A 66,220-nucleotide genomic window follows, 5' to 3' on the forward strand; every position below is an offset into this window, starting at 1 on the left:
ATTTATTAAATATACTCTAAATTAAAAATATATTATATAACACTAATATCTAATGAAACCATCAATCAAAAATCTTTTAATACAAATTATTACAAATATGTTCAAAATGTCTCATGTTTTTCTGGTACTACTAGAGTATTCCTAACCATTTTGGGTAAGGAACTAATCATTTTCGGAGTTGTGACTGTTTCTCTCAACAATTGTCGCTCTCATGAATCGAACCTTCATCCTTTGGGTGGCGTGTGAGTGTTGGGTGCGAGTGTTTTGATGTAAAACAAATACATTGTTATCTTACTTTTGTTAAACTTGAAGTGTGGTGAAAATTCATGTATAAAATAACAAGTTTTTATCTCTCTTCCATAGAGGATGATAATTTTTGTTAATAGAATTACAATAACCTCTGTTAATGGATTTGCCTTCATAATTCCTCCTCAATTTTGATATGACGTATATAATATTTGGATCAGTATAACATCTCCTATAAATTGTCTTTCTTATTGTAAAACTAGTGGGAAATAATTAATCACAGGCAAAGGTTCTAGAAGCAAAATATATGCTCTAATAATAATATTATATTAGTGATTTCAGCGTGTTAGGGAGCAAATCACTTACTCATAATCTTTATAGATCTTAATTGTTTTGATTAGTTCACATTTACATTTAATCAATCATGCATAGATGACATAGTTCTTAAGTACTCTACTTTTTTCCACAAAATTCTCAAATAGGTAAGATAAGTTAAACATTTCTATCACCTTTAATTTTTTAGAATGAATTTATTGTAACATCAAGCGTGAAATGAACTCCATTTAAAAAAGTATCTTTTAGATGGTGCCAATGTTTTGCTTTGTATAATTTGCTGACAAATATCCAAGAAATTATATTGTATTGCATCCTTTTTAAATATCATATAAAGAATTTGAACTAGAGTTAAAATGGTTAGGGTTCCATATTTAAACCATTTATATAACAATGAGGTAGACAATATAAGACTTACTTTCTAACAAAAACTATATTATATTCTCACCCGGATGCAAGTACTAAACTTTCCAAGCATTTTGTGGATCTTCATATTTCTAAGAAATCTGCAAAGGAGTTTCATTACTTGATTCAAATCCAGCCATTACTGAATTTGTTGAAGAAGTAGAAATCGATTAAGAAAAATTGGAGGGAAGAAGAAGATCGGAGAATATAAAAAAGGATCGAAATCATGAATTTGAGAAATGGCGGTTATGGAAAATTGGAGTGCACAGTAGATTCTCTCAGTTTGAGAGCTCTAATACATTAAAAAGGATTCTTGTAAATTGTGAATTCCATTTCTGAATGAATGAAGAGCCAAAACTGTCTTATATACAGAAAAATCAATCTAGCTATGCTAACTAACTTAGAAGTAAATTGCAGGAAACTAATTTCTCCAACTAACTAACTTAGTCCTATACAAGTATAATGAACTGTACAAATATAGAACTATATGTTAATTGTATGTATTCAACATATAAGCTATACAACAAAATTGACTAAACTGAGTAGCTAACTAAACATTCAACATGTCAGTCTACAATATGATTGTAACCAGGAAGTAAAATAAAAAATGCACTACATGTACAATGCAAGTTTAGAAAATAAAAATCAATATCTCATACGCCATTCTTTTTAGACTGACTATTATTGGACAAATAAAATACATAACTTGAAGAAATAGAACATTTGCTACAAGATCTAGTTTTGTTGAATAAGAATGAGGTTTTCGCTCAATAAGACTATTTCAGTGAACGAGAGTTCTTTCATTTTTTGATTAAACAAGATAGGATGTTCTTCATTTCTTATTAGGACACAGGAGATAATCCCACCACAAAAAGAAAGTGCAGGCATTTTTGTCTTTCAAATTAAAACGAAAATTCATAGCAATTGCACCAATTATTTGTACTTGCTTGCATACTTGACTAAAAACCATAAAGAATTGCATAAGAACAAACAAACGTATGTTATTAATATCTTCAATAATTGCCGCCAGCTTACCAAGTCCATCAGTATATATTTAAAAAATGTAGGATGGTAAAGACTTTCATTACAATCCAAAATATGACAATTCATTACATTCGATTTTGGCACATGGACCATGTTACTATGTTAGCCTGTTGCATAACGTGTCATGTTATCACAGCATATTTCCTCTGGGTCCAGCTGCTCATAGGTCCCATAAATCCCTGCACCATCTTTCTGTTCCCAGCATTGTGGCTACTCCAGCTGTGTAACAAGACAACAAGATATGCACCATACGAAATTTCCTTTGAATATTATAAGATATATTTTTTTTTTGAAGAATTGGATGATGATGAACATGTTAGTTGTTTTCCACTTGTATAGGTTGTAATGGTTAATTTATTTGATTATTTATTTCTCTCTGTCCATTAATACAAAACTGATATAAATATGAATCAATAATAGAATAATTATTAAAATAATGGAAAAATGATTAAATAAATTGGATTGAATCTAATGAGTATAGTGTAAAACCTCACGGGTCTTAATTTGAGTGTTAGTGAATAAATACTAACATAATAGTCTTAAAATCATTGGAAAGAAAAAATCCTTACAACAGTCCATAACATAATATTTTTACTACCGCTACCCCAAATATTTTCTCTATTAAATATGTATGATTGGTTTATGCATGCACGTTACATAGTGGTAGATGCCAACACATTAGTAATTAATTTAAGACAATGGAGTTGGAGGAATCTTAACCATTATTGATAACAATAATCGTTACATACCCTTCACCCCATTTTATATATTTACTCTCCCCTCTTCTTTTTCATCATCTACTACTACTCTACTTCTAAGCTTCTCTCTCTAACACACTCATACTCAAGTAGTTTCTCTATATTCTCTCTCTAGAAGCTAGAAGAAAAATGAGGTCTGCAACATTTCAAGTGTTTATGATTTTGGGGCTCTTAGCCACCTCATGCATAGCACAAGGACCTGTTGCTGCACCAACCCAGCCACCAACAACAACCGCAACACCACCAGCTACTCCGCCACCAGCTACTCCACCACCAAAGTCAGCACCAGCACCAGCACCAACAACAGCCACCCCACCAACACCAACACCACCAACTGAAGCTCCTGCTCCTGCTCTTGCTCCTACCACTGTTTCCCCACCATCCCCCACTCCTGCTTCTACCCCATCTGAGGCACCTACCTCTACCCCACCACCTGCATCAAGCCCCGGCACCGCCCCTTCACCGGGACCTTCCGGTTCTGCACCTGAACCACCACCGTCTGATACACCTTCATCTGCATTCTCCATCAGCAAAGCTGTTATTGTTGGCACTGCTTTTGCTGGAACCTTCTTCGCCATGTTGGCTTAGAAGTCAACATAGAGAGACTCATTCTTATGATTCGTCCACGTGGAAGCTCTTTGGCTCTTAATCTTCTTATTATTCATGGACGGACCGGATCTGTTTGATTTATTATCTGATCTTGTTGAGTAGCGTTTTCTTTTATCTTTTGTAATAATTTATTTACTTCGTTTTATTTGTTCTCTATGTTTATGTTTTGATGATTATTTGGTAATTCAATTGTTTTGGTGTTCAGACGTGTATGTATATGACGTTGATGGATGATTTCTGTGTAAATCTAATGATTTAAAGAATAATAAATAGTGTCATTCTTTTTTACTTTCTTGTAACTTAGAGCCATCTTCTTGATTTTGCACTTAATTTTAGTTAGATAAATATATTTATTAAAGAGGATCATAACTCATAGACAAACAAGCACATTCCCTCTTTTATAAGAGATATGTGTTCTCTCATTCTCCTTTTTCTCTTTCCGTAGTTCGAGCGGGCAGAAGTAGAGGTAGATATAATTTTTTAAGGGTTTACTTTTTAGTTGAATCTTGGAGGATAAATGAGGGAAGATGAAAACTTGAAAGATATGAAATAAATTTGTGAGATAAAGCCTTCTTTTTTCCTTTCATTCCCTTTTAAAAATAAACTCACAAATAAATTCTAAATGAGTTGGGATACTTTCCCATATTTGAACGTTCATATAAAATTTAATGTATATGCTGATTTGATGATTTTATAAAAAAATTTATTTAAAATCTATGGTTAAAATTTTGGTAAACTACTTGTCATCGTCTCCTTTAGGTATTAGATAATAGATCCTCTGATACCATTTCATTTTTAGTGGAGTCCAACCTAACCATAAGAAATTTATTTAATTTTCTAAAATGGCCGGCTTCTTTATTAAGAAGAGAACGTGGGTTCCTCATCTTCTCTGATTAATGCTACTGAAGATTAGTTTACTATTTTAACCCAATCAATGCCATATAAAGTTGCTTTATTGATAAACTATATTATCTAATGAAAGTGTCAAGCACGTACTCATCAGTAGCCAAAAAGATGCCCCGAAAAAGAAATTGTTTTATTAGAAGGTTTGATTGATGTGGTAAGTGTATCGTGATTTACCATGGTTAATAATTAATTTATCCCTCAATCTTATGCCCATCCAAAAAATTGATCCAATTATTCTTACATCCACAAATTCAATATGTGTTTCACACAAATTCTACTTTTATGTAAGGCTTATGTAAACCCATTTTATCCTATTAAATTTGTTATAGATAGGGTTGGCCTTTCATGGTAGTGGGGTGTAGTTTATGGTTGGATTATTAGAGTTCAAAAACTAAGTTAAGAAAGGTGAATACAAATTGTTTAATGCATTAAAATGAGTCTTTTATATAAATAAAGTACCAAATAAATCATTTGAAACATAAATGATCAAAATGAAAGTTTAATATGAGGGTTTTTTATTTGAGTAACTCAACAAAAAAGTTTAATCACAACTATCTACTTCGTGATCATTGCATATTTACTAAAATCTGTTTATTATTAAAGTAGCTAGTTAGGAATTCTGTTTGACTCATAACTTCTCAACATTGTTTTGTTTTTTTTACCACGATGAGAAGTTAATTTGTTAAATATTTCCATAACCTCCCATTCATGAATCTAGTAATTATATATTGAATGAAGTCTGACATGGTGTGTATTTCAGTGTTCTATAACTTTTCGACTGGGTTTGTATTGTTTATATATAATTAAAAGAATTTTATTGATAAAATTTAGCTAGCATGTGAGGACTTTCACCGACCTTCTAGTTGAGCATCAACTACTGTTTTTTAATGATAGTGATTCATTTATTGTTTAAGGATAGTGATTCATTTGGATGAATCTTCTTTGGTTGCTAACGCCATTGGTCCTATCAAATGGATCATACAAACAAATAATGGCTTGTGAAAATGTCTTATTTTCAATACTACAATTAATTGTGTCAATTGTCAACTGGTAACATACATGCTCATCCAGAACTCAACAAGAGTGGGAGGAAGAGACTGTGTCGAATTCCTGACTGCAAAAAACTGTCTATGGAAACATGCATCCACGCCGCACAGAATGAGCTTCTCCATATTTGCAAGTTGAGCTTTAGAGGGGAAAGACGAAAATAGAAGAATTTGAAGTCATCTTATTATCTAATTGATATATTTCATGGCTCTCGTATCTTTCCTTTCCATTTATCTCTTCCAAAATTCAAATTCCAACCAGACCCACTGTTGTGGAGGTTATGAAAATGTGAATTATACTATTAAAGCATAAAAAAGAGAATCATGTAGTGGCAGAGTGGTAGTCTATATCATCATTGCTACAATCATGACCTTCACTCATGAAAGTTTTCTTGGTCACGAGCCCATGACTAACTGCTATGAGAGCATTTCAGTCATGATATAGAATCAATCAGTGCTACCTAATATGACTATCAGTGACAATTTTGTACCTGTTTATTTGGTCAGCTACTCTAAATGTTCCTGTGTGATTTTGTTCGCTTCTTCAATAGCTCTGTTTACAAATTTAATCCCCAATCAAGAAATCTTCATGCCAAACCACCAAAGTGGTATCTTCTACTTACCAGATATAAAATTGTAACAGAAAATTGTGACCGAAAATTATGTGTAAACTGGTTTCTGAACCTGTATGTCATAACCCAAAAACAGTTATATGTTTTTTGTGTGCATATTTTGGGAACTTTATGACTGATTGGTGAGGGTTATTTTGTGAAGGAATCATGATCTTCTCAAGTAATGAGAGACAAGTTCTTGTTTTTACACTAACAGTGAAGGATACAAATGTTTTAAAGGATAAAAATGTCACATTCTTATGTTTTTTCATGTTGTTTATGATATACTTGTCTCTCCACTAATGGAGAATATCTAAACTCTGGTGAAGTGTGAACAGCCTTCTTGGTTTGTTTGGGTCTCATTCTCTATAGTCCTAGGCCATGTTGGTAATGCGAGTGATTGTTTCCATCTTCCAGAAACAAGAACATTGTATCTTCTCAGTGGTCACAACTCACAAAATCACAATCAGATTTTAATTTTCATCACCAGAGTAAAATTTACATAGATTCCTTAAAAAACAAACAACATAGAACATGGCAAACACTGAAGAAAAAAAATTGTGTCACACTGCAGTTTCAACTTTCTAGTTCACTGCAGTGATTCTTGATTTCTTGTTCATATGCAGAATACCCTAATAAGTAATGAAACAACCCTTATCTATGACCTAATCACACAGATTTTCACAGCCAATCCAAGTCCACTGGATAATTCCTTTACAAAGATATTATGCTCTGTTATCAATCATCAATTCAATGAAGACATCAGAAACAAGAACATGGTTCACAAAATACTAAATGTGACACTACTAAGTACTGGACAGAAGCAACTTCAACAATCAACATTTAAATCAATATAAGACCAACGGATCTAATCCTTGTTGGCATAACCAGTAGCATGAACAATAGATGCCTGATCAAACATTGTTGGTGGCTCAATGCTTTTTGTTCTTTGGAGGCTTGGCGTGCGGTGAAGCCTACACCTAAATGAACCAGCATGTGTAGTTGGAGAACAAAGACAATTGTTCTTGGTCATGCTTGGTTGTCTTGTAAGTACACCCTGTGTCCCTTGAAATTCCATTCCTGTACTTGATATTGCATCATTTGCGGATGAAATCTGAATTTTCATTTCCTTGGTTGTCATTTTATCACTTTCCCTGCTCTTCCTCTTTATCAATACCTGAAACTAAAATAAAAAAATCACTAACTTATAAGTTGCTAGCTATGCAAATTGTCAAGTTTGAACCATGTGATGTAACAATAGTTGGCAAACTTACCTTAAAATTGGTCTCAGAGGGTGTGAAGTTTCTGGAGAATAAGAACTTTCTTAGGAGATAGACAAAAGTTGATTGGCATAAGACATGCAATGTGATTTAAGATTAGGATTAGTATGCAACTTTTTTTTGTCACGGGTATGAAAACCTACCTCATTAACGTCCCCAGTCCCCACCTATATTTTGATCACTTTTAGATTTGGTTTATTTATGCTTATTCAACCAATGGCTACATGTTATAGCGGTTCTGGTTCATAAGTTTTTATAAAACTTTATTTATGACAAATCTTGTATGTGATATTCCATTTGCATAATTTAATATAAGAAATTTGGTATGCATAGATACACCGAATAAAAAGCATGTAGTTAATTTGGGATTAGCAGGATCCTACCTTATCTCTTCATTTTATATGGCCCGATTATGATCGGGCTTGAACATGATTGAGTTTTACTGAATTTAGGGTTAGGCTCAAAATTAGACTTTATCAATATTTAGAGACATATAAGGGACAAACATAACACAGTCCGACTCGTTCTAGGGTCATCCATCGGTCATGTTTATGTGCGTATTCTATTATGTATATATTCAATCATTAATTCTTTATGTATGCAAATGATTAATAATAATAATATATATATATATATATATATATATATATAATGAGTGTACATTACAATTAACCGATCTAAGATGAGATTAGTTTAAAAACTAACTTGTATAACATTTATCATCGTTTTTGGGTTCAAAAAATAAACCTAACAACATTTATGACCAACCCATAATCACCCTTAATTCATCCTGTAGCATGGAATAGTATCAATTTTTCCCCCTTACAATCATCTTTCTTTTATTTGTGGAGTTTCATTGAATCATGATGCAAATTCAGCTCCTCTAAATAATAAAAATACAAAGAGGGTCCCTCACTCCCTCACCCTTGTGATGACATGCATTGGGGTGGGTGTCAATTAACTTACTCTTCATTCATGTGGGTCTCAATTTGCAATATAATATTATTATATGCTCATCTCGATGGATAAGATGCCTTGTGATACAGTATCTCTTTATTGAGTGTTTGGTATGATGAAAGATAATGACATTGATCTATGATGCTTTTGTAGCAAGATTTATGTTTTTAAATCTAGCTTGCACGTATAATACTCTATTAAAGATGTGTCTCACGTATTTCTACTCTAATCTAGCAGCATGTTTAAGAAAATCACTACATGGAAATTAAGTGTTTTTACAAGTATGGCTCCCACATTGATATTACGTTGAACGATTGAAGCTATCCAATAACAAAGTCAGTTGACAAAGAAAAACTTATTGTAATGATTATTGTCACTCCAAAGTGCAAATTATCTAGTTGCACTCTATGTTATAGAACTCCTTATGGAAGCGATACTTGTTTAATAATTGTAATTCTCCTTATTAGACTCGTTAATCGATTAAGGATATAATAATCAATTAGTGATAGGAATAATTGATTATCGAATCTGTTTGTTAGTTAGTAGTTAAACTTCCTTATTTGACATGTTAGTTGAGTAGCTATAAATAGAATATATACATTTTGAATTAGTAAGTTTGTATGTTGATATTCCATACATTGTTCAATATACAATCCGAGGTTATTCATTCATACATTTCTCTCAAAACTCATCTTCTTTCATTAAAGTCCAACAGTGGTATTAAGAATAAGAATTCTTTCAAGATTGATTATGTGTGAATCTGCAAGATCAAGAAGGGGGACATGTGATCAAGAGGAAAATGTATTGGGATCTGCAAGAGGTTGTAGAGGTGAAGAATCTAACCATGATGAATGGAAATGGATTTTCAATGACATAACTAGTTCTTAATACAAAGAACTACGAAAGATGGAGGATCCAAATGAAGACAATCATTGGATTTCAAGAAGTGTATGAGATTGCGCAAAATGACTATCAAGAAATTGGTGAGAATGCAAATGAAGCTCAAAGGTCAATATATAGAGAAATGAAGAAGAAGGACTGCAAGACTTTGTTCCTAATCCATCAATGTGTTGATGGAGCCAATTTTGGGAGGATTGTTGGAGCCAAGACAACAAAGGAGACATGAGATAGCTTGGAGAAAAGCTATGAAGGTGCTGCAAAGATCAACAAAGTAAAGCTTCAAACTATGAGAAGAGGGTATGAACTTCTTCAAATGGAAGAGAATGAAGCTATATCAGATTATCTTACCAAGATCATCACTCTAACAAACCAAATGAAATCATGTGGAGAGGAGGTAAAGGATAAATCTGTAATTGAAAACAATCCTTAGGACCTTAACACCTAGGTTTGATCATATTGTTGTTGCAATAGAGGAATATAAAGATCTTGAGGACTATAAGATTGAGGAGTTGCAAAGCTCTCTTGAAGCTCATGAACAAAGACTGAATGAGAGGTATGTAGAAAATGGTGATGATCAAGCACTCCAGGCACAATTTCCCCCAGAAATCCTTTAGACAATTGTTAAGTGTCATGTTGTGAAGGAAATTCATATAAATTTTGGACACTTATGGTGTAGTTATGATGAAATTTATGCACAACTCTAAAAAATATAGTGTGATTAATCTTGTTTAAGGACCTTACATATTTTTGTGTCAATTGCAGGAGAACGAGGAGTAGAAAATATAGAAATTGAAGGAATTTGCGTAAAAGGAGCTCTCGATCTCTAGCCCAAGCAACAATTACTAATTCAAGGAAAAATGCTTAAATCACTGTCTGTCCCTCGCCCAAGCGAGAGGACTGCCGCTCAAATGACAATTTCTACTTTTGGATGTCAAAATTTATGTGTATGTCTCGCCCAATAGAGAGCACCTCACTCAAGCGAGAAATACAAGTTCAAAATTCTGAATTTCTCACCTAGGCCATAGTTGTCGCTTAAGCTAGAAGAATTTCTTAATGTTGAAATTTGCTCTCTCGCTCGAGCGAAAAACCAAAAGTCTGGAACACATATAGGTGGTTACAAAAAGAAAAGGGAGTTATCTAACCATTTTCCAAGCTTCATACACAAATTTTAGAGAGAGAAGTGGAGAGAAGTCATGAGAACGACTTTAGACCGATAATTTCTTGTAATTTCTCATGATAAGAGTGTTGTAATGGCAAGGATGAGTGATTAGTTCACTAGTGTTGGGATTGAAATGTAATCTTCTAACTTTTGTACTCCTGGATTCATTTCTTTAATATATTCAGTTATTTGATTTTGGGAATTTTATCCTGTGCTTAATGCTTGAATTTACTTTGCTACTGAATTCTTGATTTTAGATCCAAGTTGAACTGGGAAGTTGAACTTGGTATCGAATTTGGTTTATCTTCCTTGATACATCATTGCTCTAGGAATGGACAATGATTTATGAATTGCTTTTTCATCGAACTTAAGGCTAGATAATTGGTTAAATATCCAAGGAATTGGTATTTGAGTAATTATCTAAGGATTTTGTACTCAAGGAATTGATATAAATGATTCGAAGAAAATATGCATCAAAATCTGTAACTTCAGAAGTTATACGCAATTGAATCTAAGGATTGCAAAGGGAAAGAACGATGAACTTTAATCCCAACTTATTTAATTTCATAGTTTAACTTTTACATTTTTACAATTTTATTTCAAAACCAAACAAATATGAAACCTCAAATGTTGTAAATATATACTCAATCTACTTCTTTGAGAATTAATATAAATCCACTCTGCTCTCTGAGGACGATATCTCAATATTTACCATATTTTGTTAGTTGAACGATACGGTTTACTTGTCGTATCAAAAATACCAACAACAATGAAAGAAGGATAAAAGGAACAAAGAAAAATGGCAGAATCAGAAGGTGAAAAACAATGAAGGTATGAGGTTTGAACAAGGCTCATCAAGTGTGAACAATTTGAATAATCAGGATCATAACCTTAGAAAAGGTTCACAAAAACTCAGCAAGTAGAATGAAGTTTGATAAAAGGAATATACAATGCTACAATTATAGAAATTATGGTCACATTGCAGCTAAGTGCAAATTTAATAAATGGACAAACAAGAAGAATGAGGAGGCAAGATTAGCACAAGATGGAGAGTTTGAAGATGAAGATCACTACTTACTAATGGCAACTACTACAGGTAATAAAGAAAGTGTTGATTTTTGGTATCTTGATACTGGATGTTCCAACCATATGACTCGGAAGAAGGATTAGTTTATAACTCTTGATGAAACAACCAAGAGTAATGTGAAATTTGCTGATCATAGTTTTGTTTCAACAGAAGGGATTAGAGAGGTGTTGATCCATAGAAGGGATGGAAGAAGATCCTACATATCAGATGTGTTGTATGTTCCTAAGATGAAAAGCAACCTCCTCAGTCTTGGGCAATTTCTTGAAAAAGGATATACCATGGAAATGAAAATGGCATGATGAAGGTGTTTGATAAAGACAAACACAATATCTTGAAGGCTCCTCTCTCAACCAATAGAATCTTCAAGATAGGCATACAAATCAGTGAGCAAAGGTGTCTTCAATCAACTATTGAGAAACAGACATGGCTATGGCATCAAAAGATTGGACATCTAAATTTCAAGAGCCTAGATTTTTTGTGCAGAGGTGGATTTTTGTCTGAACTACCACAAATTAGAATATCATAACAAATATGTGATGAGTGTTTATCTAGCAAGCAAACAAGAAATGTCTTTGTTTCAAATATTCCTACCAAGTCAATAAAGGCATTAGAGGTTGTATACACTGATGTATATGGACCCTTTGAAGAAGAGTCAATTGGTGGCAATAAATATGTTGTAACCTTTATAGATGACCATACAAGAAAGATAAGGATCTACCTGATAAAAAAGAAAAGTGAAGTGTTCGCTACATTTAAGAAATTCAAGGCTCAAGTAGAGAGACAAAGTGATGCCAAGCTGGAACAATTGAGGTCAGGTGGTGGAGGAGAATATGTGTCTGCTGAATTTCGTGATTTGTGTGCTAAAGAAGGAATAATTCATGAAGTCATTTCTTCCTACACACCTCAACATAATGGTACAGAAGAAAGGGCAAACAGAACAATCCTCAACATGGCAATGAGTATGCTTAAAACAAAAGGGTTACCTAAGAGATTTTGGGATGAGGTTGCTTCTAATGTTGTGTATATATTCAATAGATGCTCTACTAAGAGATTAAATTAGAAGACTCATGAGGAAGCTTGGACAATAAGTAAGCCAAATGTGAGTCATCTGAAATTTTTTGGCTCCATTTGCTACACACATGTGCCTGAAGCAAGAAGGAGAAAGTTGGATGATAAGGGTGAGAAACTCATTTTCTTGGGCTATCACTCAACTGGTGCCCATAGAGTTTTTTATCCTAAGAAGAATAAGCTGGTAATGAGAATGAATTTAAGATTTGATGAAGATCAGTGCTGGAATTGGAATCTCAAAAGTCCAATTGCAAGTCAGAACACATTGCTACAATTTGAGCATGATGAAGGAAATGACTTGATTGAGACAATGGTACACAATCCAGTTGAGGTGTCCAACACTAAAACCCATTCCCCAACAACTTAGAGGCATATACATCCACCTTCAAGGTTGAGTGACTATAAGGTGTACAAGTTATAAGGAGTTATTTGTGACACAACCATCAGGCTTTGAGGCAAGAGACAATGAAGAATTGGTGTACAAGTTACATAAAGCCTTGTATGGCCTTAAGCAAGCTCCGAGAGCATGGAATAAGAGGAATGATGCATTATTGCTGCAACTTGGCTTCATAAAATGTACCACAAAACATGGTGTCTAAGTGAAAGGGTATAACAAAACAGATCTTCTTATTGTGTGCCTTTATGTTGATGACTTGTTAATAACTAGTGAAAACTTGAATGACATCTCAACCTTCAAACAACAGATATAATCTGAGTTTGAGATGTCTGACCTTGGTGAGATATCCTACTTTATAGGCATAGAATTCAGAAGGACAACGCAATGGATATTTATGCACCAAAAGAAATACATCTCTGATGTACTACAAAGATTTCAAACGGAGAACTATAACTCTGCATCAACACCTGCTGAAGCTGGAAACATGGCAAACCAATCTGAATCAGAACAACATGTTGACAAAACCATGTACAGACAAATGGTTGGTTCACTAAGGTACATCTGCAACACTAGATCTGAAATAACTTAAGGATGTAAACACCCTATTTTGTCCGACTCAAAATACATTTTCAAAAAAATAACAATTAAAAATAAAATTAATATTTTTGGCTACTTTCTAATAAAAAATAGTATTCTTAAGTGTCCCAAAATAAATAAGTAAAAGTAAATTTGAATTTCAAAAATTGTATCATAATCAAATTTTTTAATGGTGAATTAAACATGATTTTATTTTCCCTTAACCCTATCTACTCAATTAATTTGGAGATTCTCTCCATTTCAACAAATGTGTTAATTCAAAGGTTATAAATAGAATCACTAGCTAGCTAGAAATCCACAAAAATCTTCAATCATATCAATTCGTCCACAAAATCATCATCATCAATCATCTTCTTCTCTCAATATTATCTTACGCACATAATAACTCAAAAATCATTCATCCACAATCCCAAAAATCTCTCATATACAATAAATTCATATCATACCCATCAACATACTCATCAATTTCTCATCTACCTTTCACTCACTCATAAATCCAAAAACGTATTTCATCAATCATCTATTTTCAATAATCCTCAACATTTCTCTCAATCAAAAAAACACATTCATCAATCATTTTCCTCCTAAACATCATCTTCCATGCACAAATAATCATCTTCAACCAAAAAACAATCCAAGAAAACCACAAAAGCAAAAAATACAAAAGAAACATTTCTTTTCTTTGAGATTCGTGAGTCTCTACAAATCTTTTTCTTTTTAGCATTATTGGTTTTGGTGGGAGTAATTAGTTTACCATTTCTATATTATTCCTTAACCAAACACAAATACTAATACTTGAAACAACCACACACTAGAAAAAAACATCATTTCATGAAAACACCAAAAATAACAAAAGATAGAAGAATTGTGGGCTGCACTCCAGGTCTGGTAATCAGTGCCTAAACTCCTCATACAATTAGTGATTTGACTGACCAGAATCCACGTGGATTACATTATTCCATTTACCTTGGAATAGGCATAACATGTATGTCATTCTCCTTACTTTATTTCTTCTTATTTCATTTATAATAATTTTTTTATTAGTCACATTAATAATAACTATCATTGTAATATTTGACTATAATTACATCAAATGCATATAACTCAGTTGGCAATTGATGATTGTAATATTAGCTTTGTTTTTATCATATTTCAACAATTTTAATATGGGATGCGGTATCAGACGTATGATTTATGTTTCGCTCATAATTTTTTAAAAAGGTTTTAAATAAAAAATAAATTTGGAATTCTTAACCAAGTTTTAATATGAGATACGGTATCGGACGTAAGGGCTATGCTTCGCTCATATTTTAAAAAATAATAATTTAAACGTTAACTTTTTTTAAGAAATAAAATTAACTCAACCAACAAACTTTTTTCTACCCAAAGAACTACGTAGTCTTGATTCCCATAAAAGGGATACATAGGATCAAGATCACGTCTTGTCAGACATAATAATAAAATAAAGTATTTTTTTGGTAAAAATATAATAATAACACAATTAACAATTCATGCAATATAGTAAGGGTACCATTCAAACTGACAACTAGGATGCTAATATCTTCCATAGTATGTAATCGACGCATGAACCTGGATATCAAAGTCCAAGGCCCAAAAGATTAGGCCAAAAGATTTTTCTACATTTTTTATTGGAAAAAATGTAGTGGCAATTCTAATGAGGTCGTGTAGCTGAAAATTTGGGCGCGACAATGAATTTGGTCTGGTAAGTAGGTTCATGAAAGGTCCTCAATTAAGTCATCTTATAGCAGTTAAAAGGTTGTTGGGATACTTGAAAGGAACACTTGATTATGGTATCATTTACCCCTCAATTCAGTCATAAACAACATCATTGAGTTGGTTGGTTACTCTGATGCATATTGGTGTGGAGATAAACTAGACATGAAGAGCATAACATGCTATATCTTCTGCTTTGGTGATGCCCCTATTAATTGGTGTTCGAAGAAACAGGATGTGGTAGCTATATCCTCATCTGAAGCTGAATATATATCAACTTGTATGTGTTCTTGCTAAGCAGTATGGATGGAAGCTTTGATGGAAGAGTTAAAGCTGAAACAAGAGGATGTAATAATGTTGATGGTGGATAACAAAACTGCAATTAATCTTACATTGAATCCAATGGCTCATGGTATGAGCAAAAATATAAAGACTAGATTTCACTATATTAGAGATTAATTAACCAAAGGGAAGATAAAGTTGGAATTCTGTACTTCAGAAAACCAATTGGCATATGTGTTTACCAAACCTTTGAAGAAGGGAAGATTTTAAGAACTTAGACAAAAGATTGGAGTGAAAATTCTGGCAACTTTGAATTGAGGAAAGATGTTGAATAATTATAATTCTCCTTACTAGACTCGTTAATCAGTTAAGGATATAATAATCGATTAACGATAGGAATATCGATAATCGAATTTGTTTGTTAGTTAGTAGTTAAGGTTCCTTATTTAGAAAGTTAATTGGGTAGCTATAAATAGAACACATACATTTTGAATTAGTAAGTTTGTATGTTGATATTCAATACATTGTTCAATATACAATCTCAGATTATTCATTCATACATTTCTCTCTCAAAACTCATCTTCTTTCATTAAAGTTCATCAATCTAGTTGCACTCCATGTTATCTATTCATAATTTAAACATTTGATTTTAAAAATATATGTTTGTGGGAGCGATACTTGTTTTATTAGATGAACAACTACATATATTCGTAAGAGATTAATTCTTTACTGATAGAATAAGATGATACCCTAATTATAAAAAAATAATTTAACTACATATGTAAAAATGGTGCAGTTGCTCGAAAATATAAAGCCCCTGGATACATTATTATGTATTTTTTTAATTAAAATCAGGTTTTTAGCCCAAACAAATCGTATAATTTCTAAAGGGGGCTTGGGCTCGGGCTACCAGTTTTATATTTTATCTTTTAATTGTTATAGATAGGTTACAATTATGAGAAGAAATGTATGTATTGACAATTTAAATTTTTTATACATTGTCAGTCTATTATTCATCATTCATGTTTATTATTATTCTTCAACAAATAAATAATACAAATGAATAATATATGATATATTTAATATATATAAATTTTTATACTGAAAAGATAAATATTACAATATACACTTATATGATTGTCTAACTCTATTTTGGTAATAATCATTCATGACATTTGTAGCAAATTTCTTGATACTATTTAGTCCATAAGTAGTACCTATTGAATTATTGATATTGTAATGGATTATCCTCAACTTTGAGAAAGAAGTGTATGCATTTCATTGACAACGAATGAATTAATATTCCATTAATGTATTATCTACCATTTATATTTAATTATTATTTATTCTTCAAATAAATGATATACTGAGTATATATAAATTTTTACACTAATCATGTATAAATAATATGGTAATCAACTTTCTAGTTGAACAAAAATTTAATTAACTTTCAAGACTTTGTTAATTTGTTAATCGAATTTGCTTTAAGAAGACATCATTCTTACCAACAAAATTCTGAATACTTTTATAAATTTATATAACTAAGTAGGTGATTTTAAAATGTAGATATAATATCATGGGAAAATGTACAAAAACATCTTAAACTTTGTCTTGTGCAAGTAAATAATATAAATTATGTTTTCTTTTTAATTACCCCTTAAATATTAACTAATGGTAAAAATAGTCATGCATAAAAATAATATTACACTAATAGTAATGAAAAATCATAACTTATCCATTTATTTTAATCTCGTTTGTTAGAGGTTTGTTATCTAAATTTTTTATATATAAATATTATTTTATTAACCACTTTAATTCTAAAATTTACTTGTATTTTTCTCAATCAATTTTGTATTTTGATGACGATTTCCTTCAAATATCAATTCTCTATAACCCATATTATTGTAATGTTATTGTTGTTAGTCTATTTTTTGTGATTTTCTTGTTGACATATGAGTAATTTAAAATAGCTATATATGAACCAATTTCACAAACTAATAAAATTTAAGGGATAATTAAAAGAAAAAAATAGTTCATAATACCTATTTGTTAAAAGACAAAATGTTCATTGGGGCTTTATGCAATTTTTCACAATATCATTAATCCACTTCATTCAATGGGTTCAATATACTTGTATATGTGTAATATTTTTTACATCATTATCGGTGCATTATCCATTATTTATCTATAAGTTATCATTAATTGTTAAATAAAGATAATATATGAATAATAGTTAATCCATTACTCATCTGAAAAGCTTTACAATGTTAGTACATACATGTTAAATTACACTATTTATAAGATATGACCTATAAGCATATTAAAAAGGATTATCTATTGATTATCAATTATATGAATTTTTAAAATTATTAAAATGTAAGAACTATCATTACTTCTCTCTTTAGTAGAGGTGAGTTTGAGAAAAAAAAAATTAAAAATATTAGATATAGATTACTACTCTACCTCCTTTGGTTGAGGAGATAAATAGAGAAAAAAATCAATAGGTCCCACCTAAAATCTGTTCTTTTTAACTTTGAGAAGAAAGTGGAGAGAAATGACATACTTAACAATTTTGTCCTTACAATCATTTATAATAACAATGAGGCAAAAGTACTTATATAATATGGTAGATAAAAATTATATTTAATATATAATATTCAATTTGTAAAAACTTAAAAATTAAAATCTAATAAACTTAAATTAAAGTATAGATATATAATTTTGAGCAGTAATATACACATGATTTAAGATACCCGCATATATGATAAAAATTTAGAATTGTTAAAAACATGTAAAAATAATTAACTAAAAATCAACTTTATTAATACAAATAATATAATATATATAATAAATTTAAAAATGTTTTCAATGATTAATTATGTTTTTATTTTCTTTTTGCTTTAGGGACACTTTTATCATTTACACATAATATTATCTCTCTTTTCCTTTTCTATTCAACCAAACAAAAGAGAAATAAAACAACTACTTCTCTTATGTTTCTCTTCTCCTCTATTATATCAAACAATATTAAATTTTACTCTAATTCTCACATCTTTCATTCTCTTATTCTCTTTTTCACATATTTATCTCTTTTCATTTTCTACTTTGCAAGTATAGAAAACATAGAAGTGTCACTTAGATGAAAATTTGGTTTGAGGTATAATAATAAAAAATAAAAAAGTAATTAAAATTAATTTATTTTATTTTGAAAAGAATTATACAAATTGAGATGGATACATGTTATCATCATTCTAACGTTTAAAACCTACAGCCTACAAGACCTAGACCTAATCTTTTGACTTTCAAAACCTACACACCAGACAAGTCCATGTGATCTTTAAATTCTTAGTTTTCACCTTCAACCTCAGTAATGCATTATAAATAAGCAACTGTATCAACACATATGTAAATCAAGCTCAGTGAAATGCAATATAAGTTAGGAGTAATAATAACCAAAAAACCAAAGTTAAAGGAACAACTTCCGAGCTACCTTCAGTGTAATAATTGAAAATGATAATCACAAGGAACCACTGAACTTCCTCTCCATCTTCCCATTAAATTTTAGGTTTCGAAAAGGTCACAACTAGCTAAAAGTAACATTATTATCCTCTTGATTCAAATTATATATTCTTTATTTCTATAAGGTGCACTTATTTTATTCTAGGGGAGAGTATGATTTAATTTAAAGAGAAAAAAAACAGAAATTTTATGACTAAAAATGATACGAGGAAAGGCAGATTTAGTTTTTTAATATCAATTTTTTCCATATATATATATATATCTTAAACAATATGCTAAGAATATTTATTAATACAATCCTTCATTATTACCTTTTTCAGATAAACGTAACTTTTTTAGGTACAAGATTAAACGTAATTTTCAACGCTTAAAATTTCGATGGATAGAAGAGATAGAAAAATCTGTAAGATCCTAAACCCATAATTAGTTAACTCCAGTTTCATTGAAGACTTCAATCATAGTAACTTTTACACGACCAAAAATGGCAATTTCTATCATTCATTCCTTAACCCTCTCTTGGAAAGAGTAGAAGGCAATTTCTACCTCTAGCTGTCAAGAGTCACCCAAAAAATTTAATGGCACTTACATAGAATTGACATATTTGTTAAAATATTTGTAATTTTGTAAAAAAATAATCAATTATCAATATGATTAATCGATTATTAATGTTAAAATATACTTTGTTATTTGGATTAGCTTTGTATTGAGTTTTAGGTAGTTGGTTAGTTAGTTTTAGTTAGGATAGTTTTTCATTTTTTATATATAAAAGATTCATTGTGACTATGGATAATCATCATTTTCAATACTCAATTCGTTCACTCAAATTTAATATTCATTCAATGAATTATTTTCTCATTCTTTTTTATTTTATTAAAATTGTTTATGACTCTTAAGATTTTAACAATATTCTCAAACAATGTAATGACACTTCAACGATAGGATAAAATTATAATATCCTAATTTTTAGAATTTAATATTTATGTATTAATTTTTTATAGAGTTAATATATATGTCTTCATAATATAAAATTATTTTACATAAGTAAAATATAATATATAAATGATAGACAATGTATACTGATAATACATTTATTTTTTTACACTCAAGTAAATATTAAATTTTAGATTTAAACTCTTAATTATGTAATATTTTTTAATGAAATATATTTTATTTGAAATCATTAACCAGTTAGCACTTATTAATGCTTATATAATTCAATGAATGATTTTCTTTAGGGGTGAGCGTGTGACGAGTTAAACATGTCCTTCACTCATCCCTAAATATTGATCAAGTCAAATTTTGAACTCGAACTCATTCCTAATTAGGATGAGATGCGTGAGGGACGAGTCCAAAATAAGACGGGTCAATATATGGACAGGTCCGAGTTGGAAAAGGACAAAATGACAAACATAGATTTTTTTCTCTCAAATCTTTAACCATGCATAATCAAAATTATCACAATCTGTATATAAACTCAACTAAAACCTGCATCCCACATACATTAGTATATAAACTACAAACTGTGAATTGCATCATTCAAAACTAAAAATTATCACAATCACTTGACTGATAATTATAAAAGACAATTTAAACTGTCAATAATCAACATAAGCTGAAGTGTTCTTATAAATGATAAAAAATACATGAGAACTGAAATGATAACAACATGTCAATGTTCAAAAGTTCACAAAAAAATGATGAATACAACAATAACTAGTTATTAAGTGAAAAATGAAACTTAAATTGGAGTCCACACAAAGTACACAAAAACTAAAAATTAGTTGGTTTTCTATCAATTAGGAATGACAATAAAAACAGAACCTGTGGGTACCCACCCGAACCGAACCTGAATTTAACAGGGAAAACCTGATGTTATTGGGTTCAGTTTTACTCGGGTTTAATTTTTGGGTTCGGGTTTGGTAGAACAAAGACCTGAACCCGAACCCGCCCCGAAGTAATGTAATTCAATTTAAAATTGAAATTTCTATCATGTGTCATTGTTTTTAATTTCTAATTTTACTTTACATACTATTGAATCTTCAAACATAAAATAAATGAAATAATACAAGATAAAATATAAATGATAGAGAAAAACGAAACGAAAATGATATCATATTTTTCTTAGTACAATTATAATTTTGGGTTTTTTCGGGTTCAGGTTACCCGAAATCCGACAGGTTCGAGGATAGTATCTTTATTTTCAACCTCATTGAGTTCGGATTCGACTTTTGAATTTTGGGTTCGGATTTGGGTATGTGCAAACCCAGCCCCAACCCGGCTCTCGTTGTCATTCTACTACCAATCAAGATTCATGATTGTATGCTAAGGAAAATGGTAATGAATAAGGATCATATGATAAGTGATGTAGATATGTTGTGTGAGCTTCTAAGTATTTGAGTTATGTGAGCTGAACATAATGAGTATTGATATATATTTATTCAACTATTCTTGATATAACTATAAGGGATGGGCTGGGTGACCTAGGCATGGACTCGAACTCGTCATTTTTTGACGAAGGTTCTCTCCCTTTTAATCGGGTCTGTCTTTTTTATTTATTTGGACGGGTCAAACCCGTCACTATGTCACCAGATTGAGATGGGTCGACGTGTCAGGCTGAGTCTTGTTTACCTCTAATTTTCTTATTCTTTCTTGTTTTATTAAGATTAGTCATGACTCCTGCCATTATAACAATATTCTCAAACAATTTAATAGCACTCCAATGATAGGATAAAATTATAGCAATCTAGTTTTTAGAATTTAATATTTATGCATTAATTTTTTATAGAGTTTAATATATATGTCCTCATAATATAAAATTATTTCACACAAGTAAAATATAATATATAATGATAGATATATATACCAATAATGCATTTTTTACACCGATAATGCATTTTTTTACACTAACATAAATATTAAATTTTAGATTTACACTCTTAATAATGTAATATTTTTGAATGAAATATTTTTATGTTGAAATCATTAACCAGTGAGCACTTATTAATGCTTATATACTTCCAAAAAATATAGTTATTAAGAGATCCTTGAATAAAAGATTGATGTATGAGAGAATAATGTATCTCCTCATAAAAAATATATTTCATTAAGAGATCCAAAAAATATAGTTCATTAAGAGATCCTTGTTGCTTTAAAATAAGAGAATAATGTATCTCCTCATATTAGGAGATAACTTATCTCCTATAGTCAGTAAAAATGTGACATGTGTGCTATTTTATTTATTTTTATAGAAAGTGATGAAACATGACATATGTCATGATTTCACTGGCAGAAAGAGACAACTTATCTCCTTATACCAGGAGATACTCAATTCCCTTAAAATAATATAAAAAGTTGAAGTAAATATTGAATGTGATAACTATAATATAAAAAAAATATTATTTTGATATATTATTGGAATTATCAATATTATTTCCTGAAAATAAATAATTTGAGTAATTAGTGTATGATGTATAAGGATAAATTAATACTCGTTTTTTAGTACTATTAAGGGGTCCCTAAACTAATCTCTTTTAGGAGGGTGTGATTGTCCCTCTAAACAAATATCATTTACAGAAATTAAACTCTTAACTTTTTGGTCATCCTGGAGGTCTAACGAGACCTTATACCACTATATCAACGTTTTGTTAATAATACTCATTTATTATCCAAATATACAAAATATCAAAACAAAATTATAAAATCAAAATAATACAAAGATAAATTGTATTTATAAATATATTAAATTTTTAAGCATGTTTATATATACTTAACTGTCATTTTATATTAATGCATTTGGAATTTAACATGATTTTTGTTTTTTTAGATAATGTTTATATTAAGACAATTTTACATGTTAATTGCGAAGTATCTTAATATTTACATTGTACTTAATGCTTTCGACGATTATAAACATGATGTTTGATTTTTGTTGTTGCTCTTATTGTATTTATAAACCTGAGTTGTTAAAGATATTTCAATTGAATTGTATTATTGCAGTTGGTAAGCATTATCTATAATTAAAATTGGAAGAATGTAATTTTATTATTATCATTATTATTATTACTAGTATATCGATCAACATTCTTATTCTATGATATTAAGTATTTAACTTTTATATGTTTCGTTTTAGAGAATTATATTTTTTTTATTATTGTGTGTACTTTATGTTATAATTTTTTGTATTTATTATAATGTTTGATTTAAGATGAAATACGTGGTTATTATGTTAATGATGATTACTTAAAAATATATATATAAAATTTGTATAAATCATAAAATATCAACTACAAAATAAAAAATATATAAATTATAATAGGGTGTAGTAGTTATATTTATTTTTCTCTGGTTTCCTTCTAGTTTAATCCAGAACCATGCAAGGTGATTTGTTAGGCATGCACGATGAAATCAATCACTTTCCCAATATACTTCCTTGGAGAACGTAAAATCTGGCAATATCGATTTTCTTGTTGGTGTCTGCAATAACTCTTTTATCATCCTACAACATTTCCACAACTCTATAAATAGTTAAATACGACCAGTCTTTTTCACTCATATTCTTCTCTTCACACCTTTCTTCTCTATTAACTAAAACATGGATGAAGCACTTAGTTTTTTCACCGGCATGCCCCCAATTCCACAACCCTATCAGCAAGACACCGTAACGATCACCGACCACCGCCGCAGCAAGAAGTCCATCACCGCTAACAAGAGAGCCTTGCAAGAGCACGGTTCTTGTGCTGCTGCTTCCTCCGGCGGCGCCATTAAGTACCGTGGTGTGAGGCGCAGGCCGTGGGGCCGTTATGCTGCAGAAATAAGAGACCCTCAGTCGAAGGAGCGCCGCTGGCTTGGTACCTTTGATACGGCGGAGGAAGCTGCTTGTGCCTATGACTGCGCCGCCCGTGCAATGCGCGGCCTTAAGGCTCGCACCAACTTTGTTTACCCACCTTCTAACGCCACAGAATTTTGTCCCTTCAATTTCCCAAAACACCCTAACTTAGAACGACACTTGAACACAATTTCACCTTGTTCTGATTTAACTACCTATTGCAAACGAAACCCTTCTTCTTCTTCTCTTAACATGTCTCAATTTTCTGAATTCCTCAATACTTCTTCTGATCACCACTTTCACAACCACAACAATGACACTTCTTCTTCGACCCCATTTGTGAACTCTTATTTTAGTAGCGTGGGTGCTGAAGCTCATAATAACACTTGTGCGGATGTTGAAAACTTCTATGGTAACAAAACTGTTGAAGCTGATGATGAAAATGTGATCTTGGAATTTCCCCACTCTGGACTATTAGAAGATATTGTTCATAAGTTCCTGCCAAAATCTAAGTCTAAGAAATGTGAAACTCCGCAGAAAATTTCTGAGGCTAATTTCTATAACACAGTTTGTTCTGATAATGTGTTCCTTAACAGTGCTCCATGCTACGATGAGATGATAGGTTTGCTTCCTAAGAACGATGGCTTTGGTGGTGAATCCTCCTTTGACTATTACCAAGATTTCCCTATGCAGCAATTTGGCACTTTCAACAATGGGTTTAATATCGATGCTGGGCAAATTGTGCCTCCTAATGGGAATGAACAACTTATGATGAATGATGAAGATTACTCTTCTATCATGGAAGATATTTTTCAGTATCCAGATTTTGTCAATGATTTTGCACTCAGGACTCATAATGTTTAGTTTATTGATATTTTTCTATCTATTTAAACTTTTAGTATATATATATAAGTGAAAATGTAACACCTTTAGACTTTAGTGGTTGTTAATTTGTTATTGTTGTTAAATCTATCATTGTCTTTAAGCATGCTTTGTTTTTGTTTTTGTTCTTGCTTTTTATCTAAAAGAGAACTGGAAAGTTAATGAAAAGGTGGGTTCATGAGAACGACATACTCAGTAAAACTAATTCTTTGCTCTTTTTCAAATGCTATATAATGATAGTTTCTGCGTTGACCTTGGAAGGAGCACAATCTGTGTCTGTTGCTCACTTTTTATCTCTGTTTTATATGAATGGATCTGCATATTCCTCTTTTCTATTGTTTGAGTTGAGTAATTGCTGGTTTTTTGTGATGTCGTTTTATTCTTCACGTTTGTTGTGGATTGTGATTTTGGTGTAGATAGAAACCCTAGGGAAAAATTGGAATTAAAGATAGTCTTGATAGGAAAAAGTGCTAGGTAACTTGTTAAAGACGGCACTAGATACCAGGGTGAGGATTTTCAGTTACACGACAAAACATTATTCTCATATAGGAAAATGACATTCTTTATGATTTTTCTTACATTACCAAAGTAATATGTATCACAAAATGTCACTCTAAAGATAACCATGGAAAGCTATCGTTGGAAATATTGTATTGCGTCTAGAATAAAAACCCCATTTGAATTTACGAGACTAAAATATCGTTCTTTTTATTACAAGTTTGAGGATAAATAACCATTGAAGTTCTGAACTACCATTGGAAATGTTGTAAAATAAAATAGTTATTGGATACGTTGTCAGATTTTGTTTTGGTTTCCATGGATGTCTTTACACTACAAGGAATATTTTAGAAAAGACACGATGCCACATTTAAGGTAAAATCTGGAGAAAAAAAAGCCATATTTTAGACTTTTAAGACCTAGATGATGAACTGATGGTGAATAAAATTTGTACACTGTTACATACATTTTTTTCTCATGATAAAAATCGTCTGAAAAGTTGGAGGGGAGCGCAAAAAATGAACATCTGTGCATAGTTACTCACACGCCTTCCTCATATGCTTCAAGGTGTTTTATATATTTATTAACTTCTTTGGATTGAATATACTCATTTTGGTACCAACAAAGACACAACATGATTGCTTCATCAAAAAAAATTAATAACAAATATTTATTTCATTAGTTAATTATATAAAGATAATTTGTACATTTCAAGTTGAGTACCATATGCAATATACTCAGGCAAGTCAAAGTGTTCAGTAATGGGAAGAGAGAGTGTAACTTATCAGCATCTTGGAGATCAATAAGCCCAATAGACCCGGTTTCATGCTTTTCTGCATAAATATGCCTGAGAACCTGATACTATGAACCTTGCTTTTGAACCGAATCTGCCGCACCAATATGCAGGTCTTCCTTTGATAAAACTTCACAATTTTTTCTTGTATCTATAAATATATGGGTCAGCAAGAGAAAAAAAGATTGCTTGCCCCACTATTCTGCATTCAGAAGATGTTCTATGGAAGACCAAGATCATGCCATGGCATCAGCCTGTTTTCTGGTCAACCGTGCATATAGACCATCTTTCAACAGAAGTTCCCTGTGGCTTCCATTCTAGAGAACACAAGTTAATGACATTATGTTTCAGGTTAGGGTAGAAAAAGGGCAATGGGAAAAACAAGACATACTATTATATTCAACAAATTTCTCAGTTGCAGTAAGACATGTGACATTTTTTTGGGTGATACAGTAATGCATGGGATGTTAAAGAAGCCTTAATTATATTCATATTTTAAACAAGAGAAACTTAATGTGAGTTTTATCCCTACATAATCAAACAATGAGATAAAAACATGGCAACAATCATTGTCTTCCTGGTTCTATCTTATATGCTATGTTCATTCATCATGAACCAGAGAAGAGTTTTTTGGTACTACCAAGGTTATTCCCTTACCCTATGAGTAAGGAACTAATCCCTTTCGGGGTATGTGACTGCTCATTCCAACAAATGTCGCTCTCAAGAATCAAACCCTTAACCTTTTGGTTTTTCTGGCGATCTAGCGGAGCCTTATACCATTAGATCAATGTCTTGTTGGTTCCAGCAGAAGAGATTGAGGAGTCAAATTTAAACCCATAAATATTGACATGCAGAAAACATGTATCACATTCTAACACTTTTCACATGCAAGTGAGCTTTATTTACATTGGTAATGAAGTAAGAAACTTAAGAATATTTAGGGCATTCAAAATCAATCAAAATTACCAACCTCAACAACTTGACCACCATCCATTACCACAATCCTGTCAGCTGTTTGTATGGTAGAAAGCCTGTAAATGAGTTCATACACTTAAACCACAAACTAAGAATTGTGATATCATTTAAATGACACTGACAACACAAAAGTGTCACCTGTGTGCAATGACTATAACACTTCTCCTCGAATGGGAATCACTTCTCACAGATCGAAGAACACCCTACATGTATAAAAGAAACTGAAGCATCAATATCATATCTTAATAATTCTGTTATAACATTTACTGTGTTAAACTGCCAACTAGTTACCCAACCATAGTGGAAGTAGATTGAGACCATAAGCAAACTTTTCATTGTTTATGTTTGTCTGGCTATCTCATAGTCATATAGCTGTAGAACTAATAGTCTTCGGGCTAGTAGTTATATAAAGCCCTTCACTAAGTAGCGACCTCGAGATTCAAACCCATGATATTGGATCCTAGGCATACTTTACCCACAATGTCAGGGGTTTCAATCCTAGAATTGCCACTTGAGGGGAAACATTGCCTAATCGCTATCTTCACTTGGTGAAAACTTTACTAATTGCTACCCCCAGCTCAAAACAGCGAGGAATTATTCAAGACCCAAAAAAACTACAAACTGGCTTGTAGTAGTCTCCAGAAGCAGACCTTGACATTATGTTCACTCTCAGCATCCAGTGCACTGGTGGCTTCATCAAGGATCAATATTTTTGGATCCCTAAGAAGAGCTCTAGCAATAGCAATTCGCTGCTTTTGTCCTCCACTTAACAAATCATCATCAACGAGCGTTTCATAACCATTGGGAAGTGCAGAGATGAAATCATGGGCATAAGCTTGCTTTGCAGCCAATTCAATATCCTCCTGCTTTACATCTCGAGTACACCCATATTTGATGTTTGAACTAATATCCATTCGGAACAGCTTGGGTTCCTGTACAAACAGATTTTAGGTCAGGACTTGGGAGAAAATAGCCACATGGGTATGTGTGTGTATTCACTGAATTTTGTCAATGCTGGTGAGTTAAGAACCTGTCCCACATATCCGATTCTCTCTCTCCACCATTTGACATCCAAGTTTTTAAGAGGGATTCCATCTATCAAAATCTGCAACAAAAATCATGTTAAGAAAATAGTCATGTAGAAAGTATCTGCTCTAACAATGCGATCATCATAACTGGCTACAGGTACTACATATCTAATTTTGAGAGAGAAGCCTCTAACCAATATCTGCAATTGGGGAAGTGGTGACTTATGCTAAACAAGTTCACATTATGAAAATAATTCTTTCAAGATAAGTCAACCAGTGTTTCTAGGTGGTGAACGTCACAAAATAAAGAGAAACTTTATAACTTATGCTAAATTCATAATCTAAGGCCGTAAAGCTGGAATCAGAAACCATTGTATTCTATACCATTTTCTTATAAAGCAGGGAACAAAACATAATTCCATTTCTATGAAGTTGATGTTCTAACTATAGAGAAATGACATGTTAAATATGTAATTGACATCAAATCCACTGAGTTTTAACGAGAATTGTAAAACAAACTCTACCTGACCATTTGTAGGCTCATACAGACGGAGCAAAAGGTTTACCAGTGTGCTTTTTCCACTACCACTAAGACCAACCTATGCCAAATCAAAAGAAACAACAAATTAATCTCTTAGCCAAAGTACATGGAAGGAATGAATGAATTGAAGAGCCTAAAAGCAATTTCTTACAATGGCAACCACCTCACTGGGATGGACAACAAAGTTTACAAGTTGCACTACCGGTACCTGTTACAATGTCTTGTCATTAGTTGACCCTGTATGATTGACAATGATAATCTTAACCTTGTGTAGATGAACAATAAAACTGAATGCAACTGGTTTAAAAAGCCATGCAAAGAGAGAAAGAGAAGTGGTGCCACAAGAATTCAAAAGTCAATGTAATACCCAGAATAAAACCATTTCACTCACTTGAGAAATTGCATTTGAATTTAAGATACATGCACACTGTGCATAATAGGAAGCATTAGATAAACCCTGATCTAAAAACTCTTCTCCCCTCCCCCTTTCCGCAACCACAAATAAGAAAACTTGACATCCTTCCTTTTAAATTTTTATCATCAACTTGTATACTGAACACCAAATTTCCTAGAAAGAGGATAATAGTATCTATATCACTTCACTGCTTATCTGCCATACAACATACACTACTGAAGTACTAACGTATGGGGGGGGGGGGGTTAACGTCTCAAAAAATGATGGTGCACGAAGTCACCTAGTGGCGTGTGGGGAGAGTAGATGTACACAAGAGGCTGTTCCTATGGTTTGAACCCTTGACCTCCAGGTTACAAGGCAAACAACCCTACCATTGCGCCGAAGTTCACATTCTAGTGTTTTAAAAATCTCAGCATTACATTTTTATATTTCTACTGTAGCACCATTTATCCTATATTGAAGTAATTGGAGAGAAAAAAAGAGAATCTATTCTTTAAATGTCCTTTCTCACAACAACTTGTCAAGATAGTTATGGAGTGGATTGGTGTTGGAGTGTTCCCAATTAGGATTGACATGTGGAGGAAAAAAGATGTTGTACATAAGGAGATTCAACATATTTAAAAGGAGAACTTTCTTTGCAACTCTTGCAGCATGTATTTATCTCATACGGGAGGAAAGGAGAGCAGGAACTTTTAAGCAGAAGACTAGAACCACTGAGCAAATTCAAGAAGTTTTGAAAGTGGATCTAAGGATGAGATTTAATGGCAAAAATAGGAAGAGCAAAAAGGCTGCACATAGGAATTTCCTAGAGGAGATTGGCATAGATCAATTTAGGAATTGAGTTTTTCTGTTTGAGTAAATGTAAAATGAGAGATTGTTCTCTCCGTGGTGTTTATGGGAACTAAGGGTTGATTTGGGAACCCTTCCTAGAAGGTGGCCTAATGAAACTCTTAGGCTTAGTTTGGCCCTTAGGTGCAAAGTTTTGTTTGTGGTTATATATTTACATTCTGCCTAAAGAAATACAAGTGTAAAATCTAGGAGCCAAATGAAGATGTTAGCAATAGGAGATCTACCGTTGGCCTTGAAGGATAGTGAAAAGATATGTTTAGAAACTCAATTTGCCCTGTTAAGCTCTGCAACTTCACTCCTGTAACAAAGTTACACCCAATCAATTAAAACAACGAAGAAAAGTTATGCAGGAATACATCATTTCTTTTTTCTACAATATGATATTGTTTTTCCTCTTAATTATATAATATTATTGGTAGAGAAGTGAGAATGGACTCAACGAATTGCAAACTATGGGGCATCAAGCACCTGATAGTATATACCACTATTAACCACAGCAATAATATGTGTGCTATAGACTGGGGTCCATCTAAACATTTGTATAAAAGCCAAATCAGTTTTATGTACTTATGAAACCATGGTAAACTTTCTCTTACAACCCAGTGTGTGCAGTACATATATATAACGTAACATGCTCATTGCTTATATCCATCATGGTGGCAGGTAAGGGGATTAAGCAATCTAAGGAATATAAACTCAAATAATGCCAGTTGGGTGCAACTGCCACAAGGGACATAATGTGGGTCCACTCCTGTTTACAAAGAAACTACATACCTAATGCACAGTTCAATATGTTTCCACTTATAAAAATACAGATCAGTCCACATAATTCTTAACATCAGGAAATAGTCATGCTTGATGCATAATTAGAATGAAAAATTCACTGACTTGACAATCTCCAAAAAGGTGGTAACTTAGCAAAAGCAAAGGAAGAATGAAATGTACTAAATTGATATGAAGTTTTTACTCTTGAAATAGTTGAAACATAGCTCATAAAAGCACTTGCCTCTAGCTATAAACTGGCTGCTAGATGCGAGATCCATTAAATGGAATACTTTTTCACTAGCCCCAACAGATTGCATCAGATTGGAGACACTGTCTCCCACCCACCAGGTTGAAAAAATTAGCCATTCACTGTATAGTATAAACTTAGTAAGTTTCTCTGCTGTAATATGACCCGCAAGAATAGACACTCCTCCAAATAGCACAGCAATAACCTATAGGATTAATTGTTCCAATAAAAGCAGAAGTCAAGTACAAGGATTTAACTGGAACTTAATAACAACAAATATTATTATAAATCCTAGCGAACATTCTTCCAACAGTAAGATTGCAGGTTTAAATTTTAAAGGAGAGAAAAGGAAAATAAAAAAGATAAGTTTGAGGATTTCAGAAAAAACTTAGCTGTATGACTATACGGCTGTACCTGAGTTGAATGATAAAGAGTGTTGAAGCTTAAATTCCAAAATCCATAAGCAGCAGTTTGTCGCAAGCTTATGTCAGCTAATTTCTCCAGCCATGATTTGTATCTATGATGGAGATGGAAAAGATACATGTAAAATATCAGACAAATAATAATGGACAAGCACATAAATAAATTATGATCATAACAGCATTGTCACCTTCCAAGTTCTTCCTTTTCTGTTCCATAAACATGAACAGTTCTAATAAGAGAGAATGTCTCCTGTGCTACCTATGATTAATTAGTGAGGAAACCGTTATTACAATGATATTTAGGAAAATATAAAACAAATAATAGTATAAGGCTTTTTATTCTACTTCATTGGCAGAAGCAGTGACTTCTTGGACCAACCTTGCTGACTTTTTCTGGTACCTATGAAGAAAATAAAGCCAAATTAACACCAATGAAATAAAGGAGACAAACAGCGCACTATTGAAGCTTGGGAGGGAGCTTAAAAACATCAAATTTCTTTCTCAGAAGCAGTAAATTATATATAAACATCTAAAAAATACTATTGTTGGATAATGAGCCCAATATGGAGAGTAGATTAGATGGAGACTAGCCCAACCGCTAGAATTAGAATAATTGGTTTGTCTATATACATGATCGGCAATGGAACATTAATACATTATAGCATCAATTTGTCCATGTAGCCAACCCCAACTAGTGGGAAAAGGATTGGATATTGTTGTTGTTAAGAGAAGGGATACAAAATCTCTTTTTGATTATGTAGGGTAGACTAAAGCAGAATTTGGGGAGTGCTTGTATTGGGGGGAAATCATTTTAGAAGACAGTTTTGGCCCTTAGGGACAAGGCAGAGAGTCCGCCAGCTTTACAAATTAACATATTTTTCCCAGAATGATAATCAATTAGAGTCTAATACATGAATGATTTAAGAATAATTCAATATGATTACCATTGATGCACATTCTGATTGATACATTCATCCTCAAACATACTGCCTCTAGCAAGGCTCAATTAATTTGCACTTGTCGATGCTAGATAACGGGAGTATGGTTGGCATAGGGGGTCTAGAGAGAATTCCCAATCTTATTATGCCCTGGTCATTCTTGGTCATTTACCCGTTTATAGATGAGATGAGTTACAATGCATAAGAAATCACAAGATTAATTTAATAACCTATCAAAATCCTAACTTCATGAATGTCTAATTCGTGTATGCCTCGGCTCATCTATAAATAGATTTGTGCGTAACTTGATTTATGTATGCATACTTCAACATGAGCCTTGAATGCCTTATTGTAATAATAAATTCCAAGAATTCTCTACATTAGTAATTTCTAACAGTCAGTTTTTAAAGGATGAATTTGAAGAAATGAACCAAGATTTACCTTCCATAATGTAGCATGACTGCAATTAGTATGGAGCATATCAACAATGTAGATAAGCCAAGTGCCCAAGACAAAGTCAACAAATAGATTAATGAACCTGCCCCCTAACAAGATTTAAAAAATAATAATTAAACCTTCTAATGCATGGGACAACAACTTTATGAACATTGCATCTGTCATAACTAAACCAACCTGAAGAAAATTGCGCAGTATCAAGTTAATATCATTTCCAATAACCCGCGACACTTGTTGACAATCTGCCCCAAGCCTACTTGTCAAATCACCCACTGTTTCAGTGTCAAAAAATGATATATCCTACAATAAGATCACTACTGAATGAGTTAAACAATACACTAAAAGAAAATAAATAAATGGAGCAAGACTAAGAGATCAGTTATTAAGTGCAACAGAACCTGAAGAAGAAGGGAAGAGTACAATGTTTCTCTCATTCTTTTAACCTGCACAAGTTGTACAGTTCAAACTCCAGACAACAGTATCATACAGCATTGTATAAGGAGAAATGGGTAGTCAACTCATTTATAAGATCATCAAATACAATAGTTTTTTTTTTTGGGGGGGTAACTATATTTTTAATTTTGTAACGTTCTAGTCTACAAACCATAAAGAAGCTATGGCACCTTTTGCATCCACTTCTGTTTTAACTTTTTCCTCCACTATCTCTTATTACAGACTTAGTACACTAACATGAAGTCCCTACTCATGCATAACCTGCAGAGAAACTCACCAGAATCATGTTTGCAATGCCAAAACAGCAACCCCGTATCCCGCTGCAGCAAAGAAAATGCTTGTTAGGAATCCTCATATCCCACATGCAAGATGAAAAGTTCTGAATAAAACAGAACTAAAAACATTAAATAAAGAAAAGGTCCAGCTTGGCTTTATTTAACAAGCCAAACGCTTTTAATGATATGTCAATCTATGATTGGATGATGCATATCAATTCTCCATTTACATTTTCCTTATTACGAAAGTCATCAGAATCTTATACGGAATAATGAGAGGTTTATATAGTTACACTACTACACTAAAAATGTAATACATGGCATAGCCTTACAAACTATAACATTGACATAAAACAAAGTCTAGTTCAATGTATTATCGTTATAAAGTGTTTTAAACCATCAATTACACATTACCATATGTGCAACAAGGTGATTACCAGGATAGTCAAATCTTTGTAATGACATGGCACTACATAAATATGATAGACAGTGAAAAAATCCTTCACTTAAAATCAAATCTCATGAAATATTGTCAAACCACACATAAAACTTTCAAAGAATATTTCATAATTACTCAAGTATAACAATTAACAACATTACATGATACATGAGTGTAGGACACAACACACACAAAAGCAAAGATTATTTCCCCCTTTTGGCAAAGCATATTCCAAAGCATTCTTTATGTAAGGTTATTTAAGTAAAATCAGTCAGAGACAAGGAACAAAACAAACAGAAGAATCATATGAGTGTAAGCAAGTAAAAGGGTGAATCGACCATACAAGATTTTGACCTGCATATTCCCGAAATTATACACATCAGAACTAACAAACGCACGTTCCTGTGGAAAACTGTGATGTCAGCATTCTGTGCTGAGAATATTGATGCCGTCATGAAATGGGGTATCGAAATTTCCGAAACCTGAAGCACCCATTTAACAAAAGCTCACAACTTTGATCTCACAATAGAAATTCACGAAACGGGTATCATAAAAAACTAATGAAGGAAACTCACCGCAGCAAAAATGAGAGCAGTGAAAGCAGCAAAAATGACCCATCGGTCACGAGAAACAAGGTGCCACATTTTGGCCAAGGCGCGCCACACAGTAATGGGTTTAGCCAGAACTTGAGCCTGAACGTCTTCGTCTGAGAGGTTCCACCATTTTCCACCGGGTAAAATCAAAGGAAGGAACTGAACCCATTTCCGTAGTCTGTGAAAAAAGTCAATAGCATTGACTTCACTAGAAGCTTCTGGATTGTTCTGGACGGAGACCCCATTGATTGAAGCTGATTTTAGAGGATGATGAGTTAACAGAATGTGGCGTGAACGTGAAGAGAAAGTGGGAGTAGTGAAAGGATAACGATTTTTCTGATAGGCTCTGATAATAAGAGGTTGAGTTATGATGTTGTGGTGATGGTTAGAAGTGATGGAAGGAATTAACGAAGGTTGTGTTTGTGTAGCTGCGAGTAGAAGAGGCATGGTGGAGCAAAACAGAGGAAATTTAATGAAGGATGGGTTTATAGGATAAATGGGAAGGAAGATTAATTTGGTTGGTTCTTCTATCACCTACCACAAAAATAACTATATCGTTTTGGATCCACTAGTTTAATTTTACATTAATCGATAGTTTCTTCCTTGAAGATTGTCCTCTAGGTAGTCCCATTGTTTCACTAAAGTCAAAGTCAAAGACTAACTTTTAATTACTTCAAATACGTGGTTGGATTGACCAGTTGTTAATCTAGTCTATTAAATTTGTGATCGACTATTGAATTTTATAGAAATTGTTGTGTCAATCTATGAGTTCATTAGGAAATGTTTTGTGAAATTAGAAGTTGACATGCAAAGATTCAACTTCTGGTGAATGATTTTAAATTACTTGTAAAAGTCGTTCACGCAAATCATGACTTCTACACGTTAAAAGTAACACATAATATATTCAAAAGTCATTAAATGAAACGACAACTTATATACTTCAAAAATAACATATTCAAAAGTCATATATTAGAAATCTAGTATCTAGACAATATAAAAATACACCCGAAGTCATCAAAGTGTGTCATAAAAGTCGTATATCAAATTCAAAACTTCTAAAAATGTCAAAACGATAACCAACTACCACATTTATTATTCCAACGACTAAAACATAATTCAATCTGAAGCGAACTAACATCTAATTTGTATTTTAGTGTTAGCCTTCACTAAATTTTGCTTTTATTAATGCAACTCTAGTTGGTTAAAAGATATTGAAGGATTGACATTAGAACTTGTTGAAATGGCCCAAAAAACTACTATGTATCATCTCATACAAGAATTGAAGTTAAATGTTGACAATTTAGTTGGACAAATTTCACGCTCTAAAAAGCATGTCACTCCATTTATGTGTTAATTAATATAGTTAGTTAAAAAAATTGTTGAAAAAAATATATTTAAATTAAAAGTTTAATAATTATATTTTTTTTAACTAATCATACATGAAATGATATAATTGATAGTGTAAAATATGTGTTCCAACATTTTGTGAAAGAGAAATTTTCTATCCCTACATTATTTTATTTGTAAAAAAACAATTTTTTTATTAAAAATTACGAGGTTTGTAGTTTGAGGAATGTTGAGAAATTAAAGATTTAGAGACTATGAGTGTCGAAATTAAAGATTTGGGTTATGGAGAATAAGAAGAGGGAATAGAAAAAGTAAATGATATTTTGAGATTTTAAAATTCTTTGGGTGTAATATTAAAAAATGTGACTAAAAAGTCTACTTCATCTTTTTCAATAGAACACAGAGGATGAGGCCTATCCACTACGGGCTAAAAAGGCCCATGAGCTAATACAAAAGCCCAACTCAGAATTCCTTAACAATCCATGAACTTTTTCAGTCCAGTCATTTTTACATCAATACCCCTCCTCCACGTTATCCCCATCTTATATAAACCACACCAAACCCTAACCTCCCTCCTCGTTGCAACGCCGAATCATGACGACCCGGTTCAAGAAGAACAGAAAGAAGCGCGGCCACGTCAGCGCCGGTCACGGTCGTATCGGAAAGCACCGTAAGCATCCCAGCGGTCGTGGTAACGCCGGAGGAATGCACCACCACCGAATCCTCTTCGATAAGTACCATCCCGGTTACTTCGGCAAAGTTGGTATGCGTTACTTTCACAAGCTCCGCAACAAGTTCTATAGCCCTATCGTAAACATCGATAAGATCTGGTCTCTTGTTCCCCAAGAGGTTAAGGATAAGGCCACCAAGGATAAGGTTCCGTTGATTGATGTTACGCAGTTTGGGTTCTTTAAGGTTTTGGGAAAAGGTGTTTTGCCTGAGAATCAACCTGTTGTTGTGAAGGCGAAGCTTATTTCGAAGATTGCGGAGAAGAAGATTAAGGAAGCTGGTGGTGCTGTTATTCTTACTGCTTAGGTTTAATTTTGAATGTTGCTGTGTGTTTGTTGTTTTTACTTTTTGTTGGACTTGCTTTTAAAAAAATTAATGATACATGGTTTGGATTTGCTAATGGCATATTCTGGTTATAGTTTGATTTCTGAAATGCTTACTTTTGAATAATTGTGTTTCTAGCTAGATTTATTTTTATATGATTTTTGTTAATAATCAATTAATTGGGTTTTTGAGTACAATAATGAAAAGAGATTGTAGTTGATATTTGAATTCTTATGAGAATTTCCGCTGTGTGATGGTATTTGTTAACCTGGTGTGAATTAGGAACGTGTTTCTGAAATGATTACCGGGCTGAAGTAAGGTACATTAGCGAATACTGATAGGGTGATAGTCGTTGTGGAAGTTGGTCCTTATGGGGGGAACAATGTTAGGAGTCCCACATCATATGTAAGTCATCTCCTACTTAAATAGACTAATCTTTGAGGTTGGGTAAAAATGGTAGAATTTTGTGTAAATGATTTAAGACATTGGGGCAAACTCGCAATTCATCCTGCCAAACAAAGTATTACATCCTGACACATGTGCCAGGAGGATTTGTACGATAATTCAATTGTAGAATATATTACGAAACCATTTAACCAGGGTTGCATCAAAGTTTTGCAGTTACCAAAGCGGTGTTTATCATTGATTTCTGTTGTATTTGGACCCATGTTGAAGGGGAAAACTGATCAAAACACGAGCGAGACTACTGATCAAAGTTGGACTATTTTTATAGTTTATTTAAGTTGGACTATTTTTATAGTTTATTTAAGTTGGACTATCATTGATTTCAAAACACGAGTTAGACTACTGATCAAAGTTGTAGGGGAAAACTGATCAAAGTTGGACTATTTTTATTTAGAGTGTATGAAGAAGATGTGAAATAGTTTTTTTAGGATTTTTTCCCTATTCCCTAGTAATATTTTTAACCTGAGTTGAAGGTTCAAATTGAATATTTATGCTCACCACAAAAAACTTCTTGTGCTTTGTTACAACCAAACAATCACCAACTTAATTACCATTAAGGCTCGGTCTAGTGTAAGGTTGCACTGGATTTCAAGGACTCATGCTTTTTTATTTAAAGCTTGTTTAAACGGATCTATTTTTGTATAAAAAATCTAACTTTTTTTTGTAAATGTAAAAAGTTCCATTACCACAAAAAAAAATAAGCATAAGGGGAGAAAGGATCCTCTATCCCTTCTAGTAGGGTTCAATCGAGCAAAAACTCTGTTGTAACCTAGATTTACTTAGATTTTCTTAGGTTTTCATCTAGTTTTGGAGTTGGTTTTGCTATTGAAGTTAAGTTCTTTGCGATGGAACAAGGCCCACTTTTGGCTTGGGATGGGGGATTTCGATCTGTTGTGCTTGAATGTGATTACTTGAAGGTTGTGCAAATTATTACAGAAGTCTTGTGGTTAGATACCAAAGGATTTCCGAAGTAGTGAGTTGAATACATTAGCTACTTGCTCGTTGTTGGGTGGTTGATATTGACTTTATTCATAGAGAGACTAACTTGTTGGCGGACTTTATGGTAAGGAAGCGTGCTCTTTCGAGCTCCAGTCTCAAGATTTGAGTGACTGCTCCTGCAAGCATGTCAAATTTCTTCGTTTTGGATGTCTTAGCTTAGTTTTTTTTTATTTCTAATGTACCAAAAAAAATTACAAATAATGAAACTAAAGAACAGTTGACATTCCAAAATTTCAAAATTGAAACCTCAAAAACCATCCAAACGAATTCCAAATTCAAAGAGAAATAAAATTTTATGCTTCAGATTTGGTCAAGTCTCAAAAACTAATTTCAGATCAACATTTTTTCTTTAACATTTGAATCAAGAAGATCCATTTAAAGTACAAAAATACTTTTATCTTGGAAATCTCACATGAAAATATGATTTGCTCAATTTTGTGATTGATAGGGTATTTCTACCCATAGATTAGTTGGAATTGCAGATAAAGCTGACACACATAAAGACTCGGACAGAAACTACCTTAAAAAAACGCAAAACACAAACTACATAAGCCGTTTTCACCCGTACTAACACGCATAAGACTCGTTTGACTCACCCCAAACTCAAACCACACACTACAATCTTTCCTCCAACATCTCCAACTCAGCACCTTTAATTTTTCCACTCCCGTTTCGGAAGTTTTCTTCGGTTACTATTTATCCAACTCGGTTACTGACTCAGTGTAACCGTCTCTGACTCGGACGTTGGAAATGACAACGACGGAGGAGAAACGAATCCAGGACGAGTTATCGTACCCGATTCTGGTGGCGGAGCGAGTTCGCTTAGCGGTTGACGTCGCTGACTCCTTCAAACTCGAGTGCTCCGAAGTCTGGAAACAAGTCGATCGCCTCCTCCAAATGCTCCGTACCCTTGTCCGCTTCGCCTCCACCACCACCGCCACCGCCGCCGCTCCACCTATCTACGAGCGCCCTATCCGCCGTATCGCTGCTGAGACCGCCAAGAACCTCGACCGCGCCTACGCCCTCGTCCGCAAGTGCAACCGCCCCAGCATCTTCCACCGCGTTGTCAACATGGTCACCGCCGCCGACTTCCGCAAACTCCTCTCCCACCTTGACGCCTCCGTCGGTGACTTGAAGTGGCTCCTCAGTATCCTTGATGCCGATGGTGGTTCTGCCTCTGGAGGCGGTGGCGGCATCGTCCTCTCTCTACCTCCGATCGCCAGCAACGACCCCATTCTATCTTGGGTATGGTCTTTCATTGCTACAATTCAAATGGGTCAATTGAATGATAGAATTGAAGCTGCTAATGAACTTGCTTCATTAGCAAAAGATAATGATAGGAACAAGAAGATTATAATTGAGGAAAGTGGTATTCCTCCTTTGTTGAAGCTCTTAAAGGAAATAGCATCGCCGGTGGCACAAATTGCGGCTGCGACCGCTCTGTGCCACCTGGCAAATGATTTAGAGAGAGTTAGGATGATTGTGAATGAGCTTGGAGTGCCAATTGTTGTTCAAGTGTTAAGTGACTCGTCTATGAGGGTTCAAACAAAGGCTGCCAATTTGGTAGCCAGGATGGCTGAGCATGATCCTCTTGCTCAAGAGGATTTCGCAAGGGAGAATGCAATTAGGCCGCTTGTAACACTATTGTCATTTGATATGTTAGTGGATGATCAGATGGGGAAATTGGGTAATCAGAGTATTCATTCTCTTGTTCAGATTAGTAAGAAAATGGAGAAGAAATTGTTGGTTACTAAATCGAGTAATGGGTCGTTAGGGAATTCGTACTCTAATAATTCGTATTTGCATATGGAGGGAAGTAGCAGGGGATGGAACCACAGGAAAGAGAGGGAGAATGAGGATCCTGTGGTGAAGCTTCAGCTGAAAATTAGTTGTGCTGAGGCTTTGTGGATGCTTGCAAAAGGAAGTGTGTCTAACAGTAAGAAGATAACTGAGACCAAGGGGATGCTTTGTTTAGCTAAGCTTGTTGAGAAGGAACAAGGAGAGTTGCAGTACAATTGCTTGATGACGATAATGGAGATAACTGCTGCAGCTGAATCTAATGATGATCTTCGTCGTGCGGCATTCAAGACTAACTCTCCTCCTGCTAAAGCTGTGGTGGAGCAGCTCTTGAGGATCATTAAGGAGGTGGACAGCCCGATACTGCAAATTCCGGCTGTAAAGTCAATTGGTTCATTGGCTAGAACATTTTCCGCAAGAGAGACTCAAGTAATTGCTCCTCTTGTAGCACAGCTGAGTAATAGAAACATAGATGTAGCAGCTGATGCAATCATTGCTCTTGGCAAGTTTGCTTGTCCAAGTAATTTCCTATGTGTGCAGCATTCTAAGGCAATAATTGAATTCAGTGGAGTGCCAGCACTGGTGAGACTTCTAAGGGCTAATGAAGTTACCCAGTTCCATGGTCTCGTTCTCCTTTGCTACCTTGCATTGCATGCAGGCAACAGTGAGTCATTGGAACAAGCAAGGGTGTTGACGGCTCTAGAGGGTGCAGATCGAGCAGTTATTACTCAGCATCCCGAGTTAAGAGAATTGGTGGCAAGGGCAATAGTCCACCTCAACCTGTATCATGCAGGAATGAATTCTCAAAGGATTTCATATTTGCCTTGAAGACATATTCAGCTACTGTGTGGACCCTTTGTTTTTATGGTTTCATCAATATATTATTCAGTGAGTTGCATCTTTTGGGAATATTTGGGGGGTAGATACAAATGATACTTATGGAAATACATCAGTTTTCAACTTAGGCTCTTTCTTTTCCTCATACAACTGGATAATGGGGGTCATGGGTTTGTCTATATTTTGGTTGATTAACTTAGTCATTTGAACTTGTTAGTGTACCTACTTTGCTCATCAAATTTGTCCTCAACACTGTCTTTTGATAGTGCGTGCCTTATGTTTCAATAGAATATGTTGTGCCTCTGTGTTGGATGTCTCGTTACAGGTTTATGTCTTGAGCAATGATCAACACATCAATTGTGATCTTTTGTTAACTAAAATGCACTTGTGCATCATCCTTTGGAATTTTATATTAACAGGAAAAAACATACTTTTTGTGATAGCTCCTAGAATGAAGATGATAATGGATATGCAATCATGTATGCTTTTTAGATGGTAACTGGAATCAGTCATTGTCCTTTTGTTCACTTCTAGTGTGGTGCTACCCTGCACACTATCTGATTATGTGTTTTATGCAGAGGGAACTTAGGTAAGGATGTATCTTCCTAGGTTGTTGCATGTTTTGTTCATTTTTTATCCATGCTTTTGATTTTCCAAGGAAGCACTACCCCATCCACCATTTGTCCCTTAGAAATAAGCATAGGTTAGAAATATATTTCGGATGCTAATAAGCATAATGACAGAGCGATAAAGCCATGCTTGCAATCTCATCTTTTTTTATTTCATGATTCACTCAAGGATTTGAATAATACCGTACTATATTTTACTATATTTATCATAAACCACTCCATTTAATGTTTATGGTACATGTATCTATTTCTCTTCAACTAGGACAAAGAACCTCCTAGTAAAGGCTATGTAGAGGACAAATATGCCAGTGGAATTTTCTTCATTCAGTCTTGGACCACATGCTACTGATGCACCTACCCACACGAAACTTCTAAATAAGCAGCAGACCCATAAAGCTTGAACTTTTCTGCAGTCAAGTCTTTGGCACATTCATTAAGCAAGCTATATAGAACTTTCGCGTAAGGAACAAATGCTTAGACTTCTTATTTCTCTTAATATGTTAGAGCAATAACAATTTAACAATGCGTGGTTAGTTAGTTGCAGACAGAATGATTCTTATAACACATGTAAACAACTAAGACTATTTTACTCATGGTCGTAAAAGTCCAATGCTGTCCCAATGTTTTTTTGGATCCATATTTATTGTCTCACTCCTTTGTACTACTTCATATGTCAGCAGATATAATTGACCAGAGAAATATTTAATAATTATAATTTCAACTTAAATATTTTTTTTAACCAATTAGAAATAATAGTACATATAATGGTACAAAAAGTTGGACACCAAATGTGCTCCCATGTTTTTTTTTGTAGTAAAAATTCCATAGCCCACAAGCAATCTTGAACGGGTACACTAAGTTTTTTCTTTGCTTTTAACTTGTAAATTGTAAAATATAATTCTTAAATGATTCACTATTTTAAAACATATTTCAGATATTATAGCTCTAGAGACTCACTAAATTAGAGAGTGATCCTCTCCACAATTATAAAGTTGATTGTCTTAATTGGAAATCATAAGTTTAAATCCTAAAAGCTTTACTAAGGGCAAGACTCCATACATTTTTCCTTTAATGAAAGCCCTATGAACTACCCTTTTTAGAAATTCACTAAACTAGAGTCAAATGGCTAGCCATAAAAAACAAGTAACAAAAATTGAAGACACATAAGTTTGGCATAATACTATATAACTTAGGGTAATATGAAATAGTAATTGTCCACATAGCCTGTTCATGACAAGATGTTCACCACATACTACCTTCACAGTTAACAGTTCTAAAGCGCAACCTAAGATGAGCTTTTTAAGTGGTCAACAAGACAGTACATGGGATTCACCTAGTTATTTTTTTAATTTATTTTCAATATCTAGATATATAATAGTATGCTTTCGCTCTTCTTTTCAGAGCACTAACTAGGAAGTTACAGTAGCCATTACAAATAAGAAGACTTTCATGTTTGGGATTAGAAGACATAGGTGACTGCTCAGTCAGTTCCTGATTTCCTAGTTCTTATGCTTTAGGCAGTCTTTGTTGAATTCAGCCACTCCACCCCTTTAAGAAGATGCAAATGATCAGGGTAATGCAACTTCTTGCTTGACTTTGAAATCAACTTGATGGCAGAGCACGCCAACTGTCAGCGAGACACATGGCATGATCATGTGAAGCCGCTGAAAGCCGATTAAGAACTAAACTCTTTATATGAGCAGCACCTGTTTCACCAGCACGAGTAGCGAGTTCCAAGTATACAACAGCTTTCATCATGTCTCCCTCCTGTACATATATAGTAACTCTATTAGAAAGACATTCCAATCAAATATAAAAAGCAAAAGAAAGGATAAATCCAGAACGTCCATCATATCAACCCTCTTATTGTCAATTATCAATTTCTCATTATCATAAGCCTATGAATATTTTAGTTATTGCTTTATTCCAATGGTATAAATAAATTCCTTAAGAATGAAATTAACAAACTGCAAAATTGAGACAACTAATCTTGAGACAAACATTTGAACTACTATTGAAAGAAAAAATGTCAGAATCCCTGATTCAAATAGAACCCCAAAGCAAATAAGAATGAGAAGTGCTGGTGCAAAATCAATCACAATTTGAGTGAGACAGTGTGTATGTCTATCTCTTCTGTAATAATACCCTTGAAAACTAGGAGAACCTAAGGTCTGGAAAATGTGGAGTAGAAAAAAGTAGATGGGGTGAGAAACAAACATTCAGCAAATGACCTCAGACATTAAACATTAGTGAGCTTCATTTATTCTCTGGGACACATTCAAGGTAGAAACTACAAAGGTACAATATAAGGGGTAAAGTAAATAAATATTTACAGAGAAGAGAGCAAGTCCATGCTCAAATTGAGCTTTCCTGTGACCGCGATCTGCGGCCCGCTTCATCCATTTTCTTGCTTGTTGACGACTATGCGCTAGACCTTCCCCAAAGGAGTAGCATAAAGAGGTATTGTACATAGCACGTACATACCCACCTTCTGCAGCTTTAAGATACCATTTAGCCTGTTACACAGAAAACTTGTTAAATGTAACAGTGGGAATATAGCATGATTAAGAAAGGAACCTAAAATACCCAATATTATAAGCCAATTCTCAAACAAATATCCAAGCAACTAACTGTTCACCAAAAAAAAAGTAATTCATAAATGAAACTAAGAGGATGTTAATAGGATAGAGTACTAACAGCTTCTTTCATATTGCTCCTGACTCCTCCACGTCGATGAAGACAGAGTGCAAGCTGGTATTGAGAACGAACATTCCCACCAATAGAAGCTTTATATAACCATTTCAAAGCTAGCTCAGTGTTCGGAGGTTCAGCTGCAGAGAAGAAGTGTTTTCAGGCATGAATTACCATCAAAATGTTTTTGCCATCTAAAAAATGAAGATATATATTCATTAAAAATTCATAAAGGAACACACATGCAGATATAAAATTAATGGCTTGTCCTATATTCTATTTATTAAATTGATATTGGAGAATTCATTTCTAGACACCATCTATCCAGAACAATACATCAAATTTGATTTTATTCTGAGTTGAAAGCATGCACTATGCAGCAAGAGCATAGATACCATTACAAATTAGCACACCATAGCATTCTCGCTCATTAACACCTATAACTGTGAGTGGAAGTGAAAAATGACAATATACTTGGACACAACCAAAGTCCACACAAGCTGCAATTTCCCACCTTCCCAGATTCACTCCTACCCATAGTTCCCAGGTTTGCTCATCAACATAGCATAATGATATCAAATTCACCTTAAAGAAATTCTTACAATAATAATAATAATGTAAAATGTAACAACCACACACCCAAATAGACCTTGTAGCCATACCCACAGTTTCTTCCTAGAAAGTGGTAACTATGCTCCTACCAAGCAATATACCCAAAACCCAGATGTGCATGTAATTGGATTCTATTCTATAATAACTAAAAGGGAGTGAAATTTATAACATAGAATGCTTTAATATCTAAATTCAGAAACAACAAAACCAGCTGCAAATATTAGAAACTTCAATTAGAAAGGGTTTCAAAATTAAAAATTGAATTAATACCTTGCAAATAAAAAAGCCCTAAATTGCACTGTGCAGCATGGTTTCCAAGTTCCGCAGCTTTGAGATACAATTCAACCGCCATGTCCTTCTCACCCATCTCCCAATACATGAGTCCAGCATCCACCATGGCCAGTGCAGAGCCACGCGCCGCCGCCTTCAAGAAAGACTCAAGCGCCTTCTCAGCGTTCTGCCGAATTCCTCCACGGCCATGCTTAAACCGCTTCCCCCACTGCAGAAGCATCATCGCCTCCCTCAGCGGCCGCACCGCCTCGCTCCACGACCGGCACACTAGCGACACAGCCCGGAGGTTGGGGAGGTCGAAGGAGGCGGCGATCTTGATTAGGATGTCGTAGGGAAGGGAAGAGAAATCGGGGGCGGTGGAAGCGGAAGTCGACGGCGGAGGACGAGAGGAGCGAGCGTGTTTGGCGGCGGAGAATTGAGAAGCAGTGAAGTTGGAGAAAGGAAGAGAGGAGAAGGGAGAGGGAGAAGATATATGAGGCCATGTCACGTGCTTCTTCATCTTTTTGCGATGCTACTGTAACAGAAGAACCGGAGAGAGAGAGAGAGGGAGAGAGAGAAAGCGTGGAAGTTAAGAGAAGACTTAAGACAACGTAGGTAGTTAGTTGGTTTCGGTGTAGCTTTGTTTTGGTAAGCCATTACATTTGTTCTGGTTCACGAATCTTTAGAGTATAAATATTTAGAATATATATATATATTTATCAAAGTATAATTTATCAAGTATTATTAAATGTTCAAAAATTATTATTGACTTTTAAAAAAAATTAAAAATCAATAATAATTAAATATAAATATTAAATTAATAATAAAGGATCTATAAACAATGTAAAAATATCTTATATTATTGTTGAATGCATATTTTTTTCTTCATTAATAATTCGCATATGTATAGACAAAACTTACCTCACATTATTAGTAAAATGAAATATATAAAGAAACTTACGTCATGTCAGGTTTGGATTTGGATTGCATCATGGAATTAAGATATGATTAGGTGACGGTTTGGAAATGAAAATGATAGTTAAAATAATACAAGTTTAAATTGATATTATAAAGTAATTGATGTTGATATTTTTATTATAATATAAGCTTAATATACGACTTTACATAAGTTTTAATTAAACAAGTTGTGATTTTCACTGTCTTCAAACATGATTTTAGAGGCCCTAAAAGTGATATAATAATTTTTCAAATAATTTGACACCAATTGCAAATCATATTCATCTCTCCTAAAAATATTATGAACCAGGAAACAAGACACACTTAAATTGAAACAAAACATATAAGATAATTAATTTAGAATGTAATATTTATACATTGTTTATATAAAGATTTATATACACTAAATATATCATCAATTATTTATTTGTATTTTTGGAGAATCGATAATGATAAAACATAATTAATAAATGATATAATAGTATGACATAAAATTTATACGCTACCCATACATATATTTTTTCTCATCAAATTTATCTATGCTCTGTTAAATTGAAAAGGACATTAAAACTATTAGCTACTCCATGTGTTCCTAAAAACAACTTCAATGAAATAGCACCCTTGTTATACAATAATAACATAAGAGAGAACAACTAAAAATCATACATGACTAGTTATTATTAAAAAATGGTTAATGATCTTACTATCACTTAAAAAAATCATGTAAATTATATTTTAATTTTGAAATCATATGAATTATCTCCTCTTTCTCACAATGAAAAGATTCTCACATCTGATATTGTTATGCTTTTGAAAAAAGAAGTCATTTAAAAAATACTCAGTGCCTCTTAACAAAAATAGAGTACAGGCTAACCCATATGCAGGCCTTCGTTATTGTTTTGGATGGGCCCAACCAATCGATTGCATGCAGGTCTGGTCTTTTTGTCTAGAATTCGTCTCAACTAACAATCAGTTTGTCACAAAAATGTTAATATTAAATGTGTGGATTATGCCATTTCCAAATCATTTCTTTGTAGCACTCATATTTTTTACAAAACATATTATATCTCTCTTCTTCCCCCCTAATGACGTACATGTAACAAAAAAAATGAAAACACTTGTGTTCTACATGTACATATTTTTGGGAGATTTCATAACCATGTTCATATTGTTCTAGACTTTAGTCAATAACATTGGAACCAATTTTATTCACACCTACGAAAAATCTAGATACCCAGATTTTACATATTTTCACTATAACCACATATTAACTTGCACAACCATTCTCTTCCTTACCTGTCATATGTAACACTATGCCACACTATGCCAGAATAACAAAACAACAACGTTTAAAATTGTCATTTAACAGCGCTTTTATGACATTTTTTATGTGAGCGCAATAGTATATAATGTTATATTCAACAACGTTTTTTTGTAGTGCGGGTAGAAAGTAAACATTTGACAACGCTCACTGAAACAATCGTCGTTAAATGTCTACTTCATAAATACGACAATATCTCTCCCAAACATTCTATCAAATACATGACAAAATGTCCAACTCTACCACATTTACAATAGATTTGTTAAATCACCAACGATTTCAAATACATTCAACCTTAACAGATTCTAATATTATAAAATAACATATGAGTAATGAGATCTTACGCAAATTGTTCATTATTTCTCCTCCAATGTTAACCATAGCCAAAAACCTAGAACACCATAGCTGCATAACTTCACAACAAATACACAGATCATACTATTAGTGAAGAGAGAAATATATGAGCTAAAATAAGATAACGATTTATCTTATGCTTGAAGAGAAAAACCAAAAATCGATAACTTCAGCATACTTGCATAACTTCACAACAAATAAAGATCACACTATTAGTGAAGAGATAAATAAATGAGCTAAAATAAGATAACGATTTACCTTATGTTTGAAGAGAAAAACCAAAAATCCATATGAAGAGAAACACCATAGCTGCATAACGATTTACCTACCTTATGGAGAAGAAGAAAAGTAAGAGAAATAATAAACTGAATGATATGTATTATTGTGTGAGATTTTATTTTTGAATTCGAAAAGATTCTCGCTCACTAAAACAAGCGTTTAACAGCATTTATTGAAGTGTTACTAAATATATGAAGACCTTTAACAACGCTTTCTTTAATAAGCGTTGTTAAAGATAACACTTTTAACAACACTTATTGAAGAAGTGATGTTAAATATATGAAGTATGACCTTTAATAGTGTTTCCTTTGATAAGCGCTTCCTTTAATAAGTGATGTTAAAGATAACACATTTAACGGCGTTTTCTTCAATAAGCGCTGTTAAAGATAACACATTTAACAACGCTTATTGAAGAAGTGTTGTTGAATATATGAAGTATGACCATTAACAACACTTATTTCAATAAGCGTTGTTAAAGATAACACATTTAACAACGCTTTCTTCAATAAGCGCTATTAATTCTCTTTCGCCTTACATTTAAAAATGTTCAACACATAAGTAGTGTTGAATGAGTGTTGTTAAATATCATTTCTGGTGTAGTGCAAACTCTCACACTGACTTAGGCACCATAATTCTTTAGGGTTAGTTTGAGAGTTGAATTTTGGAGGGGAAGAAAAAAAGGCTCCAGGGTCATCTCACAAGTGTATTTTATGGCTCTCAAGCCTTCCATTTCTCTCCAAAATCCACCCGACTCCCATTACGGATACTCATCTTAAAACGTGATGTAAAACCTCCTAGGGCAGCCTTTGATCTCAAGGGCAAGAGAAGTCATGAAGGTCCTACAACTAAGGCCAAGGCCAAGGCAAAGGTTCTTAAGGTCTCAAAGGACACAATTGACCCATGAGAGGGTATGTGAGAAGAACATTTATGTCCTTAGATTACTTTCTACTTAGGGTTATTTTATTTGAAGCAAATAAATGAGATTGCATTCTCAATAGTTTTAGGATTTATTTCTATCTTAGGAATTATTTAGTTGAGTCAAAATTTTAATTCATGAAATATGTGATTTGGATTTATTTACCCATTCGTGGTCAAGTAGGGAAGATGTCATGATTAGGACATTAGATGCAAAGAGCTTAAGACAAGGCGACTAGAATGTAGGGGAAGATAAAGTGGACGACTCAACAAAGAAATTTCCGATTTTCCTTGAAGATAATTGTGAGAAGATAAAGTCACTTGCCATCATGAAGATAAGGGGCGGCTAAAAACAAGGGATTCAAGATAGACATGTAACTTAGCAAATTGATTACTTGATCAAATTTATCCACCCCTTTTCAAGGAGTTCAAAACCAAAAAGATAACCCAAGCCTTCACATAATCTCGACCAAATTCAAATGCAAGGAACCAACCAACAACACAACACCAATTCAAGTCAAGCTTCCTCAAATCAAGCAAATCATCTCATCTCAATCTTCTTCCAAACCGTGGAGACTATTCAACCAAATTCAAACCATGCAAAGAATTAAAATTAGAACTTCCTTAGGCTTACATGATTTAATTAGGAGTTATATTATTATGTCATAGCCTAAGTTTTAATTAGGATTTTATTATTCAAGTTAATTAGGACTTAGTCTTTATTTCAGCCCAAGACATTCAGATTGTCTATTTATGTAATTGAATTGTCATTAATAAAGTTAAGTTGGATTTTAATTAAATTTGAGTTGTTTTAGTTGAGAGTACTTCTCCTAAACCCTACCTCTTTGGTCGTGGCCATTGATGAGATTTTATCAAGCTTCTTAAGCTTGTGACAAGCAACATTTGACTTATCAAGCTTCCATGCTTGTGACATTTTCCATCTCATTCTTAATCCACTTTCACCTTCATCCTACAAATCATACATTTCATCACCTGTTCTTCCATCAATCATCTTCATCCCTAATAATTCAAATCTGCCGAAAACACTTCCTCCATCCCCAACCAAGAACATTAACCCTAAATCGCCTATCCAATATGGACCTAAACCTTATACGCATTACCTCACTCAAAACAACCCCAATATACATTCTAAACCCTACAAACCATGGCCTACCCTAAACACAAAACCCTAACCTAATCTCACAACACCAAACCGAACCTAAATAGCCCTAAAAGACCCTATTTTCTTCGCAAATCGAATTCACACATTCACAAACCTAAGATCAAGCCAAAACGATCCTTACATCAAAGGCAACTCAGAGCTAATTTTAGCTTGATCAATGTCAAGTCCAGAGAGGAGTCCTACCATATCACCAAGGTCAGCCTCTATGACCATTAGATTGCAAAACATGATGGATGCCCAATTCCAAACTCTTCAACAACAATTGGAGGAGTTGATGATCCATTATGATAGGAGGATGGATGAACAAAGTCATGACAATCCAAATGGCCATGAGAGAAGAAGAAGAAGAAAAATAAGGCCTAGAAGAGAGGAGAGGCTGAGGCATGATATGCATGAGGATATGCACAATTCCTCAAGTGCCTATGACAGTGAAAGAAAACATGGCAGTCGTGGCCATGATGGAACAAACAGTGGCCATGGAAGGAGACATGGAGAGCACAACCATTACAACCCTGGCCGTGGTCATGCTAGCCCAATCCATAGGCAAATGAGACAAAGAGAGGATGCAAGCACTAGCCCTAACCGTGAGCATAGAGATATGGATGGTGTTAAAGTAAAAGTCCTTAGCTTTTTGGGGATGAGTGATCCAGAGGCCTACTTGGCATGTGAATTAAAGATGAAACAAGTCTTCAATTGCCATGATTATTCAGAAGCAAAGAAAGTCAAGGTGACATCCCTTGAATTTCAAGAGTATGCCATGGTTTGGTGGGATTAACACCAAAAAGATAGAGTGAGATGTGGAGATGAAGTCATTGGTACATGGGTCGAAATGAAAAGAGCAATGAGGAGGAGGTTTATGCCTCGTTCTTATCACAGGGATGTTCATAACAAGCTACAAAGGCTCACTGAAGGATCCCAAAACACTTCCTCCATCCCAACCGAGAACATTAACCCTAAATCGCCTATCCAATCTTGACCTAAACCTTATACACATTACCTCACTCAAAACAGCCCCACTATACATTCTAAACCCTACAAACCGTGTCCTACCCTAACCTAATCACACAACACCAAATTGAACCTAAATAGCCCTAAAAGACCCTATTTTCTTCCCAAACCGAATTCACACATTCACAAACCCAAGATCAAGCCAAAACGATCCTTACATCAAAGGCAGCCCCTTGAGGTTGTCATCAAAACGCATGAAGGTTGATCATAGCCGGATATCAAGAACACCAATACGTGTCATGTTGCGGTCCAACTCAAGCATCCCCCTCTCCCACTAGAGAACAAGTAGGACACTTGAAGAAGAAAATAACATGAATATAATGTACGCTTTATAGTAGAACACTATCCCTAGCTTAAGACCTATGGTTCTGTATGTTATATATCGAACTTGTACAAAACTAGAACTGTATCCTTAACAAACTACAGACCTCATCATGCAGCTATGGAGTTAACAGAAGGAAACAATTATAAGAATCTCAAAACTTTCCCATTGATGGGCCCTTTCCTAACCTCGATTTGCAAGAATGATGACTTGACATTGAAAATGTACAAAATTTCTTACTCTAAACTTACCAAGTTTTTATAGGGTAACATGATCAACACTATAAGTGATACATTTTTTACCAATTCATGTAGTCATTACTAGAATTATAATTCTATCAACAAATTATTTTTTAAAATCCATACACAACAATATGCACTCACTACTGTTCAGTATTTTATTGAGAGAAGGATATAAAAGTTCTACTACTGATATTTATAGTAGAAAGGAATTATGAAACTTCAATAAGTGGATAGTTCTAGCTCAATTAATGCAATTTTTATAATATTACATATTTATCCTTTTTGGTTGAGCAATCCTTTTTACTTTTAACACCAAGTCTTCATTACTAAATTAGTCAATCCTAATAACATTTGTGAATATATTAAATATGTATATAAATTCCTCCTTCCACTGGAGGTAGCTTAAGCCCCATAGAGTCTACCATCAAACCATCCTTATAACTCCCATTTTTGTTGATGGTGGGACTCGAACCCACAACCTCCTACACTCCATTCCTTACGACCGCTCTCTTCACCATCAGACCACCTTATGACTCCCCATTAAGAACACCTTTGATGTTGAAATCAGTACAGAATAAGAGTACGTGCATGAAGAATTGCTAGAATTGACAAATATACATATATAATTATATGTACAAATGACCCCCATCAACTTCGAACTCAATATTATGATAGTGGGAAGGTTCTCTCTAAATTCATCTAATTTGTGACATTAGGTCATGTAGTAAATTGACAATCACGTGGGATGGAAGATTAAATTCCTATGCAGGTTGAATAGCTCGATATTGTGGTTAAGATGAAAAGTTGTTATTAACAAAATAAAGAAGGTTATGAGTTCGAATATCATTCATAACAAATTTAAAAAATAAAAAATAGGATTATAAGATAATCTGATAATTAAGGAGAAGAAGTGCAATAAAGAAACTTGAAGTTTAGAATCTCAACCACAAAAGATATTAACATATTAACATTTGCCGATAAAAAAAATAGGTTTGTTGTAGCACTTCCAAAGCTGAACTTTGAAGGCTAATAATTATTCCTGGTCTCCTTCCATGGAAAAACCAAGAAACATAAACTAGTCATCGCTAAAATTAATGCACAGCATGTGCAGGTATATCCATATATGCCAAAGAACTTCGCTTATCTCCATGTGGTCTCCAATAATTGAACTGAAATAAAGGGTTACTATAGTAAGTAACACTAACTTAATCCATTATATTTGATCCAGTACAGGCCATAAATCCAATCAAATTCTGCATAATTCTCTTGTTTTCGTACAAAGCAGTCTTCAATTCTTTAGACATGTTGGAATGCTATTTTCTCATCCAAGCTCCGATCCCGAGAAACCATTGTTTAACTCAAAATACTAGGTGAACCCCCTATTACCCACTCTTTGTAACATACACTTTGCTCTATCTTGCACCATTCCACTAAGAAAACTATTGAGATTTTGGTGTGTATGTGATAAACATTCCATATTTTATAGCACTGGAACTAGATAAGATAACTATGACACTAAATTAGTATAATAGTGCTCTTTAATATATATATATATATATATATATATATATATATATATATGTGTGTGTATGTGTGTGTCAATTATTGGCCTTCAAAAGTTTGGCTTTAGAAGTGCAAAAATGAGGGCTATTCAACCAACATAGGATTCTAATCTTCCGCTCCACGTGATTTGTCGCTTTACCACATGATACTACATGACCTAATGTCACAAATTAATTCACAGAGAACCTTCTCACTATCAATATGAGTTCCAAGTTGGTGGAGGTTACTTGAATATATATTTATATATTTATGTTTTTCATCACTTCTAAATCTTTTATTGTGAGAATTTTTTAATAAACTAATTTCACTTCCTTTTAATTTCGTTTTTGTCACTTTTATTTTGTCTTCATTTTTTGTACTTATTTCGACTACCTCGCTCTCTTAGGTTGTGACTTGAAGGTTGGAAAATAATCATGCAAAGTTTTTAAAGACAGACTGAAAGAGTTAAATAATTTGAAAATGTTTAAAAATTGCATGATAGTAGATATATTTTATCTAAATTGACATATTTGTGTGCTGGTGCAGAAAATGTTAATGGAGGGAAAACTATAATTATCCATTGAGATGTTAGGTCCCTTGAAAGATCCTAAATTCTACATAGCTTCTTTACATGTACTACTGAAATAACATTTGGACGATATCTCCTTTACATTTTTATATACTACATTTATATATAATACATTCTGGTTTGACAAATCTTTATACTTAATATATAATGGTATTTAATTTAACTAATATCAAAATTAAAATATGCAGCGAAGTATCAAATCTGGCACCACAAAGACTATTTTGTAGTCTAAAAAGAGAAGATGCATGACAGCAAAGAATGAAGGTAAATGGGGCTATAACTACATGGTTGTGTGGGGCTACGGTCTTCGTCAATCAACTATCAAAAGCAAATTGCACCTCATTTGAAAAGGATTTTACTTCTACTTTCCATTTGGAAAACCAACACAACACATGTAGCTGCTTACCTTGGATTTTTTTACTTCCAATTTCTTATTCTTGCGCATGGTCATGAATAGTGATGAGTATGACGCACATACATACATAGAGGAAATTTCTATAGCTAGTTTAGTTAGACATTTATTTTACATGAATATAAAGGGAAAAAGCTACTACTTCAAATTATACAGAAAAGAAAAGATGTCCTTTATAATATCAAACGAAGCAGAGAAAGTGAGAAACACACACTAGACAATGTTAAATTATATCCTCAGCGACTTCAGTAGTTGTTATACGATCTTTTCTTTTACAGACTCAAGATAAAACCAAAACTCAGAAACAAATAAGATATTTACATTTTCCTACCACAGAATGAATTCATGTATAAGAAAATCATAACTATATTAACATCTAACATAATTTATTTATTTTTTGTTTTAAATATAATTAAATCAATAGGGTGCATGTATAGTATTGTTGAAATATAGTATGCATTTACTCACGCATGTTAACATTTCTAACAAAGAAGACAATTTTATTTATTTTTAGGCTCTTTGTACAGATAGTCCTAATCTCTAAAGTCTAAAAACACTGAAATAAGCTCTAGCTAGTACAGAAAAAAACACTTAAAAGGGTTACACAACAGAATCAAAGGCTGCCTATAGCTAAAGGCCTAAAGCTGAGGGTGTTGATTATTTCCCACACTTTTAATCATGATAAAATCACTTAGCCCTTTCAGTTTGGCGTATAAAAACAGTTTCTAAGTCAGGTGGACTGAAGAACTCTCTAGCTCCACCACCAAGATAGTTGCACTTCAAAGAAGGTTTTCGCTTCTTAGGAGCAGGTGGGCATGTCAACGTTGTTGGAAGCCTTGCTTCTTCTCGTATTGGTGTTGTTGTTGAAAACTCTTCTTCTGTGTCACCTTCTTCTCTTTCTTCTTTCTCCATAGGGATTGTATATATTGGCTTCAATGATGCTCTTAAAGCAATTCCATGGATTACCCATTTTTTGTTATCAGACTGTTCCACTTGTGGTTTCTCTGAGAACCCCATATTTAAAAACCAAAAAGTGTTTCAGGGATATGTGTATGTATGTATATATATACCAGGGAATAAAGATGGTTTCTCTTTTTTCTCTCTTGTTAAGACACTTTTATCTTGGGTGTAAATCTGGCAGGGAATCAGATGAAACCAGTAGGAAAGTGTTGACTGGGGAAATTAAAAGGTGGGCATAAGAGAGTGAAAGTGAAAATAAAGAGATAAACTTAGAGAAAGTTCACACTGAGAAAGATCGAGAAAATAAAAGAAAAAGTGCTTTGGTTCAGGTTCAAAGTAAGAATTTCTTTGAAGCTTGTTGAAGGTGAGGGGACAGTGGAAAGTGAAGTTAGAGTTTGGAGACATTTATAGGGCATTTGGTTCGGGTGTAATATAGTTATAAATGTAAGTAAGTAAATTTAAATTATTCATGATGATTTTAAGGTGGCACCTATATTGTAAAATCTATCTTTTCATTGTTTCTAACAAAATAATACTAAACTGTTTCTTATATTTATATAATATATTATACTATCTATACTTCTATACTGTATATAAAGCTAAAACTTGAAATAACTTCTCTCATTGTGTAATTTTTATTTCCTATATTACCCTTATCATTATTTAATTTTTACAAAAAAACTATATAATCCTAAGCAACTACCACCAATACATTAATTAACCACATATCTCACCTTAAATTAAACATTATCATAAACAAAAAAAATATAATATAAAGTAGTACACTGAAGACAACAAATACATTTTAATTCAAAAAATGAAATATATAAAAAATGAATATGTAGTATCACACAATATTCGCCGGCAGGCACAAAGTGCCTGTACACACTAGTATATATAAAGCCAAAACATGGTGTAATTATCACCATTGTATAATTTTTATATTCATATTTTGCCCTTCAATATTTTAATTTAAAAAGATATATAATCCTATATAACCACCTCAAACACATTAATTATAAATTGCATATCTATACTAATATATAAAGAGAAAACTTAAATTAACTGTCAGTGGAGTAATTTCTATTCCCTATTTTACCCTTTATAAGTCTAAAATATCATTTTTCTATAGTTTGAGGTCTCTTAATATAATTAATGTTTCATTTTAAACTGCCACAACAGTTTTGTTTTGAGGAGAATGTGAATAAGTGAAATATACTGATTTACATGTTGGCAGTTTATTCTCATTTTAAACTTCCACCATATATGTCATGGTGGTTTCCTTTTTGTAGGGAGAGAGTGGATGGACAATGACAGTTTTCATTTTTTTAATAAAACCTGCATTCTGATGTTAAAAGATGATCATCCTATAAAATATAAATCACATCAATGCTTGGTCAATATTTGCTTTCCATCTCTATTCTATCTCACCTTTTTGCAACCTTCAGGTATTTCTCTTCTTTTGTCTCCCTTTTCAATTAATCTCTCTTGTAATAATGATAATGATATAGTAATGATAATTATTTTGTACAATATTATTATATATCAAATAAATACATGTTCTTTCTATGTATGTCGGTATTGCCGAGTAAATTAAATTGGATTGCTGCTGTGCAAGTTCATCATCCTGGTAAGTCATACTTTGATAGAAATAAGAATAAATAGTAGATGAAAGAAATTATAATAACTTAACATAAATGCATGAATCAATCACACATTTTGTACATGAAACTATGTAGTTCCAACAAGCCAATTTCATGAATCTCAGTTACAAAATACAACCTTTTAAGTGAAGAGGATAATATCTATAACAAATTTCAAGTTGGGGGGGTGTTATTAGCAGATTCATCCACACCAACTTTCATGCCAGTAACATAATCACCTTCATTTAACATAAAGGTATAAACTTTTTAGTTACTTCACATACAATTGTAAACTTCTCAAAACCCCAAAACCTAAGATGGAGACAATACAATTTTCAATATTTATGTGTATATCAGTTGATGGGGATAGTCCTTATGTGTATATCAGTATTGAAGTAAATATGTGCCAGAAAAAGTATTGTCAACTAAATCAACACAACATACAACACAAAATATGCAAGTAAATCAACACATCAACAAATTAGATTGGATTGCTGCTGTGCAAGTTCATCATCCAGGTAAACATACTTTATCATGTTAGTTAAAATTATATATATATGTTAATGACTCTTTATATTTGTTAATGACTCTTTCTATGTATGTCAGTATTGCGAAGACAACATAGAACACAAAATATTGTCAACTAAATCAGCACATCAACAAATTACATTGGATTGTTGCAGTGCAAGTTCATCATCGTGGTAAATCATACTTTATCATCTTCGATTATTAATTATACAAAAGGTATTAAACATTATAAAAAGTAGTTTTGATATTGCTAATTATTAAACACAAAATATTCTCAAATAAATCAACACATCATCATATTACAGAACAATATAAAATCTCGAACTGCATTAGAAAATCATAAATTGATACAAAAATTATTAAAATCACAAATAAAGACTTAATGAAAACTAATAATTTCATGCATCCATAATTAAATTAAGATCTAAACTAATATCAAACCTCCAGAACACATATACAAAACATAGAGCACAAAATATTTTCAAATAAATAACACATCAACAAATTACAAAACAATACAAAATCATCTATACTAATAGATGGAACAGAAAAATGGAAGTGCCGTAGAAAACCTTAAATCCATAAAAAAATATTATAAGCACAAATTCAGAATTTAAGAAATCTGTTGATTTCACACATCCAAAATTAAGCTAAGATTTAACCTAATGAAGCAACAAATAATGAAAATGACTTGCAGTAAAAAAGAACATCAAAATACCAACTAAAAACCAAATCAATGAAAGAACATAAAATATTCTCAAATAAATCTACACATCAACAAATTACAAAACAATACAAAATCATCTATACTAATAGATGGAACAAAAAGATGGAAGTGCCTTAGAAAACCCTAAATCCATAAAAAAATTATTATAAGCACAGATCTAGAATTTATGAAACCTGTTGATTTCACACATCCAAAACTAAGCTAAGATTTAACCTAATGAAGCAAGAAATAATGAAAATGACTTGCAGTAAAAAAGAACATCAAAATACTAACTAAAAATCAAATCAATGAAAGAACATAAAATATTCTAAATAAATCTACACATTAACAAATTACAAAACAATACAAAATCATTTATACTAATAGATGGAACAGAAAGATGGAAGTGCCTTAGAAAACCCTAAATCCATAAAAAATTATTATAAGCACAGATCCAGAATTTAAGAAATCTGTTGATTTCACACATCCAAAATTAAGCTAAGATTTAACCTAATCAAGCAAGAAATAATGAAAATGACTTGCAGTAAAAAGAACATCAAAATACCAACTAAAAACCAAATCAATGAAAGAACATAAAATATTCTCAAATAAATCCACACATCAACAAATTACAAAACAATAGAAAATCATATATACTAATAGATGGAACATAAAGATGGAAGTGCCTTAGAAAACCCTAAATCCATAAAAAAAATTATTATAAGCACAGATCTAGAATTTATGAAATCTATTGATTTCACACATCCAAAATTAAGCTAAGATTTAACCTAATCAAGCAAGAAATAATGAAAATGACTTGCAGTAAAAAAGAACATCAAAATACCAACTAAAAACCAAATCAATGAAAGAACATAAAATATTCTCAAATAAATCTACACATCAACAAATTACAAAACAATACAAAATCATCTATACTAATAGATGGAACAGAAAGATGGAAGTGCTTTAGAAAACCCCAAATCCATAAAAAAGTTATTATAAGCACAGATCTAGAATTTATGAAATCTGTTGATTTCGCACATCCAAAATTAAGCTAAGATTTAACCTAATCAAGCAAGAAATAATGAAAATGACTTGCAGTGAAAAAGAACATCAACATACCAACTAAAAACCAAATCAATGAAAGAACACAAAATATTCTCAAATAAATCTACACATCTACAAATTACAAAACAACACAAAATCATCTATACTAATAGATGGAACAGAAAAGATGGAAGTGCCAACCTTAAAAAACCTTAAATCCATAAAAAAATTATTATAAGCACAAATCTAGAATTTATGAAATCTGTTGATTTCACACATCCAAAATTAAGCTAAGATTTAACCTAATCAAGCAAGAAATAATGAAAATGACTTGTAGTGAAAAAGAACATCAAATACCAACTAAAAACGAAATCAATAAAAGAACACAAAATATTCTCAAATAAATCTACACACCAACAAATTATAAAACAATATAACATCATTATAATAAAAGATGGAAGTGCCTTAGAAAACCTTAAATCCATAAAAAATTTATTATAAGCACAAATCAAGACTTGATGAAAAATAATAATTTCATGCATCCAGAATTAATCTAAGATCTAACCTAATAAAGCAACAAATATTTTCTGGTATGACTTGCAATGAAAAAGAACATAAAAAACCAAATCAATCAAAGAGAATAGTATACAGAATCAAGCAATTAAAAGGGAATACAAAATCATTATCCTTGAACAAGCACAAATAGAAGGGTAGGTGAGTCGTCATAGAATGAGCTCCAACGGTGAAGGATAGGATGAGCCGCACACCTCCTTCATACTGTGGCACTACCCTTGAATCTTAGAGGGAATAGAAACCCTAAATCACAGAGAATAAAGGGTAGCTGAAAAAAAAAGATGTTGTGTTCAAAATGTAGGGTTTTTATGTTCCAAAACTGCCTTCACGTTTTTTCATAATCCTCGAAATGCCCCAGTTATATTTAATTTAAATGACTCAGTTTTCCTAATATGCCCCACTAAGGTAACATTTGATCAACTTTATTCACTTTTATGCAAAATATACTTAATTGATATGTTTAATTCATATGATTTAGTTTCCAACATATGTTTAGATTTGATTAACAATAATAGCTTAATATCTTTGTCATAATTATGCTTTCTATAAAATATTATATAATATCAAAAATATCTTTGAAAATTATTACATACTAATATACATCAAACAAAAGGGAAAAATATTTTTTCCTTTTTAGTATGTGATTTAAAAGTTTTTATAGTAACTATAGTTAAATTTCAACTTTGTTAATTGCATAAATAAATATTTTTCCACGTTGTTAACTCTGAAAATAAATATTTAAAGTTTTTAGTAGTTGTGGTTAAGTTTTACTAACATATTGGTTCTCTTCACTATTTACATACATCCAAAAGCATAAAAGCCCATACTATATATAATGAAAAAATAGAAACATTCATATTCTTATAATTTAAATATCATAATTGCATACGGTTGTCTTACATTATTTTACGTGTCATTACAGAGAATGAAAAATTCAGATAGACATGAATCACAAGAGCAACGATGACACAAAATAAGACAATATATTAGACAAAGAAGGAACACCGTGAATATAGAGCAAAGACAATAAGAATTAGCAAGGAGACGTTTAGCACGCTATAAACAAAACAATGACAATGAAGCACAACCAAATCAAAACGATATTCATGTTCGCACAAACTTTAAACAAAGAACTACAAGTATTAATACATTTGCCACATATCATTTACTTAAACTCAATAAAATCAAATATTACTCATGTTAAAGTCCAAATATTAATATATTACAATATGTTTTATTGAACTTTAATTTGTTGTATTTTTAGGATCTATTCATAACCCTTTTGAGACTATATCAATAAATATTTCAACTATAATGAAATTGACGTGTGTACGTCAAATTGCTAGATCATCCTTTCGACAACAATTTCGCACAGGTAATTTTATTGATAGTTGAAATATATACATTATGTAAAATTATTCATTTTATTATAACTTATTTCTATTATTGTACTTATCACATATATATTGTTAAACTAAAAACACTATTTGAGAAATTATTGAAATTAAGCTTAAAATTCTAATGACATTATTAATAGTTGAAATATATACACTATGTAAAATTATTCATTTTATTATAACTTAATTTTATTATTGTAGTTGTCATATGTATTTTGTGAAACTAAAAATACTATTTGAGAAATTACTGAAATTAATCTTAAATTTGATATGACACGGTGGTAATATTAAAAAATTACATAATTTTATTCATATTTCAGGATCTATTCATGGTCATGTTGAAGATACACCCACAAATATTTCGAGTACAATAAGATTAACGTATGTACGTCATATTGCTAGATCAGTCTTATGTCATCAATTTCGCGCAGGTACTTTTTCTAATACTTAAAACATATACATGACGTATAAATATATCTACTCTTTTTTTATGTACATCTATACAAATATTCATGTTATATCATATCAACTTTTCAGTACTACAATCCTTTAAAAATTAGTTAACATAAAAACTTTAAAGTTATAAACAAACATGTAACAATGATTTTTCACCAAATCATATAATTTATATACTGTATTTTTTGCAAATGATGTAACTAATATTATAAGGTATCATGGAAGTCATGACAATGAAGCAGGCCCAAGTCATCATCGTAGTTCCGAAACTAACAATGGTCAATATAATGTTACTAAATTATACATATATCATATCGATATATGTATAACTTTTTACATGCCTTCATGTGAACCTAAAAGTTGTTCTTACATTTTCTGTAGCTTATAACTTTGATCCAACAATATATCATGACACTTACAATAATGACGCAGGACCAAGTCATGTACAAACAGCTGAAAATATTATTGGTTAGTATTTAAAATTTTATGTCTAATTACTTCAAATTATATTTGATTCCAAATTTTCAATTAACTTCCAATTTCACCATTCATAAAGTTACATCAAATTTTTCGTTACTTTATAATAATCTTATAATTATACAACTGATTTATCATCAGATATACATTCCAGTGGACGAAATTTTCAAACAGATCAGGACAATGAATGAAGATCAACTCATCAACATAACCATGACATTCATTTTGGTTCGTATAATAACAATACATCATTTATTATCCAATACATGTTTTTTCTGCTTTACATCATTTATAAAATCTTTAAAAACATACAATTCTAATTTTTATATATTTTTTAAACTATTCTTTTAAGTAATAACTTTGGTGCAAGACACTATAATGAAACACATTAGAATGAACCAATATTATCTTCTTTTCATACTAATGTACATGCTACATTTTCATATAAATTTTCTAAATAATTAATTAAAATTATTCCTTCTAGACTATGAAAGATAACTTCAACGAACATCATCCTTGAAAATATATTTATTATTTGTTCATTATTTAAAATATACAGGTAGTCAATTATCATCAACGTCATTCCATTTTCCCCAGAACATGGTACAAATAGTAGGTACACCTTCCAATCAAGACATAACAGTGCTAGAAGCTTCCGAGATAACAGAAGAATGATTGCATCCCAATTACCCACTCCAACTTCATGTACATGGTGCAATGCAAAATTGTTTCACCATGAGACACAAACTATTTGTTGTTTACATGGTAAAGTTTGATGGCAACAAATAGATGCACCTCAACAACTGCTTCACTTAATTGATGACTCCTCGGTTGAAGGAAGGCATTTTAGGCAACATATTAGGGGTTACAATCATATATTTGCATTTACTTCATTAGGTGTTCATCTTGATAACAACTTAGCCGCAACTGGACGTGGTATATATACCTTTCGTGCCCAAGGTTCAATTTATCACAATATTGGGGGACTACATCCTAGTGAAGGAGATAGACCATGTTTCCTGCAACTATATATCTATGATAGGGATCATGAATTACAAAATAGGATGTTGGAAAACCCTCAACTTCGTGAAAATGTAAAGTTACAACATATACTTCATCTTCATAACCCCTTTGTAAATGTCTTTAGGCAGCTTGCATCACAAACAGATGTTTTGCTAACCAACCCCAATATAATCTTCCAACTACTTCACAAGTTGCAGCAATTTTTGTTGTTGGAGATGTTCAAACAATGATAAGTGGAAGGGATATCAAAGTCACAACTCATGCAGGAAATCTAATGAGGATCCAAGAAACTGTAGGATATTATGATCCCATGCAATATCCTATTCTCTTCCCATATGGAACGTACGGGTGGGATACAAACACAACAACCCATAACGGTAGACGTATTACATGTCGAGAGTATTATAGTTACATGCTACAGGTACTTTCCATTAATAATATGTATACCATATTTCAATACTATATTATTTTTATTACTTCATTCACAAACATAACAATTTAACAATGTCTATTTGTAGATTCGTCCCAATGATCAATCATTATTGTTACGATCGGGACGACTTTTACAACAATATGTTGTTGACAACTATGTCAAAGTTGAGGCAGCAAGGTTGAGGTGGATCCGTCAAAATCAAAATAATAGTCGTGCTGAAGTGTATCAAGGTTTACAAGATGCTTTGCATGTAGGAGAATATAATGCAGGTAATCACTTAAAAATTAAATTTCAAGCAATAATGACAATTGAATTTTACATATATTAATATAATCATTTTATTGGTACAGAAATATTGGTCAACAAACTGTATTACCATCATCCTTCATCGGCAGTCGTCGAGACTTAACTCAGCATTAAGAAGATGGTATGGCCAATGTGTTTAATGATGGCAAACCAGACATCTTCCTTACAATGACATGTAATCCATCTTGGAATGAAATCACTTTTGAGCTTCAACATTTTCAAACTGCACAAGATTGCCCTGATTTGACAACAAGAATATTTTGGTCGAAATTTGAACAGTTGAGGGTTGATGTCATTGATAAAGGCGTCTTGGGGAATGTTAAGAGTTATATGTACGTTACAGAATTCCAGAAAAGAGGATTGCCACATGTCCACATGCTTCTTATTTTGGAAAATAATGATAAATTACGTAGCCTAGAAGAATATGATGCAATTGTGAGGACAAAAATACCACATTATGACGAGGAACCACAATTACATCATGTAGTCTTGAAGCACATGGTTCATGGACCTTGCGATATGCTCAATCCAAATGCCCCATGTATGAAGGATGGACGCTGCAAAAAAAACTTTCCTAAAAATTTTTGCACACAAACACGTGGACCTTGCGGTACGCTCAATCCAAATGCCCCATGTATGAAGGATGGACGCTGCAAAAAAAACTTTCCTAAATTTTTTTGCACACAAACACGCCAGGGTAGTGACTCTTATCTAGAGTACAAAAGGCGATATCACGAACCTGAGACTCTCAACAGACATGTCGCTATTGATAATCATTAGGTTGTTCCTTACAACCCTTGGTTGTTTCTGAAGTATGATTGTCACATAAATGTCGAGGTATGTAGTAGCATTAAAAGCATAAAATATCTATATAAATATGTTTACAAAGGCCCAGATCGAGTAGCAATGGAAGTGCATAAATGGATAAATACTGATGAAATACAACAATATGTTAATGCAAGATGGATTTGTGCACTAGAAGCATTATGGAAAATATTTGGATTTAATCTTTACCAATTGTTCCTTCAGTTGTAAGATTACAAATTCATTTGCCAAATCGCCAACAAGTACGGTGTTATGACCATCAAATGATCAATGACATTCTAAATGATGATCATAACTCAAAAACCATGATTACACAATTCTTTGCACTAAACCAATTGGATGTAGAAGCAAGACATTATATATACACAGAAATTCCAAAACATTATACTTGGGACAAAGGCAATAAGGAATGTAATAAGGAATGGAAACGAAGAAGAAATCGAATGAGTGTTTTAGGTAGAATGTACACAATATCTCCTTCAGAAGGAGATAAATTCTACCTACGTGTTTTGTTGAATCATGTTAGAGGTCCAAACTCCTGGGAATCCCTACTTACAGTAAATGACACTTGCTTCCCAACTTTCAAGCAATCAGCTCAAGAACAAGGTTTTTTAGAGGGAGACAACAATATTCGTCAATGCTTACTTGAAGCTTCAAATTTACGAACACCAATTGCATTAAGGAGATTATTTATTACAATATTACTGTTATGTGAACCTACTGATGTTAAAAGTCTCTGGAAAGAGTTTGAAAGTTATATGGTAGAGGATTACCCTTCAACAAGCTCTACCATCAGAACTAACTTTACGAATAAACTTCTAACAGATTTGAATGACCTTTTGCTTCTTCATGGAAAACAAATCTCAGATTTTGACTTGCCAGCTTTACCATTACATGATCTCGAAGATAATGTAATACCAAGAATTATTGAAGAACATTTGTCGTTCCATATTTCTCATCAAGATTTGGATGATGTGGGTAAACTAAATTCTGATCAATTAGTTGCTTTCAACACCATCATGAATGTCATTGAGCATAGACAGGGTAAAGTTTTTTTTTGTGGATGGCCCTGGAGGAACAGGTAAAACGTTCCTTTATCGTGCTTTAATTTCAAGATTAAGAAGTGTCGGACAAATTGTCCTAGCAACGACCACCTCTGGTATAACTGCAACATTCTTACCTGGTGGTCAAACCGCGCATTCACGGTTTAGGATACCTCTAAACCTAGATTCATCATTAGTATGCTCAATCAGCAAACAATCTGATCTTGCGAAACTAATTACACAAGCATCAGCAATAGTTGGGATGAAGCACCAATGGTAAACAAATATGCTTTGGAAGCAGTAGATCGAACATTAAGAGATATTATAGGTTGTGATACTCCGTTTGGAGAGAAAGTTATAATATTAGGAGGAGATTTTAGATAGGTACTTCTAGTGATACCTAAGGCTAATAATGCAGAAATAATAGCTGTATGTATTGTTAAGTCTCCTTTGTGGGCATATACAAATGTGTTACATTTGCGTCAGAATATGCGTTCCTTGAAAGACCAAAATTTTGTTGAATATCTTATGAGGATTGAAGAAGGTGTTGAACCAACAATTCGTGATGATTTGGTAAAAATACACCATGACATGACAATTACGTGGGAAGGAGAAGACTCTATACAACAACTTATACATGAAATATT

At 32.8% G+C, this 66,220-nt stretch overlaps 7 protein-coding genes across 7 annotated transcripts; 3 read left to right on the plus strand and 4 right to left on the minus strand.

Moving 5' to 3' along the window:
* LOC109331989 (glycine-rich cell wall structural protein-like) lies at positions 2,895 to 3,535 on the minus strand. The gene has a single exon (XM_019566824.1). The coding sequence runs from the start codon at positions 3,362 to 3,364 to the stop codon at positions 2,933 to 2,935; it is 432 nt and encodes a 143-aa protein (XP_019422369.1). The 5' UTR covers positions 3,365 to 3,535; the 3' UTR covers positions 2,895 to 2,932.
* On the plus strand, positions 23,530 to 24,627 carry LOC109330806 (ethylene-responsive transcription factor ESR2-like). Its single transcript, XM_019565084.1, has one exon. It carries the CDS (start codon positions 23,530 to 23,532, stop codon positions 24,625 to 24,627), a length of 1,098 nt encoding a protein of 365 aa, XP_019420629.1.
* LOC109330569 (ABC transporter B family member 26, chloroplastic-like) lies at positions 25,802 to 34,882 on the minus strand. Its single transcript, XM_019564804.1, has 18 exons — positions 34,315 to 34,882; positions 34,094 to 34,221; positions 33,303 to 33,345; positions 32,971 to 33,015; positions 32,750 to 32,872; positions 32,558 to 32,661; positions 31,524 to 31,578; positions 31,367 to 31,437; positions 31,171 to 31,273; positions 30,751 to 30,961; positions 29,969 to 30,042; positions 28,632 to 28,688; positions 28,464 to 28,538; positions 27,942 to 28,016; positions 27,562 to 27,843; positions 27,050 to 27,114; positions 26,907 to 26,967; positions 25,802 to 26,253 (listed from the first exon to the last, which is right to left on the minus strand). The coding sequence occupies exons 1-18, from the start codon at positions 34,777 to 34,779 to the stop codon at positions 26,173 to 26,175; spliced, it is 2,118 nt and encodes a 705-aa protein (XP_019420349.1). The 5' UTR covers positions 34,780 to 34,882; the 3' UTR covers positions 25,802 to 26,172.
* On the plus strand, positions 36,234 to 36,824 carry LOC109332030 (60S ribosomal protein L27a-3). The gene has a single exon (XM_019566875.1). It carries the CDS (start codon positions 36,274 to 36,276, stop codon positions 36,712 to 36,714), a length of 441 nt encoding a protein of 146 aa, XP_019422420.1. The 5' UTR covers positions 36,234 to 36,273; the 3' UTR covers positions 36,715 to 36,824.
* LOC109332038 lies at positions 38,693 to 41,549 on the plus strand. The gene is made up of 2 exons (XM_019566882.1): positions 38,693 to 40,837; positions 40,880 to 41,549. The coding sequence occupies exon 1, from the start codon at positions 38,947 to 38,949 to the stop codon at positions 40,819 to 40,821; it is 1,875 nt and encodes a 624-aa protein (XP_019422427.1). The 5' UTR covers positions 38,693 to 38,946; the 3' UTR covers positions 40,822 to 40,837; positions 40,880 to 41,549.
* Positions 42,639 to 45,692, minus strand: LOC109332029 (F-box protein At1g70590-like). The gene is made up of 4 exons (XM_019566874.1): positions 45,033 to 45,692; positions 44,157 to 44,290; positions 43,793 to 43,975; positions 42,639 to 43,226 (listed from the first exon to the last, which is right to left on the minus strand). Exons 1-4 carry the CDS (start codon positions 45,550 to 45,552, stop codon positions 43,062 to 43,064), a joined length of 1,002 nt encoding a protein of 333 aa, XP_019422419.1. The 5' UTR covers positions 45,553 to 45,692; the 3' UTR covers positions 42,639 to 43,061.
* LOC109330676 lies at positions 54,601 to 55,624 on the minus strand. Its single transcript, XM_019564939.1, has one exon. It carries the CDS (start codon positions 55,171 to 55,173, stop codon positions 54,844 to 54,846), a length of 330 nt encoding a protein of 109 aa, XP_019420484.1. The 5' UTR covers positions 55,174 to 55,624; the 3' UTR covers positions 54,601 to 54,843.

The sequence above is a fragment of the Lupinus angustifolius genome, chromosome LG17, assembly GCF_001865875.1.
Source record: "Lupinus angustifolius cultivar Tanjil chromosome LG17, LupAngTanjil_v1.0, whole genome shotgun sequence".
Classification (NCBI taxonomy): domain Eukaryota; kingdom Viridiplantae; phylum Streptophyta; class Magnoliopsida; order Fabales; family Fabaceae; genus Lupinus; species Lupinus angustifolius.

Bases quoted from the DNA above. Each gene is read 5' to 3' on its own strand.
- LOC109330676 (XM_019564939.1), bottom strand. From the start codon at position 55,173: ATGGGGTTCTCAGAGAAACCACAAGTGGAACAGTCTGATAACAAAAAA.
- LOC109330806 (XM_019565084.1), top strand. From the start codon at position 23,530: ATGGATGAAGCACTTAGTTTTTTCACCGGCATGCCCCCAATTCCACAA.
- LOC109332029 (XM_019566874.1), bottom strand. From the start codon at position 45,552: ATGAAGAAGCACGTGACATGGCCTCATATATCTTCTCCCTCTCCCTTC. The intron at 43,976-44,156 runs GTTAGTACTCTA...TCTGTGTAACAG, and splicing joins GGAGCAATATGAAAGAAGCT to GCTAAATGGTATCTTAAAGC. The intron at 43,227-43,792 runs GTAAATATTTAT...ATATATGTACAG, and splicing joins ATGGACTTGCTCTCTTCTCT to GAGGGAGACATGATGAAAGC.
- LOC109330569 (XM_019564804.1), bottom strand. From the start codon at position 34,779: ATGCCTCTTCTACTCGCAGCTACACAAACACAACCTTCGTTAATTCCT. The intron at 32,873-32,970 runs GTTCTGTTGCAC...ATCTTATTGTAG, and splicing joins ACTCTTCCCTTCTTCTTCAG to GATATATCATTTTTTGACAC. The intron at 30,962-31,170 runs GTACAGCCGTAT...TTAATCCTATAG, and splicing joins CTCTTTATCATTCAACTCAG to GTTATTGCTGTGCTATTTGG.
- LOC109332030 (XM_019566875.1), top strand. From the start codon at position 36,274: ATGACGACCCGGTTCAAGAAGAACAGAAAGAAGCGCGGCCACGTCAGC.
- LOC109332038 (XM_019566882.1), top strand. From the start codon at position 38,947: ATGACAACGACGGAGGAGAAACGAATCCAGGACGAGTTATCGTACCCG.
- LOC109331989 (XM_019566824.1), bottom strand. From the start codon at position 3,364: ATGGCGAAGAAGGTTCCAGCAAAAGCAGTGCCAACAATAACAGCTTTG.